This window comes from Phacochoerus africanus, chromosome X (genome assembly GCF_016906955.1).
Source record: "Phacochoerus africanus isolate WHEZ1 chromosome X, ROS_Pafr_v1, whole genome shotgun sequence".
Lineage (NCBI taxonomy): Eukaryota > Metazoa > Chordata > Mammalia > Artiodactyla > Suidae > Phacochoerus > Phacochoerus africanus.
Window position 1 is genome coordinate 35518874 of NC_062560.1, and position 72089 is coordinate 35590962.

General features: G+C 45.4%; 2 protein-coding genes and 1 long non-coding RNA gene across 4 annotated transcripts; 1 reads left to right on the plus strand and 2 right to left on the minus strand.

Moving 5' to 3' along the window:
• Positions 1 to 18115: 18115 nt before the first annotated feature.
• LOC125118708 (uncharacterized) lies at positions 18116 to 20637 on the minus strand. Of its 2 annotated transcripts, XR_007132881.1 has the most exons (3): positions 20160 to 20637; positions 19947 to 20083; positions 18116 to 19297 (listed from the first exon to the last, which is right to left on the minus strand). It is a non-coding gene; the product is annotated as an uncharacterized LOC125118708 (long non-coding RNA). The 2 variants fall into 2 exon arrangements; XR_007132880.1 differs by having other exon boundaries at positions 19947 to 20637.
• On the plus strand, positions 20638 to 21681 carry LOC125118005 (ferritin heavy chain-like). Its single transcript, XM_047764185.1, has 2 exons — positions 20638 to 20700; positions 20794 to 21681. The coding sequence occupies exons 1-2, from the start codon at positions 20638 to 20640 to the stop codon at positions 21511 to 21513; spliced, it is 783 nt and encodes a 260-aa protein (XP_047620141.1). The 3' UTR covers positions 21514 to 21681.
• Positions 21682 to 47846: 26165 nt separating this feature from the next.
• On the minus strand, positions 47847 to 55024 carry LOC125118006 (histone H2A.Y-like). Its single transcript, XM_047764187.1, has 4 exons — positions 54801 to 55024; positions 54389 to 54438; positions 54044 to 54102; positions 47847 to 48170 (listed from the first exon to the last, which is right to left on the minus strand). The coding sequence occupies exons 1-4, from the start codon at positions 55022 to 55024 to the stop codon at positions 47847 to 47849; spliced, it is 657 nt and encodes a 218-aa protein (XP_047620143.1).
• Between the last annotated feature and the right edge of the window lie 17065 nt (positions 55025 to 72089).

Here is a 72089-nt window from a genome sequence, read left to right on the forward strand (position 1 = left end):
TGCAAAATCTATGGGATGCCACAAAGGCAGTTCTTAGAGGGATGTTCATAGCAGTACAGCCCTTCGTCAAAAAAGAACATCTCAAAGCAACAACTTAACCTATCATCTAAAAGAATTAGAAAAAGAACAAACAAAACCTAACATCAGCAGAAGGAAGGAAATCATAAAGATTAGAGAGGAAATCAATAAAATAGAAATTCAAAAAAAACAATAGAAAAACAAATCAATAAAACCAAGATCTGCCTCCTTAAAAGGGTAAACAAAACTGACAAACCTCTGGCCAGACTCACCAAGAGAAGAGTGAGAAGCCAAATAAACAAAATAAGAAATAAAAGGGAGATATCTTAACGGATACTGCAGAAATTACAAAAAAAAAAGAGAGAGAGAGAGAGCGAATGCTACAATTTTATATGCCAACAAATTTGAGAACCTAGAAGAAATGGACAACTTTCTAGAAACATACAGCTCACGCTCACCAAATTGAATCAAGAAACACATCATTTAAACAGACCCATCATTAGAAATGAAATTGAATTCGTAATAAAAACACTCCCTACAAACAATAGTCCAGGGCCAGATGGCTTCACAGGCAAAGTCTACCAAGCAAAAAAGAACTTATACCCACCCTTCTTAAAATTTTACAAAAGATGCAGGAAGCAACATGCCCAAAGACATTCTATGAAGCCACCATCACCCTAATACCAAAGCCAGACAAAGATACTACTGAAAAGGAAAGTTATAGGCCAGTATTTTTTATGAATATAGACACAAAATTCTCAACAAAATTTTAGCCAATTGAATCCAACACACAAAGACTAAGTGGGATTCATCCCAAGGTCATGAGGATGGTTCGACATACACAAATCAATCAACATCATTCACATTAACAAAAGAAAAGCCAAAACCCACAGGATCATCTTAATAGATGCAGAAAAAGCATTTAACAACATCCAACAACCATTTATGATAAAAGCTCTTACCAAAGTGGGTATAGAGGGAACATATATTAACATAATAAAAGGCATTTATGACAAACCCACAACCAATATAACACTTGATTGAGAAAAGCTGAAAGCCTTCCCTCTAAAATCTGACACAAGACAAGGATGCCCACTCTCACCACTTTTATTCAACATTTTATTGGATTCCTTGCCACAGCAATCAGACAAACAAAAGATATAAAAGGTATCCAAATCAGAGTAAAAGAGTAAAACTGTCATTCTATGCAGATGACATGATACTATATATAGAAAACCCTAAGGATTCCACACAAAAACTCTTCAAACGGATGAATAGCAAAGTAGCATGATATAAGATGAACATTCAGAAATTGGTGGCATTTCTGTAAACTAACAATGAAATATTAGAAAATGAATATATAAAAACAATACCTTTTAAAATTACACCCCCCAAAATGAAATATCTAGGAATAAACCTGACCAAGGAGGTGAAAGACTTACATGCTGAGAACTATAAAACAGTAATCAAGGAAATTAAAGAGGATTCAAAGAAATGGAAAGATAGCCCATGTTACTTGATTAGAAGAATTAATGTTAAAGTGGCTGTAACTACCCAAAGCAATCTATAGATTTAATGCAACTGCTATCACATTACCCAGGTTATTTTCCACAGAACTGGAGAAAGCTATTATTCAAAAAGATACATGCATCCCAATATTCACTGCAGCACTATTTACAATAACCAAGACTTGGAAGCAACCTAAATGTCCATCTACAGAAGAAAGGATTAAGATGTGGTACATAAATACAATGGAATACTACTTAGTTATATAAACGAACAAAATAATTCCATCTCCAGCAACACAGTTGCAACTGTAGATTATCATACTAAGTGAGGTAAGTCAGAAAGACAAATACCATATGATATCCCATATATGGAATCTAAAATATCACACAAATGAACCTATCTGCAAAACAGAAACAGACTCACTGACAAAGAGAATAGACTTGTGGTTGCCAAGGCAGAGGGGTTGGAATGGGATGGACTGGGGGTTTGGAGTTAGCAGATGCAAGCTATCACATTTAGAATGGATAAGCAATGATGTCCTACTGCATAGCACAGGGAACTATATCCAGTCTCTTGGGATATATCATGATAGAGGTTAATATAAGAAAAGGAGTGTGTGTGTGTATGATTGAGTCACTTTGCTGTATAGCAGAAACTGGCACAACATTGTAAATCAACTATACTTCTAAACATTTAAAACATTTCAATAAAAAATAAAACACTGATTATTTATTTCCCCCCCACCCACCCACCCACCCAGAAGAAATCTGAAAGGAAAAGGTAAAATTGTCTCTATTTGCAGATGACATGATTTTATATACAGGAAAATCTTAAAGACTCCACCAGAAAAAAATTGTTCAAATTCATCAAATTCAGTAAAGTTGCAGGATTCAAAATTAACATGCAAGAAGAATCAATATTGTCAAAATGACTATACTACCCAAGGTAACCAAGATTAAATGCAATCCCTATTAAATTTGTATGGAAACACAAATGACCCCAAAACAGCCAAAGCAATCCTGAGGAAAAAAAAAAAAAAAAAATGGAGCAGAGTTCCCATCATGGCGCAGCTTCTCCTCATGGTTCTGACTAGGAACCACGAGGTTGCAGGTTCAATCCCTGGCCTCACTCAGTGGGTTAAGGATCCGGCATTGCCATGAGCTGTGGTGTGGGTCGCAGATGTGGCTTGGATCTGGCATTGCTGTGGCTGTGGCGTAGGCCGGCAGCTACAGCTCCGGTTAGACCCCTAGCCTGGGAACCTCCATATGGCATGGGTGCAGCCCTAGAAAAGGCAAAAAGACAAAAAGAAAAAAAGAAAAAAGAAAAAAAGAAAGAAAAATGGAGCTGGAGCAATGAGGTTCCCTGACTTCAGACCATACTACAAAGCTATAGTTTTCAGAACAGTAGTTACCAGCATGAAAACAGAAATATAGACAATGGAACAGGACAGAAAGGCCAGAAATAAACCCAAGAACATATGGTCAATTAATCCATGACAAAGGAGGCAAGAATATACAATGGAGAAAAGATAGTCTCTTCAATAAGCAGTGGTGCAAAAACTGGACAGCTACATTCAAAGGAATGAAATTAGAACACTCTTTAACATCATACACAAAAGCAAACTTGAAATGGACTGAAGATCTAAATATAAGACTGGATACTGTGAAACTCTTAGAGGAAAAAATAGGCAGAACACTGACTTAAACTGAAGCAATATCTTCTCAGATCCATCTCCTAGAGTAATGGAAATAAAAACAAAAATAAACAATGGGACCTAATTAAATTTTAGAAGTTTTTGCACAGCAAAGGAACCCATAAATAAAATGAAAAGATGACCCACTGAACGGGGGAATAAATTTGCAAATGAAGCAACTGACAAGGGTTTAATCTCCAAAATATAAATAAACACCTCCTACAGCTCAATATCAAAAAAACAAACAACCCAATTAAAAAATGAGCAGAAGGAGTTCCCGTCGTGGCGCAGTGGTTAATGAATCCGACTAGGAACCATGAGGCTGCGGGTTCGGTCCCTGCCCTTGCTCAGTGGGTTAACCATCCGGCGTTGCCGTGAGCTGTGGTGTAGGTTGCAGACGCGGCTCGGATCCCGAGTTGCTGTGGCTCTGGCATAGGCTGGAGGCTACAGCTCCAATTGGACCCCTAGCCTGGGAACCTCCATATGCCACACGGGAGTGGCCCTAGAAAGCAAAAAGACAAAAAAAAAAAAAAAAAAAGAGCAGAAGATCCAAACAGACATTTCTCTAAAGATATACGGATGGCCAAAAAACACCACACAACTACAGTCAAGTAAGCTATGACAAAGGAGGCAAGAATACAAACTATAGAAAAAACAGTCTCTTCAGTAAGTGTCGATGGAGAAACTCCACAGCTATATGCAAAAGAATGAAGTTAGAATGTTGCCTAACCCTACACACAAAAATAAAACAAAAACGGATCAAAGACCTAAATTTAAGCCCAGATACTCTAAATTCCTAGGGAAAAACATAAGCAGAACACTCTGACATAAACTGCAGCAATATCTTTTTGGATTCATCTTCTAGAGTGGTGGAAATACAAACAAAAACAAACAAATGGGACCTAATTAAACTTAAAAGCCATTGCAAAGCAAGGGAAACCATGAACAAAGCAAAACAACCCACAGAATGGGAAAAAACACTTGCCAATGATGCAACTGACAAAGGGTTCAAAACATACAATCATCTCATACAGTTGAAAATCAAACAAACAATCCAATTGAAAAACAGGCATAAAATCTAAATACACATTTCTCCAAAGATGGACAGAGATGGCCAAAAGCTTGTGGAGGGATGCTCACCATCACTAATTAGAGAAATGCAAACCGAAACAACCATGAGGTATCACCTCACACCTGTCAGAATGGCCAACGTCAAAAGTCTACAAACAATAAATGCTGGAGAGGGTGTGGAGATAAAGGAACTCTCCTATACTGTTGGTGGGAATGTAAGTGGGTGAAGCCACTATGGAGAACAGTAGGGAGGATCCTTAAAATACAACTACCACGTGATCCTGGAATCCCACTCCTGGGCATATTTCCAGAGAAAACCATCATCAAAAAAAAAAAAAAAAAAAAAGTGGGCCCCTAAGTTTACTGCAGCACTTTTTACAATAGCCGAGACATGGACACAACCTGACTATCCACTGACAGAAGAATGGATCAAGAAGCTGGGGTACATATATAATGGAATATAACTCAGACATAAGAAAGAATTAAATCATGCCATTTGCAGCAACCTGGATGGACCTAGACATTATCATACTAAGTGAAGTAAGCCAGGTAGAGAAATACAAGTATCTTATGATACCACTTATATGTGGAACCTAAAAATAACAATAATACAAATGAACTTATTTACGAAACAGAAATAGATGCACAGACATAGAATGAAAACTTATGGTTATCAAAGGGGAAAGGGGCAGAGGGATAAATAGGGATTAACATTTACATTGTACTCTAAATAAATAACCAAGAAGCATCTACTATACAGCACATGGAATTATACTCAATAGTCTATAATAACCCATATGGGAAAAGAATGTTAATAAACAATAAACATATGCATATTATAGCTGTATTACTTTGCTGTATACCTGAAATTAACACAACATTGTAAATCTGCTACAGTCAAGTAACATTTAAAAAAATTAACATGCAAAGATCAGTAGCACTTCTATGCACTAAGAGGCAATTATCTGAAAATACAGAAAATGATCCCGTTTACAAAAGCATAAGAATGTACTTAGATAAAAATATAACCAGACAGGCAAAGGATCTCTATACTGTAATCTCTAAGACCTTGATGAATAAAATCAAAGAGAAATAACTAGAAAGGTATCCCTTGTTCACAGAACACGAGAATTTATAGTACCCAAATCTCCATGCTTTCCATGCCATCCATAGTTTTAATGCAATACATGTTAAGAGTCTAAGGGATTTTTTTTTTTAACAAATGTAGAAGTAAAAATCCGAAAATTTAATTGGTCCCAACAAAGTCCCTGAATAGCCAAAGCAATCCTGAAAAAGACCAAAGCAGGAGGCATCACACTTCCTGAATTCAAGCTATATTAGAAAGCTATAGTCAATCAAAACAGTGTATTACTGGCATAAAAACAGGCATTTTGACCAATCAAACATAATCAAGAACCCAGAAATATGCCCTAGTATATTAGCTGAGTAATATTTGACAAGGGAGTTAACAATATTCAATGGAGAAAAGACACTTTCTTCAATAAATGGTGCTGGGAAAATTGAATCTTCCCATGTAAAAGAATGAAATTGGACCCCTACCTATACCACTCACAAAAATTAACTGGAAATAGATTAAATACTTTAATAGAAGAGTTCCCGTCGTGGCGCAGTGGCTAACAAATCCGACTAGGAACCATGAGGTTGCGGGTTCGGTCCCTGCCCTTGCTCAGTGGGTTAACGATCCGGTGTTGCCGTGAGCTGTGGTGTAGGTTGCAGACGTGGCTCTGGCGTAGGCCGGTGGCTACAGCTCCGATTCGACCCCTGGCCTGGGAACCTCCATATGCCGCGGGAGCGGCCCAAGAAATAGCAAAAACAAAAAAAAAAAAAAAAACTGTAATAGAAACCCAGAAACCATAAAACTACCTGAAGTAAACATGGGGGAAAAGCTCCCATATTAATATGGGTGTTGGCAATGATTGTTTTGTATATATGACACCTAGAGCACAACAACGTAAAAAAAAAAAGTGGGATTATATCAAACTAAATAGCCTCTGCATAGCAATAGAAACAATCAACAAAATGAAAAGACAATCTACAGAAGGAGAAAAAAAATCTCTGCAAACCAAACATCTGATTAAGGGTGAATATCCAAAGTATGTAAAGAACTCATACAACAGCCAAAAAGAAAGAAAAGGGAAAAAAAAGAAAGAAAAAAAATAACAATAGGCAAAGGACCAGAATAGACATTTTTCCAAAGAAGATATATGAATGGCCAAAGGGTACATGAAAAGATGTTCAACACAATTAGGGAAATGCAAATCAAAATCATAATATCACTTCATAAATGTGAGAAAGACTAGGATCAAAAAGACAAGAGGAGTTCCCATCGTGGCGCAGTGGTTAACGAATCCGACTAGGAACCATGAGGTTGCGGGTTCGGTCCCTGCCCTTGCTCAGTGGGTTAACCATCCGGCGTTGCCGTGAGCTGTGGTGTAGGTTGCAGACGCGGGCTCGGATCCCGCGTTGCTGTGGCTCTGGCGTAGGCCGGTGGCTACGGCTCCAATTGGACCCCTAGCCTGGGAACCTCCATATGCCGCGGAGCGGCCCAAGAAATAGCAACAACAACAACAACAACAACAAAAAAGACGAGACAACAAATGTTGACAAGGATGCTGAGAAAAAGGAACCCTTGTGTACTGATGGGGAGATTATGAATTGGTACAGCTGGTATGGAAATTAGTATGTTAAGTCCTCAAAAATTAACTATCATATGGTTCAGCAATTCCACTTAGAAAGAAGTGAAAACACTGTATTAAAGAGCATCTGTCCCCATCCCCATGTTCCTAACAGCAGTATTTCTAATAGCCAAGACGTGAAAACAACCTAAGTGTCCATCTACAGATGAAAGGACAAAAAGGCATGGTATACATACATTCAACAGGATATTACTCAGCCACGAAGAAGGAGGAAATCCTGGCCATTTGTTGACAACATGGATAGACTCTGAGGGCATTGTGCTAAGTGCAATCAGTCAAATTCCGAAGAGAAAGACAAATATTGTATGATCTTGCTTATACATGGAATTAGAACAAAAACCACTCACAGAAAGAGATAGATTAGTGGTTACCAGAGATGGGACATGCAAGGAGAGAGAACTGGATGAAGGTGGTAAAAAGTGCAAACTTCTAGTGATAAGGTAAAGCATTACGAGGGATGTAATGTACAACATGAAGACTATAATTAACACAGCTGTATGGTATATATGAAAGTTGTTAAGAGAGTTAATCCTAAGTGTTCTCATCAAGAGGAACATGAGATACAACCTCTGTAGACATGATGGATGTTAATTCACGGCGGTAATCATTCCATGATGTATATACGGCAAATCAGTATTTGTACCCCTTAACCTTATACAGTGCTGTATGTCAATTAATCTCAGGAAAACTGGAAGAAAAGAAAGATCACTAAGCACACTTGGGCATTGGAAGGACACCCTTTCTCCCTCTACCATTTTTGTAAGCAACCCTTGCCCTAGAGGATGTGAAATCAAACCATGCATCTCTATGTAACATAGGGTAAGCACCTGAGTGCTTTTCTATTCTAATGCAAGTGCTTGACATTAAGCCTGTGATTGCCTAGGCATCCACTTCAGAGACAGCAATCTTGAATAAACACTAGATAAAGAGCCTGACCCCTGAAGTGTCCTTTGTTTAGAGATCTCTGGTTGCCTTAGATCATTGACCTTGTTTTTCCCTTCCTAAGTTTTCACTCCCTCCCTTACGTTTTAAATTCACCAACACAAAGAGTGAACCTGTGACACCCTAGGCATCCCAGCCTAGACTCCGAAAAAGGCAGAGCTCCAGGTCCACTCTCTCTCTAGTGAAACCTGGCTATGTGGGCCCCAGGTGTCATCCTCCAGGAGTTTATAATAGCAATAATCCTCCAGGATCTGTAATAATCCTTTCTTTTTCCCCCAAAGTTTCCTGGTCGTTGATATCTAGGTGCACCTTGTAATCATAGTAAGAACCACAGGGCTGGTCCAGCCACAACACTGACTGCCAAAGGGGGAAATGTCTGCTGGGGGGCGGTGGTTTCCTCTGGCCCAGGTGAGTCCTCCCAGGCATTTCTAGCCAATAGCCTCACTCCTGACAGGCTGAGACCAGGACAAAACAATTGGCTTCGTTGGCAGGATTGCATGTTTGCCTTTGCAGTTAATCAGGGGAAACACCCTTGAGCTGCAACTGGCTTACTAGCTGACTAACCTAGGTGGGTAATAACCTAGGTGGGTAATACCATCTGGGAACCGAACACCACTTGCTGGAGGTCTGTCGTGCTGCTGTGGCCTTGCGTATTGCCTCTGCCATGTGTTGCCTGAGGTATCCATCCCAAGATGTCACTGCTGCCATCACGACTCAATGATCTCACCAGAGTGGCGTGATCAAAGCCACATGGTCTAATGAGACAATTAGACCACTAATTTAAAAGGCCTTAATGCCTCCTGCTGTGCAAAACTGGCAGGTCCAATGGCTTTGTCATGTCCATGACCATAGTGACCCAAATGATGCCTTAAATTTCCCACCCTGAATAGGCTCCATTTGACCCTAAGTCCAGAGACTTCTTTCTACAGGGCCCTCCCCTAAGTGCAGGGCAACACCACTTCATTTTGGGGGGGGGGGGGGTGGGGATTCCTGAAACCATCCATCAGGCACTAGAGGGCCATGACATGGTTGCTGGACATAGAGAAGATGGGCGCCCAGCTGCCCCAGCACTTCAGACTTCATGGTCCTCCATCCCCACTGCCCTAGAAACATCTTCCTCCAACACATTTCCCTCAACGGAAAGTGTTCCCCACTCTCTCCCTAATAAACCACTGAATTGTTCCCCTTATGGGAATACACAAAACCTCTACTGGGAGTTATGAAAACTTGGGGTCCCTGGCTACTTAATCTCTGGACAGCCAGGCTCTAAACTCCAGGCTAACATTTTCCCAGCCACAGACCCCTTCTGCCGTCCATCCTCCGGCCACAACCCTCTAAGCCCAAGCCAGTCCCTGCTACTCCCTCTGCCCCCTTCCCTAACGGCCACATAAGTTCCTACCCTAGGAAATGAGCAGCTCCCTGAGGCTTGTCCCACCTCCTGGAGAGAGTCAACCCTATACCTCTGTTGTGGTCCATTAGGACAATAAAAATGCACAGTCCTTCTTGGCCCCCATTAGACATGTAGACTTATAAAAATATGCACAACCTGAAAGTCGAAAGGTTTTTTTGTTTGTTTGTTTGTTTGTTTTGTCTTTTCTAGGGCCGCACCCATAGCATATGGAGGTTCTCAGGCTAGGGGTCTAATGGGAACTATAGCCACTGGCCTATGCCACAGCCACAGCAATGCAGATTCCAAGCCGAGTCTTCGACCTACACCACAGCTCACAGCAACACCGGATCCTTAACCCACTGAGCGAGGCCAGGGATCGAACCCGCAACCTCATGGTTCCTAATCGGATTCGTTAACCACTGAGCCATGATGGGAACTCCGAGAGTTAAGTTTTATCTGGGGCAAAATGAGGACTTAAGCCTGGAAGACAGCATCTCAGGCAGCCCTGAGAAACCGCTCTGAGGTGGTGAGGGAGAAGCTAGGATACATAGGAGTTGTTGCAACAAAGGGCAGGGAGCAGGAACAAAAGAGGCCTGGGCTCCCTGAAATCAGTCCTTTGATAGGCTCCTCCACTCTCAGGGCCAGTACCCTGAGCTCTCACAGCCTGCAGACTCACAGGCTCTCTCCCTTGAAGGTGACTGCATTTGAAGATGACCGTGACATTCTTTGTTTTATCCTTAACTACAGACCAGGAGGCAGTGTTCAGATAGCCCTGAAATACTGCCCAAAGGGGAAAGGGGGGATATAAGGATATGGTAAAGGGGAGGGGCAGGTGCATGCAGCAGCCACACGTTTGACAAAACGTGGCTGATCTCCTGAAGGTCGCTACCAGCCCCAAGGAGCAGACATCACCATGAAGGATTTTACTGTTTTTCTAGATATGAGGAGATGCCAGAATTGGGCACATAAAATCTCCTCAAATTATCTGAAGGCCTGTTCTTCCAGTTTTCCCAGAGCACAGTGTCTCATTCCTGGTCTCCACCCTAAGCCTTGCTCAAGGGGTGCTACAGGGTCGGGTCGGCAGCTGCAGTGGCTCCTAATTTAATCCACGTAGAGGCTGATGGCAAGTACCAAACTTCAGTTCACAGACAAGGGGCCCCAAGTTTCTGTCATCCCAGGAAATCCCTGCGTATCCCCGAAAGGGAAGCCTTTCCACCTATAGGGCATTGGCAGTAAAAGAATCAAAGATACACCAACCCACCTGGATATCACTTTGGGGACCATTCACCTCAAACGGCTTTCTCCGGCTGGTGGTTCATTCTTTCCCTATTACAGGCAGAGATGTACTGACACGAGGCCATGCTGCATGGTGTAAGTCTGGGTTCTTGGCCTTCGTGACGGGAATCACCAAATGGACACCCGGGACTCTTCCTCTCCTGGTCCAGACACTAGGCATTTCCCAAGATCAACTTCAACAGGGCACCGAAGGCCTATGGCAGTGTCATTTAAAGATACGCTTGAGGCCAGAATCATGAAGCCACCATGTCCCCTTTCAGTAGCTCCATCTGGCTGGTACTTAAGCCAGCCACCAACGAAGGGCACTCCACCCGTGACTATCAAAACCTTAGTGCTTAGGTTCGCCACCCAGGCTCCTATTCCTAATGATAGAGAACTGACCGAGGACATCGAGTGGGCCCAGGGAGCATCCTTTGTGTTCACAGACCCACTAACGTGTTCTCCTCTGTTCCCATCTCTGAGGAATCCCAGGCTCTATTTGCTTTCACTTTTGAAGGCACTGAAGATGCCTCGATGTGGGTCCCAATGGGATATTTTAAAAGTGGGAGATAGATGGGCTCCAGGATAGGCATGTGCAACTAGCCTCTTATTTACATTTCTTGAGGCAGGAGACAGGTGGGCTCTGAGACAAATATTTATGACCAGCCGCCTATCTATACTTCGAGACAGAAATAACAACAGGCCCAAGGCACCCAACTGGGACTTGTCTTCTGTGACCTGTTCAACAACGGTAATGACAGGATCGAAAGAGGGCTGAGCTCTGCCTGGACAAAAGACCAAAGAGGCCACATTACTCCCCATCCTCAGGATCAGGGAGACCCCAACTACACATGCGCAGAGAGACCCCTCTGGGTCAGACATGGAGGCGGGGACAGGCCATACTAAGTCTAGATAACCTTCCCGCCATGCTTTGCTTCGGAAGCCATCTTGGCCAAAAGACGTGCACGCAGATGGGAGGAAGGCCCTGGGTCTGGTCAGGTACAAAAGATAAAACAAGATAACTGACCAAAGGAAGACCAAGACCTGGAAGAACTGTCATATATAAACGGATGAAATCACCTCTCTGGTGCGCTCCTCATTGAAGGGGACGGCCCCGCCCTCATTCCTTTGGATGTGTGTGTATTACTGCTTTGCTTCTGCCTTAGATAAACAGACTATTCTCTGTGTGCGCTCCCACATGCTCTATTGTGTTTCTGACAATAAACTTTATACCAGTTTCTCCAGTCTCTGCCTCCTCGAAACAGTCTTGCTTTCAACAGGGGGGCACAAATCGGGGCCATTCTACCTCTAGCCTCTAGCCGGTCTAGTGGCTGGGATCCCTGGTTTTCATCCAGGCTGCCCAGGTTCAATTCCTGAGCAGAGAATTAAGATCTCACTTGAAGTCATCACGCACTGCGGTCTCTCCAAAATCAGTGCCATCACGCAGAACCTCTGCCACTAAGATTTCAATACCTTACAGTCGGAGTTCCTGTCGTGGCGCAGCAGAAATGAATCCAACTAGGAACCAGGAGGTTGCAGGTTCGATCCCTGGCCTCGCTCAGTGGGTTAAGGAACCAGGGTTGCCATGAGCTGTGGTGTAGGTTGCAGATGCAGCTTGGATCCCGCTTTGCTGTGGCTCTGGCATAGGCCGGCAGCTGTAGCTCTGATTAGACCCCTAGCCTGAGAACCTCCATATGCCATGGGTGCAGCCTTAAAAAGACAAAAGGCAAAATACATACATACATACCTTACCGTCAAAAAGGTGCCATTTGGGGCATTATATCAAGGACATTACGCTCAGGGGTCCCTCTGAGAAAGCAGTACGAGCAAATCTGCACCCCCTCACACACCACTGAGACCTCAAGATCCAAAGCCGAGGCTCATCTGTCAAATTTCTGAGCAATCTGACAGATTGAGAAATTTCTCCCAACCAAACACTCAACATTAAACCACTCACTACACTCAAACAAAACACCCATTAGGCCTTTTAATGTTTTAGGGGCAACGCATCCCCCATCTGTCATTGTTTCTTCACCCAATATACACAATCACGTTCCAGCTGGCCACCTGCCACTGTGGCAAAACCCAACAAGTGTGTCTTGGGAGCTGCCCGGCAGGCAGTCCGAGTCTTACCTTTAGTCCCCACGGGCTCCACGTTCCATCTCAAGCCTTTGGCCACACCTGACTGTGCCTGCTAGAACCTCTGGTCCAAACAGGCGTCTACATGGCTTCCTATGGGATGTGGGACTAGCCGCCTACCCGAAGGGGCAGCCCCTAACACTCCCTGTGAGCACAGGCTTTTGCCATCCTCTCAGGAAGCGAGTCCCTAAATACCCCCCCACCTGGTACTACTCCAAACACGAGTTCCTAAAATGCCCTGGGTTAGAGATGCCCCTCAAGGGAAAAGCTAGCGGTGCCTCCTTGTTAACAGGGAAATGAATGCTACCTTTGGGAGAGGGCTGAACCTGATGTCAGAGGCCCTTCCCAGTGATAGGAGTGTGTGATCCGCCCCTTCCCACAGTGACGGCAGTACCCTTCCTCCCCTTTCTCCTCCTGTGGCTACTTGGGGACCCCCTTGGGACTGTCTGAAACAGACAGGGAATGAGCGCTCCTTGCCAAGGGCAGTGCCCATCGCTGCTCGCAATGCAGCTGGCTGGGGGCTGCAGCAGCCACCCAGCCTCGGGTGCCCTTCTGGTCAAGGAGGACCCTGCTGGCTCAGCCCGACTGGCAGAACTCGTAGCGGTGCACCTAGCCCTTAAGGAGGCCAAAAAAAGGGCCTTTCACCGAGCCACGTTGTCAAAGACTCTGGAGCTGTTGCTAACGGCCCTGCAGTCTGGTCTGGCCAATGGCTGAGGGATGGCTTTCTCACGGAAGCCAAGGCCATCTGGGGCTCCAGATAGTGCGGAAGGAACTGTGAGAATGCCTGGCCCTCAACACCGATGCTCACTACTCCACAGCGGAAGCCAATTTCAACAAGACGGCAGACCCCCTCGCTCAGCCCTCCTCTCCTCCCCAGGTAGAGGCCTCGGGGTACCGACCCTTCTCACCTGCTTGTGGAATGCGCCTGCGAAACCTGGGGGCATTGGAATTCATGCTTTAGTAATTGGGGCTCAAGGGAGTTCCCATCGTGACTCAGTGGAAATGAATCAGACCAGTATCCATGAAGAGGAGGGTTCCATCCCTGGCCTCGCTTAGTGGGTCGGGGATCCGGATCTGGTGTTGCCATGGGCTGGCGGGTAGGCCAGCAGCTGCAGCTCTGATTCCACCCCTAGCCTGGCGACCTCCATATGCCACAGTGCAGCCCCTAAAAAAGAGCAAAAGCAAATCAAATAATTGGGGCTTGAGCAAAGGAGCCCCCGCCCCGCCCCCTCTGCGGCAGCCCAGGCGGCGACAGATGAGCGAGTGCTCTTCACCCCAACCAAACCACAGGGGCCATCCCGACCAGGACGAGCCACTCCCCAGGGGGGACCGACCATCCTCCCGCGGGTACCCTGGCACATTGCACCCCACCCCACCCCCGCCGGGGCTGCCAGATACACCCGCACCGTCACAACCAACCCATGCTTAACTCGGGACTCCTCTTGGCGAACCCCATGCAGAATTCCTCCTCCACACAGGTGCTCTTTCCTTACGAAAATCTGTGCTGGTCCCTCCGCAACGCTAGACATTGCTGACTCGGACCAGGACACCTTACTTACCTCTCAGGAGCCTCAAGAGCGGGCTCTCCCGCACCCATGTTCTCCGAAGCTTCCACCTAGCTGGCCGCCCCCAGGTGGCTGGGCTCAGCCCGCATCTTAAGGACCTTCTTAAAGAGACACTACTTAGTTTCAAGCAAGTGGTTCTCAAAACAGATCAAACCCTTGCCCCAGGCCCTCATCTTGCTTAACTCTCGCCACCACCCCCCTCCCCGCTTTATACCCCACATGCCAATTATTACACAATTATCACCCCCCCCCCCAAATTCCCCTTGTGGCCCTTTCTGTCAATCCTCAAGCTTTGATGCTGTAACATGATGCCCTTTTCATTTTGTTCTCTGACTCCACCCCCGCCCCCGCAGCTATGATTTTTTTGTTATTTTTTTGTTCTCCTTTGCTAGGATTTTTTCACTCATCTGCCCACCTGCTTCATTCTGGTAACCTAATTGAGGGCAGATAATCCAATATAATCCCCTCATCTGAATGCACCACAGGCCACAAGCCCACCAGGTCAGCTCGAGATCTTTTCTTTGGAAACTCTGACAACGGTGAGGCCTCTCCGAAAGGAGCCACCTTCGCGCTGGCCACTGTCACCAAATACAGTGGCGACAAAGCCTGGCTGATCAAAGCGAATCCTCCAATTAACCTAGAGGAAGTAGATGACATGGTGCCAAGACCAACCAGGAAGGGGCACAGAAGTATCTGAAAGAGGAAGAGAGACTCTCTGCTTGGTAGACACGAGCCATATTTGGAGATGAGGGGACGGTGAGCAAGCTCCAAGTTGGCGTGGTCTCGCCCCACGCAAGGCAAGGTGACCCAGTACTTCCTCACCAAGGCAACCGAGCCCAGCCATTAAGCAACACACAGAGAGCCCCATGGAGAAGGAATGTGACCCAAGTGCTTTCAAACATCGGCGGCGCTCTATCTGGGTTTGGCTTTTTTTTTTTTTTCCCTTATTCTTTAAAGGGCCGCACCTGCGGCATATGGACGTTCCCGGGCTACGGGTTGAGAATCGGAGCTGCAGCTGCCAGCCTACACGACAGCCTCACCGATGCCAGACCTGCGCTGTGTCTGTGACCTACCCCCAACTCGTGGCAACACCAGATCCTTAAGCCACGAACGAGGCCAGGGATCGAACCTGCATCCTCACAGAGACAGCCCTGGGTTCTTAACCCGCTGAGCCACAATGGGAACTCCTGGCTCTGGTTATTCTTATGGTTTTATACAGCCTGAGTGATAGGGTCACTGGTAGACCCCTCGGGCCCTCACTCAGGTAATGCTGTAAAAGTACCGCTCTGGCCTCTCATTGCACCACAAGGTGGAAAAGCAGGGAACGCTGGGGAGCCCTGTGGGAAGAGCTCAGGCCAGTGTGCCCCTGAGTCTGGGCGGCAAAGGGCTCGTATCCCTTTATAGGCTAGGGGCACTCTGGAAGCAAAGTCTAAATGACGCCTGTTGCCCAATTTCAACATCAAATAGTGCTACCGCTAATTGGCCCTGATGAAATAAAATTTATATTTGAAGGCAGGACAGGAACAAATTAAACATTACATTCTCTTTCCGTGCTTGTTTGAGTCCTCTCCCTCCCTCCCTCCCTCCCTCCCAGGCAGTGTGCATCTGCATTACACATTAAGCAGCCCCTCAAAGACGGCAGTGCCTGCTCAGCCGTCAAGATCTTTTTTGTCTTCGCTTTGATCCCGGCAATGTAACTTCATAAAAGAATAGTGTTCTTTCCCAGCTCTGTAGCGGGTCACGGTGACTTACTGCTCACTTGGTATGTGCTTACCTGGCCGATGTGTCCTTGGCGACCTTTATGTAAACTATCAGTATGTCATTTTGATGTACGATCCACTGTCTCGAAGATGTCTCCGACTATGCCTTTGACGTCTAACAGAACAGTTCTCAGGGCTTTCTGAAAAATCTGCTTCCCGGGTTATAACCCTCAGCAGTTTGGCTCAAATAAAACTCCTTTTTTTTCTTAACTTGATAGTTGATTGAATGTTTGTCCACCGCCCTGTGACTGCCCGCACCATCTGGTTCCAGGGACTGCGCTGTGTCCACTGACTGCCCTCACAGGGTGGGTTGAGCCGACATAGCATCCCTAGGCTCTCCCTTAGCCTGAAAGTTGTTAATGTCCTCCCCTCCAACTCTGCTGCCTCAGCATCACAGGGTAGAATGTAGTGTAAGCACGTGAGGCTTGTTTTTTTTTTATTGTAATGCAAGTGCCTGAGCTTAAGCTGATTGCTGCGGCATCCACATCAAAGACTTTTTTTTTTTCTTTTTCTTTTTTGCCATTTTCTTGGGCAGCTCCCGCAGCATATGGAGGTTCCCAGATTAGGGGTCGAATCGGAGCTGTAGCCGCCAGCCTACGCCAGAGCCACAGCAACGCGGGATCCAAGCCGCATCTGCGACCCACACCACAGCTCACGGCAATGCCGGATCCTTAACCCACTGAGCAAGGCCAGAGATCGAACCCGCAACCTCGTGGCTCCTAGTCGGATTCCTTAACCACTGTGCTACGACGGGAACTCCAAAGACTTTTCTCTTGAATAAACACATTACTAGCTACACACTAGAAGAGCCAGGCTGCCCCACCCCTGAGGTTTTCGTGGTTTTCGAGATCTCTGGCCGACTGAAACAACTGATCCTTTGACCACTTGTTTTTTTCCTTAAGGCATTTTAATTCTCGCTTCTGCTTTAAATCCACCAATAAAGACTACAGCTGTGAAACTCTAGGGATCTGATCCTGGACCCCCCCAAAAAGAACCCTAGGTCTGCGGACATACTCTCCTCTCCCCATGAGCTCACTGGGTGGCCCCACACATCCCCATGTATCCTCCAGGACCTATGAGTGATAAACCATGTTTTTTTCAAAGTCCCCTCATGGTTGCTACTGAGGTGTGTCTTGTGATCATAAGAAGAAGCCCAAGGGGGAGTCCAATCACAATATTGGCTCCCAAAGGGAAAATGTCTGGGGGGGGGGGGGACTGCCACAAGCAGTACAGCCCAGGTGAGTGCCCCCAGGCGTTTCTGGCCAATAGCATCACTTTTGAGAGGCAGAGGCCAGCACACAACACTGGCGCTGCCCCCGCCTCCAACACTTCCACGGTTTACCTTCCTCCTGGAGCTGTTCTTCCGCACTCCTAGGCTCAACCCGGCCATTTGATAAGCAGTCAGCGGTCACAGGACCATGGCTAGACTAGAACCCTCTACGAGAGGGTCACAGTCTCCGGCGATGTGTGACAGAGAAATCATGGGAACTCCTTCTAGAATACAAAGTACCACTAAGGTATTGGATTTGTGAACCACAGGTGCTCAGTCTTAAAATAACCGACAGGAAAGCATGAAAGACTAGCCATGAGCCCCATGGCTGTGTTAGTTTCTTTAAGAAATGGATCCAAGGAGTTCCCTTTGTGGCTCAGTGATAAGGACCCCGACTAGTATCCATGAGGATGCAGAATTGATCCCTGGCCTCCTCACTCAGTGGGTTAAGGATCCAGCATTGCCATGAGCCGTGGTCTAAGTCATAGAGGCCGCTCAGATCTGCACGGCTGTGGCGTACATGAGCAGCTACAGCTCTGATTCGACCCATAGCCTGGGACCTTCCATACGCCGCAGGTGCAACCCTGGGGGAAAAAAAAGAAAAAGAAATGGATCCTAGTCCAGCCCTGGCCACTAAATGCAAAATATGGGTGGTTTCTGACATGCCAGCCTCGCCTGTCCCTCCAGATAAAAGTTCCGGTGTGAAGAATTATGGTCCACATTTGAGAAGTGTTGGTTCAGTTAAGCCAAAGAGGTACACATAAGCTGTAGCAATTATTTGCGATTTATGTGCATCGAAGTGCTGAGAGATGGAGAGGGGAGATGACCTTCATAACATTTCACAAAGTATAGCTGGAAATACGCATATACAACTATCAAAAGTTATTTGGAGAATCAACCAAGGGGCAGTAGTTTGGGAGCAAGGTACGAAATAATGTTCGAGAAAAATTATTTTAGTCCTATGTGGAAAAGCAGCCCAAGCCTCTGTTCTAGCCCTAGGATGAAATATTGATTGTCTCCATTGAAAGAGGTGGAGAGATCACATACTTCTGAGGAAGCAGCACCTATACATTAGAACAGAAGAATGTAAAGCAAGAACCCAGCTGGGGGTCTGGCCAGCTCAGGAGAGGAATGAGACACCTTCTTTCCTCTTCAGCCCCATCCCGGCCCTGGTTGGGGGCTTGGCAGCCCGCTGGGGAAAACGGTGTGTTCAGTCTCAAACTACGACCCTTCAAGATTTTTTAAAAAATCGCTAAACACATTTTCTAGTAGAAACAGAGCCAAAAAGGGACTGTTCTGCGTGCGCGGGGGCGGGGGGGGGGGGAGGAGAAACTGGCCTTGCTGAAGGTCAGGACTCTGCCAAGAAGGGCAGGGGCCGCCTTCCTGAGCTGCTAGAGCATCACAACAGCTATCTGCACCTCTTTGCTGGCACCTTATATAAAGCTGGGACAGGCCTCAAGAAAGCACATGACCCACTGGCCTCTTGACACCCCGTTTTCCTGAACAGGTGACTGAGGAGGAGGCGCGGACTTTAATCCAGTGTCCACATCATCGTGGGTGAGTCGTTTATATTCCGGACTCGGTTTCCTCGCGTGGGAGATGCTCAAACCAAACCTATCCCAAGGGGTTGCCAGGATGGGCCAGAGGGCAGGAAATCAGCGGGTCTGGCAGGGGCTCCTCAAGTCCTGTTGGCCGCTGACAGGACGGGGACGGGCTCCCAGGTCACCTTTATTAACGGGGGCTCCCGGGGGCCAGGCTCCCCAACCCGGTCCTTCCCGGAAGCATCCCCCGGCTGTACGTGGGAGTCGAAGCCATCTTCCACCCCAGCAGATGTCTCCAACCGGCTGTTCCAGGCCTTCCGGAGCCGCTTTTGCGGCTCCTTTCTCTCTGTACTCTTTGCCAAGGAAGGAAGAGGGCTCCGGGAACCACGTGCTCAGCGCCCGGCGTGCTGTGTGGGCGGGAGACACGGGCAGATGGGGGCCCCCTCGGGGCTCCGGGCTTCACCGTCCATAGGGCAGACTGACTGGCTCAATGCCTGGACCACCTCCTTAGCTGCGCCACCGCCTGGAAGGGCATCCTCCTCTTCTGGGGAGCGGGCCCCCACACACACGTCCTCGGGTTACCTGGTTCTTGGGGGAGCCCCCCCCCCCACCTGACCCGCATCTCCCTCAGCACCGCTGACTGGCTCAGGGGTCAGCCAGCCCCGGTTCCTGTGCCTCGGGCCTCCTGCCGTTGGCTTTAGGTCAGGCAGCTGAAGACCAGCCCGGAAGGAGGTGGAAACACTTCTTCCCTGCAATCCAGGGAGGTTTCGTCCACTCTCCATGAGGGCAAAGGGGGCGGAGCTGATATACATTATTGATGAATTTAGCCAAAGAAAGAGAGCATGATGGTTCAGCTCTACCTTGACTTTTTAACTTCTGGATCTGCACTTCCACAAAGAGGAAGTGCTGTAAGCTCCCAGTCACTTATACCCATGCATATAACACGTAGTCATCCAGAACTTCACTTGACTGGGTAATTAGGGTAGGCTAACTGCTCTAACAAATATTCTGAGTCCTACTGGCTTAACACAGTGCATTTTTATTTTTTGTTCTTACCAAGATCCAGTGCACACTGATGGTGCAAGTGATGGGACGATAGTCTCCTTACATCATTCAATGGCTCAGGAGCAGGTGTGAGATAAGTGTGGAAGAGTGTGCAGCAGAAGAGAAACAAAATGGAAGGACACATCTACCTAGAAGAGATACACAGAAGTCTTCCAGTGTCAGAAAATGACAAGATTTTGGCCTTGGAGATGCTCCCTATCTTACCTGCAAGCTCCAACCCATGTATCCCAGAGAGAGACCACTCCCAACGGACACACTCCACGCTTCCATTCGGAGAAGACTTAATGACATGGACTTCAAGCTGTAGCTCACAGCCATGCTAGTCACCTAGGCCAACCAAATGAGTCCTTTACTCCAAAATATGAACGAACAAACATCCGCCAGATATTTGAAGAAAATGAAAGAGAAGATCATGATGAACAAACCGAACTATTTTTGGAGAAAAAAAACCAATATAATACAGGACACAAGGGAGAGCTTCACCAAAAAAATCCAAATTCATGTTTTCAGAATTTTAAGGAAGACAGTGGGTTTATAAAGTGAGAACTGGGTGCTAGAAAGGGAACAATTAGAGAACAAGAGAAAGCCTTTGGAAAATAAAACTGCAAAGTTAAAAACTTAAGAGATTCCAGGTGCTCAAGTCAAAACCGCAGGCTTCCAAGGAACCTGCCCCACAGGGGTCATGCCCCGCCCCCTTCGACCCCGCCCCGTCGACCCCGCCCCTTCGCCCTTCGCCCCACTTCCTGTAACGGTCCCCCAAGCCCCCCTCGCCCGCGCCGCACAACCACGCGGCTTCCGGTCCATCCCAGAGCCGGCGCCCTAGGACCCCCTCCGCCAGGGCCCGGAGCCCACCGGGCCCCGGCCCTCCCCATCACACCCGCCCTGGGGACGCTCCGAGGCGGCCGGCACCGCCGGCGCCCCCGCCGCTGCCCGCCCCGCAGCCCCCGCTTCCGCGCCGCCTTCCGCGCCGCCTTCCCCTTCGCCTTGGCGCCCCCCGCCGCCCGGCCTTGTGATCACGCCGCCCTCGCAGGTGCGCCAGAACTTCCACCCCGAGTGCGAGGCCGCCCTCAACTGCCACGCCAACCTGGAGCTGCACGCCTCCTACGCCTACCTGGTCATGGCCTTCTCCTTCGACCACGAGGACGGGGCCGCGAAGCCCCTGGCCCGCTGCTTCCTGCGCCGCTCCCACGAGCAGAGCGAGCGCGCCCAGGAGCTGATGAGCCTGCAGAACCGGCGCGGGGGCCGCCTCCGCTTCCGCAACATCAGGAAGCCCGACCTGGAAGCCTCGGGGGGCGGCCTCCAGGCCCTGCAGTGCGCCCTGCACCTGGAGAAGCGCGTCCACCAGAGCCTGCTCGACCTGCACCGGCTGGCCACCCGCAAGAGCGACGCCCAGCTCTGTCACTTCCTCAAGAGTCGCTACCTGGACCAGCAGGTCGAGTTCATCAAAGAGCTGGGGGACCATGTCACCACGCTGAGCCAGATGGGGGCCCCGGAGGTTGAGATGGCCGAGTACCTCTTTGAGAAGCTCACCCTGGGTGACCGCCGCAAGAAGGACTGACCCTGGACTGCCCTCCCCGGAGCCACGGGGCCACTGTCCAAGGCCACCATGCCCGCGTGGCCCCCACAATATTGCCCTTGCAGACAAAGTTCACTCAGGTCTTCCTTCTTTCCCTTTTGCCATTTCTTCCCGTAAAGTTACTGGTTCTTCAGTAAATAAAGGTCTCTGGTTGCTATGTGTGTGCCAGTGTCTCACCTTTTAAGTCTTCAAACGGGCATCCATGAGTCTCACCACCGACACGTGCCCTGTCCACGTGCAGCTCAGAATCTCCACAGATGGAGGGAGGAGGTGTTCCATGGACCCTGGAAAACAAAATCATTCTTCCCTTACAAATACTGCAGGGTGGAAGGTGGTCTGCGGCCCCCCATGAATGTTGGTGCCTATGCATAGTTACAGTCTAAAACATGGCCTGAAAATCATGATTGGGGGTTGGCCTGGGTGCTATTCATTAATTACGGTCTTTTGCTAGGGGCAACAACTGGGGTGGAAGGGTGGGGAAGGCCTGTCATGTAAAATCCGCGAGGCCTGTGAAACACCCCAGTGGAGTCACACAGGTAGCCAGAAAAAAAAAATGAATCTGGAGCTCAGGAGGGATGTCAGGTGTAGAAACACACAGGGGAGACGTCAGCCTACACAGATGCTGTTGAGGTCATGGGACTGGATAAGCTCACCAAAGAGCAGAGAGAGAATACGGCACAACCAGCGCCAAGCCCAGGAGGGCCAACATTGAGAAGGTGGGCTGAGGTGATGAAACACCCAGAGCGGTGCTGACCCCACCTGGACTGTGACCTCACTGCAGACTGTGGCCACCTGGGTCCACACCCAGGGGCCCCAAGGCAGCCTGTTCCTGACCTTCATGTGGCCTCCTGGTCTCTCAGGATGTGGAGAAGATTTAGTTTTTTAACTTATTTTCATGACTATGGAGAAAGAAATTTCCCACTTAAAAAAGAGAGAGGGGAGTTCCCGTCGTGGCGCAGTGGTTAACGAATCCAACTAGGAACCATGAGGTTGCGGGTTCGATCCCTGCCCTTGCTCAGTGGGTTAACGATCCGGCATTGCCGTGAGCTGTGGTGTAGGTTGAAGACACGGCTCGGATCCCTCATTGCTGTGGCTGTGGTGTAGGCCGGCGGCTCCAGCTCCGATTTGACCCCTAGCCTGGGAACCTCCATACGCCGCGGGAGCGGCCCAAGAAATAGCAAAAAGACAAAAAAAAAAAGAGATAGAGAGATTTCTTAAGAAAATAGATCTGTTTTTGGTTTTATGGGGTTCTTTTCTTTTCTGTTCCCCTTTAAAAACTTAGCCTCTGGAGTTTCCATGGTGGCGCAGCAGAAATGAATCCAACTAGGAGCCATGAGGTTGCAGGATCTATCCCTGGCCTTGCTCAGTGGATTAAGGATCTGGTGTTGCCGTGAGCTGTGGTGTAGGTCACAGACATGGCTCAGATCTGGCGTGGCTGTGGCTGTGGCTGTGGTGCAGGCCAGCAGCTGAAGCTCCGATTTGACCCCTAGCCTGGGAACCTCCACATGCCTCTGGTGCAGCCCTAAAAAGAAAAAAAAAAAAATTGTAGGATTATAAAAAGATCCCGAAGATCCTGTACCCTACAAGATAAAATTCACAATGTATGGCATCCAGGCAAAACTTGCCGGGCAGGTAAAAAATTAGAAAAATGCAACTCATAATAAGAAGTAAAAGCAATCAATTGCACTGACACAGAAGTTGGAATTAGCACAGAGGGACAGGGAAACAATTATTAGAACTGTATTTCATACATTCAGGATGGCAAGTAGAGGCATGGAAGATGCAAAAAAGGCCCAAAATGAACTTCTAGAGACGAAAAGTACAATATGTGAGAAAACTCACTGGGGCAGTTCCTGTTGTGGTTAAGGGCCCAATGTTGTCTCTGGGAGGATGCATGTTCCATACTTGGCCTTGCTCAGTGGGTTAAGGATCCTGCGTTGCTGTGGCTGTGGTGTAGGCCAGCAGCTACAGCTCAGACTAGACCTCTAGCCTGGGAACTTCCATATGCTGAAGGTGTGGCCCTAAAAAAAAAGGCAAAAAAACCCACAAAAAAAAACAAAAAACCTCAGCCTCTTGGAGTTCCCACTGTGGCACAGTGGGTTAAGAATCCAACTGCAGCGACTCGGGTCTCTGCAGAGGTGCAAGTTCTATTCCTGGCCGGGTGCAGTGGGTTAAAGTTTCCGGTGTTGCCACAGCTATGGCTCATATTCAGTCCCTGGTCCAGGAACGCACATGTGCTGAGGGTGTGGCCACAAAACAAAACAAATGAAACATAGCCTCTCTCTCAGTCAACTCTATCTGACCAGATAAAATCTACACACATATCAACCCTAAGCTTGTCCTGCCTAAGAAAAATGCTCAAAACATGTTTCTTCTGGGCCAGGTATGGTTACAAAGACAAAAGTTAAAATTTACAGATTTTGCATGCCTTATCATGAACACATGGTCAGTTCGAGTCTCTTTAAATTTTGCATATTTCGGAGTTCCCATTGTGGTGCAGCAGAAAGGAATCCGACTAGGAAGCATGAGGTTGCGGGTTCCATCCCTGGCCTTGCTCAGTGGGTTGACGATCCGGCGTTGCTGTGAGCTGTGGTGTAGGTCACAGACATGGCTGGGATCTGGCATGGCTGTGGCTGTGGCTGTGCTGTAGGCCGGCAGCTGTAGCTCTGATTCCACCTCTAGCCTCGGAATCCTCATGTGCCACGGGTGCGGCCCTAAAAAAAGGCAAAAAAAAAAAGCTTGCATATTGCTTTGAACATTGACTAAAATCTGAACGAGCTTAGCTAGACAGTTATTAACTTCTCCATTTCACCATGTCTGAACTTGAATACTTCCTTAAAAATGAGGATTAAATCCCTTTAGTTGAGTTGCCAGAAAATGCACCTGCCCCTTTGCTCTTCTTGGTCACACTTGGTCTTTTCACTCTTTCTTTCTTTACCCCCCACCCCTGAGGACCTCTCCTCTCTCTGACAATATCTCAGATCACATATGTGCCAATTAACTCTTCTCCTCTAGACATGAGGAAGCACAGGATGAGCAGCTATTTGTGTTAATAAATTGACTGCAGATCCTTCCTACTCTTGGCTTTTGGAGACGCAGTTTGGTGTCGCGGATTCTTCACCACAGACTGCCTGGGTTCAGATGCCAGTGTAGCCACTTAAGTAACGGGGTGAACTTGGGCAGGTAAATTACCTTGCCTGTGCCTCAGCTTCCTCCCATGGAAAACAGGGATAACAAAGGTGTCAGGGCCATTTGGGTACTTAAAAGGTAGAAGAAGCTAATATTTTTAAATGCTTAGAACAGTGGCACCTAGGAAATACCTTATCGATAAGCCATCATTTATCGTCACCATCGTCACCACCATGCACTCACTTCCAAGTTCCTTTGTGGGGTTGCTACTTTGCAAAAAAGATTTGTAGCTTTACTTCACCACTAGGGGTCTCTCTTTCAACCAACCTGATCCTCCTCCTCATTGAAAGGGAGAAATCCTTCGTAGCGGCTTGGTTGTCAGGGGCTGCCTGGATCCCGGAGGGTAGATTACTGTTTTCGCTGCTGCAAACTCAGGCCCAAGACTAAAGGCAAGTCTTCTTGTGACACTGTTCCCTGGCGAGCCCCCCCCACTCCCTACCTTTACCCCTACAACACTGTTTGCGGCTTCTCCCCCAACCCAGGTCTTCTGAACCTGCTCTTTGCATCCTGAAGTACATTCCTGTCCTCAGAGTGAAAGGATGCAGTGCTAATCCTGATCCCACCATCGTCTGGATGTGTGGACCTGCAAAGGAGAGGAATGCATCGGGGTGCAATGGGGATGGGAAGAGGAGACCAGCTTAGGTCTACCGATAAAATAATACGTAGGTCCATCGCCAGGCACCTGGCCATGGAGGTTCCCAAGCTTTGCTGTACGTTAGCAACACCCGCAGAGCTTTTAAAACTCGGGCTGCCTCTGGCTCCTCCCAGACCAATTACATCATTCTCGGGGGCAGGACCTAGACATCCCAGGCAAGTCAATCCGAAAGTGTGGTGCAAACCAGCAGCATCCGGTTCACCTGAGAGCTTGATAGACACTCCATAGTCTTAAGCCCTACCCCAGGCTTACTGAATCAAAATCTACATTTATTTATTTTTTGTCTTTTTTTTTGCCTTTTGTATGGCTGCTCCCGCAGCATATGGAGGTTCCCAGGCCAGGGGTCAAATCGGAGCTGTAGCCACCGGCCTACGCCAGAGCCACAGCAACGCTGCGGGATCCGAGCCGCGTCTGCAACCCACACCACACCTCACGGCCACGCTGGGTCCTTAACCCACAGAGCAAGGGCAGGGATCGAACCCTCAACCTCATGGTTCCCAGTTGGATTCGTTAACCACTGAGCCACGACAGGAACTCCAAAATCGACATTTTAACAGTTAAAGGTCCCAGGTAATGAATATGCACCCTGGAGTTTGAGAAGCATTCTTTAGCACCCTAGTTGTCAAACACGGCTTCACCTTGCAATCACGTGGCGCACTGGAAAATAATGCTGATGCCTTGATATAAACTCAGGGCATACCCTTATGTTAGTCCTGGAAACCTATTGTATCTTCAACAGTGATTACTGAATTGCCAAATACCCAAAGGGGCCTTGGAAAGCTCTTCTCCCATTTGATGTTTCACACAGACTCACAGTGATACAGATACATCCACAGACAGACAGACAGACACACACACACATTTTACCCATTTTGTTTTACCTCAGCTCCCTCACTTTGCTTTCTTCAAGGTGACACCATCAACCTCTTTCACCCTCCTCCTCATGGGTTAAATTTCTCAAGGTAATTTGCAAGACGAAGCCTGGACTTTCATAGGCTCCTCTGTGAAAGGCAAGCCTGCCCTCAGCACAGGGGGAAAAACTGTTAGGAGCCTGGGACCAAACGGACTACTTGGTCCCAGTCTTGGAACTACTGGGACCGATTCCTTGGTGGCTGGGTAGCACGTATGACTTTCAAGCTATGGCTCAGGACAATCCTCTGTAGTGGAAAGCTTTTTCAGGGCTCCTTAAGGAAGCCCTTAAATCCAAGCTGGCCATCTTTGAGACTCTCCACTCTCGTCTGTGGCTTCTCCGCGAATTCTCAGAGCCAAGGTCTGAGTAGTCACTGCTGCGTTTGCTCTAGCAATCAAACTGGGTGATGAAATTGGTTTCTAAATCCTAAGGTTCTTTCTTCCTCTCTTACCCCTCTTGAGACTATGTGGGGGAAGTGAGGGGATGCCATTTTCTAGAGATGGCCATCCATAGACTGTTCTCAGCTTTTGGGTTTGAAACCTTGGCTACTGACTAAGCCTTCGACTTAGGGGTTGCTTGCTTGCTCCCCCCACCCCGCCCCCGTCCATCTGTATCTCTCTCTCTCTCTCCCTCTCTCTTCAAACATCCATTCTCAGAGGGGCCAGCTGACTCCTCAGAAGCAGCCTGAAGATGGAGAGCAGTGGAAGGGCATGTCTCAAGTGTGCCCAGTTGCTTCCTACAAAGGAAGCTGTGCTCTGAGCCACAGAGTGGAAAACCTTGGTGCTTTTCTTCATCTCCCTTGAACTCGAGGGTTTTCTGGATGGTGCAGCCAAATGAGTTTCTGAGAAGACTGCCGGATGACATGGGGCCTGATCCATGAAGGCCGAGAAGAGGCAGCAGGCATTTGCTACAGGGAGTTGAGTTGTTCTAGGCTCTTCCGTGGTTCTGCTGGCCAAGAAGTAAACTATTATGAAAACTGCGATGGAGGAAATCTGTCAGCCAACCTCCAATCACCGACTTCCCTAAGGGCTTTTCTTTCTTCAGAGGATGGATTCCCAGATGGAGAACTCTCGGCTGACTTTTCATCAGCTCTGCTCTGCACTGTGTTTACCAACTTTCCTCAGATCAACAGGAGGCAGAAATGGAGTTCCTGTCGTGGCACAGTGGAAACGAATCCGACTAGGAACCATGAGGTTGCAGGTTTGATCCCTGGCCTCACTCAGTGGGTTAAGGATCTGGCGTTGCCGTGAGCTGCGGTGTAGATTGAAGACGAGGCTCAGATTGGCTGTGGCTGCCAGCAGCTGTAGCTCCTATTCTACCCCTAGCCTGGGAACCTCCATATGCCACAGGTGCAGCCCTAAAAAGCAAAAAAAAAAAAAAAAAAAAAAAGAAGGCAGGTGCAAGTAGTGGGTTCACAGCGTTCAAGCTCCACTGGTTTTACTAAGTTATTTTGCAGACTAAGAATTTTCAGAAGAGATATAAAATTATGGATCAGAGAGAAGAGTCTCAGAAAAAGCCTGTCTTGCCTGAGTCAGAGACCAGTGAGGAGCTGGACTTACTACATGAGGCTTCTCCTTCGGTGCCCCCGGCAGTGCCCCCACCATACAAAGGGGTGATCCCTGCAAGGAGTGCCAAAGCTCCCACCAACAATCCTCTGAGGGCCCCGGGGCCAGCCCTAGTCCTCTACCCTTCCTTGCCAGCTCGTCAAAAGGGATTGATCTCCCCTCCCGGTACCCACCAGGGTACTCACCCGACCCAGGGTATACTCTTTCTCAGGCAGAATAATAGTCAACAAGTTCCCAAAGGTCTAGATGACCAAGGTCAACTCAGGGGATTTGTAAATATGCTCTCCCCCTTGCCTACTGCTGATCTTACATAATTGGGCGGAAAAAAAAAATTACCTATTTAGAGCACAGCTTTCTGCATGTGCCTCAATGTCCTATTCCCGTGTAGGGGCAAGATCTGACAAAATTTAAATGCCCCAGTGACTTTCTCACCACAAAACAAGTAGACACTAAAGTGCTCCTAGATCAAGCCTGCGCCCTCCAAGCTGCGCTATTACAGTTGGGAGACAGACCTCAACCAGAAGTCCCTGAAGAAATGCTACAAAAGGTGAGAGTGGATGCTTGGCCTGAGAACAGCCAAGACGGCTGACGCTATAGTCATAAAACCCCATCCAGGTGCCAAGGGTCCGAATGTAAATCAATACCTTTTAAAGAGGCATGCGAAGGAAAGTATAAAGCCTCGGATAAGCCCCTTTCTTCAATGCCAGTTAATCGGACCTTGCCACTCTCCAATCCTGCCGGTACAAACACTCAGGACTGGAGATGATTGTTTTGTTCAGGCTTTGAGAGCCATTAACCGAATTGTAGAGGCCATACATCCCGGGGTGCCAGATCCTTATACTTTTGCTTACGACCCTATCTGGAGACTTTTGCTGGTTTACAGTTCTGGACCTAAAAGATCGCTTTTGCTGCCTACCCAAAGTCCCAAGTCCCCAGGAACGGTTTGCCTTTGAATGGGATGATCCAGAGACTGATATAAAACAGCAATATCATTGGCTGGTGCTCCCATAAGGATGACAGAATGTCCCCACCATCCTCCAGGCAAACCATGGCCAAGGGCTTAAGGGATCTCCCATTAAATGAGGGAGTCACACTCTCGCATGTAGATGACATACTTGATTGCCAGTAAAACTAAGGAAGCTTCAGACCAAAGTAACAATCCTCACTTGAAGCTTTCTGGCACAGTGGGGATATAAAGACTCCACAGGAAAAGCACAAAAATCTCAAGCAACTGTGAAATAAGTAGGACGGAGAAACTGATTGCCAGACTGGAGGGAAGCATAAGTTAGGGTGACCGTACCCGCCCCCAGAAGGCAATTATGAGGATTCATAGGAATGGCTGGGTTTTGTCTTATTTGGATTCCTAACTTTGGACTCGGGGCCAAACCCTTATAGGCAGCTCTTAGAAGAAAAGACAATGAGCCATTCCAGACCATGCAAATCGTTGAAGACTATTCTAGCAGAGCTGACCCGACTGGTCAGACTTTAGACAATCCAGATATGGAAATGCCTACAAATGGAAGGAGCTTCGCAGACCAGAGACTCCAAAAGGTCAGGTAAGCCATGGTGACTCATCAGGAAGTCCTAGAAGCAGAAGCCCTCCTCCAGGTTTATCTGCCCAGAAGGCGGAGCTCAGAGCCCTCATGAGAGCACCGCACATTGGAGCTAAGAAAAAGGTCACCATTTAGACTGATGCCTCTTACCCAACTGCCTTCTCCGTTGTGCACACATATGGGGCCATGTGGCCAGAAAGATGTCTACTAACATCAGGAAGAAATGAAACTCGCAGAGGAGGTACTGGCTTTATTGGTCTCTGTTAGAATGCCAGAACTAGCCATAGCTCATTGCCCGGGCCACCAAAAGACTGATAATTACATAGCTAAAGGAAATAATTTGGCCGATCAGGTGCAAAACAAGCATCCAGAACCAAAAACCCAGGTCCTAAGGCCCTAGCCCTCATTCAGAGTGTGGATACATCCCTGTTTAAGCCTCAGTATCCAGAAATGGATCTAAGAGCATACGAATAGGGCTGGAGTGCTCACTCTTGAGACTTGGATGGTAATCGGTACCAACCAACCAATGAAGGCGGGATTTATCATGAACGGGGACTAGGGCTTATGCCCAAGCATTTAATGGAAAGAATTATCACTCATTTACATCAAGGAACCCATTATGGGGGTGGATGCAACTTTTCATTGGCTACAGACATTTACTGTTGGTCCACAAATGCAAAGGACCATCCAAAAGGTAATACACAATTGCCTGATCTGCACCAGAAATAATCCAAAATGAGGCCACCCCCAACAATAACAGGGATGCAAACTCAAGGGACATAACCAGGAGGTGACTGGCAAAGAGACTTCACTGTCACGCCAAGAGCCACGAGAAAAGAGATATATTTGCTGCTATTTGTGGATACGTCGCAGGATTGGCAGAAGCTTTGTTCATGCCAGACAGAAGCTTCCCAGGTAACAAAGGCCTTACTTTAAGACAATTTCCCTCATTTGGAGTTGCCACTTTCAATTCAAAGTGACCACGGAGGAGTGTTCCTAGCCCAGTCAACCCAGGGCATGTCTGAAGACCTTGGAATACAGTGGAAATGACACGCTTCATGGAGACCTCAGGCTACAGGGAAGCGTGAAAAGATGAACCATTCCTTAAGGGCAACCACCAAAATATGTCCAGAAACCAACTTCCCTTGGGGTATAAAGTCTTACCAGTTGCCCTACTGAGGGTAAGAGTAGCCTCTAGAAGCAAGCTCCAACTGAGCCCTTATGAAATGTTATATGGGAGGCCCTTCCTTAAGACTAAATATTACTGCAGTCTTGAAAATGATCAGACAGTAAAAGAATTAGACACTATACAATGTGTTAGGTTTCTAGGTGTTACTTTATATGCTTCTCGTGGATTAATGTTTCTCGCAGATGCTCCCCTGCACTGCATAAGCTCAGGGGATTGGGTCCTCCTCTCAAACTTGGAAAAATCAACCCAAGTGGAATGGACAATTTCCAAACAGGGCACACCCTCCATGGACAGGAGGAAATAGGAGAACCCAACCATCCTAACACGAGATGGGAACCCATGACCAATTTCTTGGCCCCTAATTAAACTTGTGAACACTTAACTGACTTTAAATTACTTTTCAGAAAGAGCCAGGACAGCTAAGATGCCACTCTGCCAGGAAGAGAAGACTGCTTCTGCCCACGAGTCTGGACCAGGCCTATATAAATCCAAATCCAATCACTAAAAATGTTAAAAATAACATGTTTTCATGGCTTCCAAATGCATAAGGTCTGTTTGTGGAGGACTGTTACAATTAGAAGTCAAAGTTCTGGGTATCTTAAGGTTAATCCCTTTACTGCTTATTGTCAGCTAGAGCAACTGTGCCCCTCTTTCCCTCAAGATTGAGGGGTATACAGAGAAAACAGGGCAGGATTGAAACAGGACGTAAAACAATGACCAGCTTAAAACTGGTTTGGCTTCCTTAAAACAGGTTGTTGATGAATCAAACTTAGGGTTACTTTACAGAGACAGCACTGCCCATGTGCAAGACAGGAACCCAAATTTCCAGGTTGACCCCGAACCAACAATCTCCAGTCTACAGAACTCAAAGAATAGAAATGTTGTCGCTACAGCCCTTTTCAAGTGAGAAGTTTTTCAATAAGGAAAATCTGGGATTCTAGCAGCATGAGTAGCTTACGTAGACTGATTCGAGACTAGCCAATCAGCTCGTTCCCCTAACCCCCCCCCTCCTTTTTTTTTTGTCTTTTCCTGCCATTTTTCTGGCCGCTCCCACAGCACATGGAGGTTCCCAGGCTAGGGGTCAAATCGGAGCTGTAGCCACCGGCCTACGCCAGAGACACAGCAACGGGGGATCCGAGCCGCATCTGCGACCAACACCACAGCTCACTGCAACACCGGATCCCTAACCCACTGAGCAAGGCCAGGGATGGAACCCGCAATCTCATGGTTCCTAGTCGGATTCGTTAACCACTGCGCCACGACGGGAACTCCTCCCCTAACCCCTTTAATTTTGCCTCAACCTTTGGATCTAGGAGACACATTTGAGAGCCTTGCCTCCTGTCTCCTTGCTAGCCGACCTCGCAATAAAGCTTTCTTTTCTCAAAGCCAGTGTCACCGCATTGGCTTTTGTACATGTCGGGCAGTCAGCCTTAGTCAGTGACACACAGTGACAAACACATTTACTCACTTTGTTTTATCACAGACTGGTTTGTTTTACACCATGGATTGTCAAACTATGGCCTGCAAGCCAAATCCAGCCCACCATCTGTTGTTTTTTCACTTGTTAGACTATTTTTTAGAGCAGTTTTAGGCTCACAGCAACCCTGAGAGAAAGACACAGAGATTGCCTGTCTATTCTCTGGCCCCGCATATGCAATAGCCTGTGCCACCATCAACATGTAGTCCCAGAGTGGGAACTTTGTCACAGCTGACGAACCTACGTTGATACATCACGATCACCCAAAGGCCGTAGTTTATATGAGGGTTCATTATTGGTGTACATTCCAAGGGTTTGGACAAAAGTACAGTGACCTGTATCCACTATTATAGTAATGTACAGAGTTTTCAGTGCCCCCAAAATCCTCTTCACCCATTCTTTCCTCTTCCCCTCTCAACCACTAAACTTTTTACTGTCTCCATATTTTAAAAATTGAGATGTAACTGACACATGCCATCTCATCAGTTTCATGTATATAACATAATGATTCGATATTGGTATCTACTGTGAAAGGATCACAACTAGTTAATATCCATTACCATACATAGTTCCATTTCTTTTTCTTTTTTTTTTTTTGGTCTTTTTGCTATTTCTTGGGCCGCTCCCGCGGCATATGGAGATTCCCAGGCTAGGGGTCGAATCGGAGCTGTAGCCACCGGCCTACGCCAGAGCCACAGCAACGCAGGATCCGAGCCGCGTCTGCAACCTACACCACAGCTCACGGCAACGCCGGATCATTAACCCACTGAGCAAGGGCAGGGACCGAACCCACAACCTCATGGTTCCTAGCTGGATTCGTTAACCACTGCGCCACGACGGGAACTCCCCATTTCTTTTTCTTGTGATGAGAACCTTTTCAAAATTAGTATCACGGATTTACAGTGTTGTGTCATTTCTGCTGTACATCACAGTGACCCAGTCATACATATATACACATTCTTTTTCTCATGCTATCATGATCTACCCCAAGAGACTGGATACAGTTCCCTGCGCTGTACAGGAGAACTTTTAAGATTTACTCTATTAGCAACTCTCAGATACACAGTACAGTATTACTAACTCTTGTCATCATGCTGTACATTACAACCCATGACTTACAACCAGAAGTGTATACCTTTTGACTCCCCTGACCCATTGCGCCCACCCCTTAGCCCCTGCCTCTGCTCTGGCAACTGCCAATCTGCCCTCTATGAGTTTGGTATTTTTGTTTGCTTGTTTGCTGAGATTTCACAAATAAGAAAGCGCATAGAGGACTGTCTTTCTGTGACTTAATTCACTTAGACTAATGCCCTCGAGGTCCACCTACATCGTCACAAATGACAACATCTCCTTCTTTGTATAGCTGAATGATGTGCCACTGTGTATATAACCACATTTTCTTTAGCCATTCATCCATCATTGGCTGTTTAGGTCGCTTCCATGTCTTGGCTAATGTAAAAAATGATGCAATTTACATGATACGTTCTCGAGGTATTGTTTTCACTTCCTTTGGATAAATACTCAGAAGTGAAATTGCTGGATCATATGCCAGTTCGATTTTTAACTTTTTCAGGAACCTCTGTAATGTTTTCTGTATGGGCTGCACTAATTTACAGTTCCATCAACAGTGCACAAGTGTTTCCTTTTCTTCACATCCTTGCCAATACTTGTTATTTCTTGGGGTTTGTTTGTTTGTTTGTTTGTTTGTTTTCCCCCTTTTCTGGCTGCTCCATGGCATATGGAATTCCCGGGTCAGGGATAAGATCCAAGCTGAAGTTGTGACCTACACCGCAGCTGCGGCAATGCTGGATCCTTTAACCCACTGTGCTGGGCCAGGGATCGAACCTGTGTCCTGGCACTGCAGAGATGCTGCCGATCCAGAGGCACTCCTATTTCTTGTCTTTTTAATAATAGCTATTCTAACAGGTTGTGAGGTGATATATCATGTGGTTTTCATTTGCATTTCCGAATGATTAGTGATGTCGAGTACCTTTTCATGTACCTGTTGGCCATCTGTGTGTCTTTTTCAGAAAAAAAAAAAAAAAAGTCTATTCAGATCTGTCCATTTTAATAATAATCTTTTTTTTTTTAGCTAATGAGTTATATGAGTTCTTTATACATGCTGAATACTAGCCCCTTATCAGAGTTATCATTTGCAAATATTTTGTCCCAAGTAGCTTGCCTTCTCATTCTGTTGATGGTTTCCTTTGGTGTGCAAAAGCTTTTTGGTCTGATGTAGTCCCACTTATTTATTTCTGCTTTTCCTGCCTTCCCTTTTGGTGTCAAATCCAAAAGATCATTGCCAGGACGATGTCAAGGAGCTTACTGCCAATGTTTTCTCCTATGAGTTTTATGACTTTTTTTTAGGTCCTACATTCAAGTCTTTAATCTGTTTTGAGTTGGTTTTTGTGTGTGGTATAAAATAAGGATCCAGTTTCTTTCTTCCTTTTTTACATGTGGCTGTCCAGTTTTCCCAACACCATTTATTGAAGAGACTTTTTTCTCCACTGTATATCCTTGGCTCCTTTGTCATAATTAATTGGCCATGTATGTGTGGGTTTATTTCCGGGCTCTATTTCGTTTCCTTGATCTGTGTGTCAGTTTTGATTTCACTGCCATACTGGTTTGGTTACCTTGTCCATATTTTTGTCTTTTCTAGGATGTCATATAATTGGAATCATACAGCACAGAGCCTTTTTAGATTGGCTTCTTTCGCTTATGTCTCCTCCTGGCTTGACAGCTCATTTCTTTTTAGTGCTCATTAGCATTCACTGCCTGGATGTACCACAATTTATTTATCCATTCATCTCCTGAAGGGCATCTTCATTGCTTCCAAGGTTTGGGCATTGTGAATGCAGCTGTTGCAAACATCTGCATGAAGGGTTTTGTGTAAATTTAAGTTTCCAACTCCTTTCAGTAAATACCAAGGAGTGTGATTTCTGGATCATGTGGTAAGAGCACTTCTAGTTTTGTAAGAAACCCCCTAATGTCACCCAAAATGGCTGTACCATTTTGCATTCCCACCAGCAATGAACAAGAGCTCCTTTTGATCCACAGCCTAGCCAGCACTTAGCGCTCCCAGTGCTCCAGATTTCTTATTGTGGGTGTAGTTTGCATTTCCCTGATGACGTATGATCTGGAACATCTTTTTCGCGTGCTTATTTGCCATCTTTATATCTTGTTGGATGAAATGTCTGTTAAGGTCTTTGTACCATTTTTAAGTCAGGTTGTTTTCTTATTGTTCAGTTTTAAGAGTTCCTGTCTATTCTAGATAAAAGTCCTTTATCAGATGTGTCTTCTGAAGATATTTTCTCCTGGTCTGTGGCTTGTCTTCTCATTCTTTTAACACTGTCTTTCATTATTTTATTTTAATGAAAGATATTTTATCAATTATGTCTTTGGTGTTGTATCTAAAAAGTTCCTGCATACCCAAAGTCATCTAAGTTTTCTCTGATGTTATTTTCCAGGGGTTTTATAATTTGACATTTTACATTTAGGCCTACAATCCGTTCTGAGTTAAATTTTGTAAATGATGTAAGGTCTGTGTCTAGACTCATTTCTTTGCATGTGGATGTCCAGTTGTCTCAGCACCATTTCTTGAAAAGACTATCTTTGCTCCACTGTATTGAACAAATGGCTTCCTTATCAAAAATTAGTTGATTATATTTATATGGTTCTATTTCTGGGCTCCCTATTTTGTTCATTTAACTATTTGGCTATTCTTTCATCAATACCATGCTGTCCTGATTACTATTGCTTGAGAGTAAGTCTTAGAGTCAAGTAATGTCAGTTCTCCATTTTTATTCTCCTTTAATAGGGTGTTGGCGGTTCTGGGTTCTCTGCCTCTCCATACCAACTTGAGAATAATTTTGTTGATAGCCACAAGAAAACTTGCTATAATTCTTCACCATCTGTTTTTTCTTTTTAGTAAAAATTTTATTGGAACTGAGCCATGACCATTAATTTACATATATCCTGTTGCTGGGTTTGCACTACAAAGGTTGTGGAACTACCTATGTGCCACAAAGCCTAAAGTATTTACCATCTTGTCTTTTCCTGAAATGTTTGCTGATCCTTGTCTATAGTAACAGGCCCTAAATTCACCTAAAACTGCCAAGCATGTTTAATATGTCAGTTGTCATTATACATCTTTTATGCTCATTGCAGTTTTAGCATCAACTTCCCTACACCCCCACCCTTATACAGAAAAGAAAGCAATTGCTTGAATTAACTTAATCTAAAATGCTAATAATTTAATCCATCATCTCAGCAAAGAGAGCATGGCAGACACTGTTAATTACTAATGCAACAGCCATTTCAACCCCTCTTACTAAGAGAACACTGAACTTTTGGAGGTGACAGTCTGCCCAACTCCTTGGCATAAATCATTATCGGTCTAAATCAATCATGAAAGTTTTCTTCCTATTTGAAAATGCTTGTTTTCATCTTCTGTTCTGCTGCCAGGGTTGACTATATGCCTGAATTTTTGGCCTAAGGTATAAATAGAAATAGGCTAGATTTCTGATAAAATTTTACCTGCCTGATAAAAAGTGACAAGCTTTGTGAAAAGAAGTCATTTCACATCCATTCTTGTTCATTCTGATTGTGATGGTGGTATGAGGATGTGATGCCAGGTGCAAGGGCAGCCACTGTGTAACCATGAGGATAATGCCAAGAGCACTGCAGAGCCCAATGTGGAGCCCTGTTACACTTGAGCCAGATACGCAAACTATCATTCCTTCCCAAGCCACCCCACAGATTCTTGAAAAATAAACAGTTAACCTTGCTGCTTAAGCTCCTTTGTGGACATGCAGTTTATGATTCATCTAAAAGATACAGGAGTTCCCTTGTGGTGCAGTGGGTTAAGGAACTGGCATAGGCACCGCAGCAGCTTGGGTCACTGCTGTGGCGTGGGTTCAGTCTCTGGCCCAGGGACTTTCACATGCCACACGCATGGACAAAAAAATAAATAAATAAAAGATAGAAGAAGATGACAAGAAGGCATTTTTCAACCTCACTGAAAGTGAAATCCATCTTCCCCCACCCTAGTCTTTAAATACAGGTTTCCCCACTATCTGAAAGTAGAACATTCCTATGAAACTTTTCGCAAGCCAAAACGGTGTAAAGCTAAGAGTATACTCTGCTTTTCAAAAGGTCACATTATGCCACTTGGCTTCTACAAAAGACCTACATTAATATGGGAATGGCCTTTTGTTTGCATGTGTAACATGAAAAAATCCTCTTTGGATTTCTTTTTCTTTTTTTTTAGGGCCACACCCATGGCATATGGAGGTTCCCAGGCTAGGGGTCCAATTGGAGCTACAGCTGCCGGCCTACACCACAGCCACAGCAACACCAGATTCGAGCCGTGTCTGTGACCTACACCACAGCTCACGGCAACACCAGATCCTTAACCCACTGAGCGAGGCTAGAGATCGAACCCGCAACCTCATGGTTCCTAGTCGGGTTCGTTTCCGCTATGTCACAACAGGAACTCCTGGATTTCTTTTCATTAATGACAATCAGCGCTAATGTAGGTCTTTCATAAAACGAAGTGGCAGAATGTGAACTTTCAAAAATGGGGGGGGGGCGGTTCCTGTACCCAGTATTTGCCAAGTGCATGCTATATATGAGGTGCTATTTTTGGTTCTTTCCTGACAGTGTCCATGTCATTCTCATAACAGCCCTGTGAGATAGGGATCTTCCCCGTTTTTCATGTGAGAGTAGTGTTACTGTCGGAAACCACACAGCTAGTAAGTCATGGAGTTTTGATTCCGGAGGAGGTAATGTCTTTGCACACTTTCTGCTCTTCTGTCGTCTCATTTTGGGGGACTATGTGATTCACATTATATAGATGTTTTCATTCAAGTAACAGGCCTGTGAGATGGGTCTCTTTATTCCAGTTTTATAAATAATTGGCAGCTACGCTTATGGGCAGTGTTTGCATGTCCCTTCCAGGTGCTCAGACCCAGAATCCATGCTCTCGTTGCTGCCACTCGGCACTGAATGATCTCTTTCACCTTCAATGTTCACAGAGCCGGCAGATCCCTAAACCTCTCTCCACCTTAAACTGACTCCTCTCTACATTTAATTCATAGCTGAGCTTCTAGGAAGGGCTTACCTGGACCTGTTCACCCCCCGGAAAGAATGAATTTCATTGTTTTAAGTTTTGAAATTATGAGTAACATTCACAAGGTTCAAAAACCAAAACATATAAAACAATTTATGGTGAAGTCTTTTTCTAAACTTTGCTCTTCAGTTTCCCAATTTTCTCCACTTTTTAAAAAGCAACCTCCTTGGGAGTTTTCTGCATATTCTCACCAACACTTGTAGAATGTATATATAAGTATATACAGATGTACAGCACCCTTATCTAAAGAGTAGGATAATATATAGGATCCTGTACTTTGCATTTTATTCCCCTTAGCAATATGACATGATTAATTTTTAACAGTCCATTTTGCATACTTTTTCACTAGAGATACTTTGGCACTTGAGATTCTTCCTGCTGCTTCTTACATCAAGACAGCTACCAATCCCTCCCTACTTGATTGGCTTCATTCAAGTGTCCTGAATACAAATCATAACACCTTTCCAAAAATTACGTCTAAATTAAAGAGGTTTTACGCTACATAAACTGTGTGCCACTTTGAAAAAACAAAAACTCCGAGGTGAATTTCAACACCATGCAACCAACCTTTGCCCTCTGCTTCCTCCAGCTGTTCATCTTTAACTGGTAGTAAAATAAACTGGCACTGGTAATACATGGCATAGATACTGTATTCCAGTGATCTGTCCAACCCTGTTAGTGACAGTTGCAATAAAATACCTTACTTTCTGTATACAACTTTCCAATGTGTTCTACCTTTTTGTCTTCTCTAGAAGTTTGAGTTGCTCTATCCTATTTTACAGATGAAGAAATTAAAGATGTTAAGTGACTTGTGTGTCAGTCCAGCCATTTTCCCCAGAACATCCAAGGTTAATGAGAAGTTTCTCAAATGTTCTGAGTAACTTCTGGATCTACAGCTACCTCTCTGTGAATGCCCCAGCTTGCAGGTATTTTTACCTTATATTCTCAACAAGGCAGCTTTGAGAATTAGGATTGTGGTTTCTGCCGTTTGTCTCCGGGTGTCGTTCCTTCCCTTTCCTGTCATGCTTGCTCAAGGAAAGGGAGAAGCCCTGTAAGCGCTGGCTATAAATGCTGCTGCGCTACTCAGCAATATAAACTCACTGGGCACATCACCTACTTGCAGACTTTACTAAATATGTTCTGATCTGATCAATCAGATTGCAGAACATGCTCAGCTCTTCTCTTTCCAATTATGCATGGGGTCCTTCAGGCCTTGAGTCACTCCAATTCTATTCAAAAATGGCAGTGAGAAGATTCAAAATAGAAAAGCACATATTTTATTTTAAAAAAGCAACAAACAAACTGTGTTTGATAGAATCTTTCACATCCTGAATTTTGTTCTAAAACTTACTTTCTGTGATGAAACATCTATGTATGGGGGCTCTTCCCTCTGAAATGGTTGTTAGAACTCCCTGGTAGCTTCAGATTATGTTTATCATTTGTAAAATATTAGTCGGACATAAAACTACTGAGACACTTTAATGATACTTTTCTTCATTAAACGAATCTTTTACATCGTGCCTAAGATCGTTGGTTAAATGTGATGTCGTACCGAGAAAAATTGAATTGTGCAAGTCAAACATGTAAAAACAATCATTTTCAGCACAGCAAAGGAAATAAAAACCAAAACGAAAAGACAACTCACAGAATGGGAGAAAATATTTGCAAGTGAAGCAACCAAGAGATTACTCTCCGAAATATAAACAGCTCATGTAGTGCTCTCTCTCAAAAAAAAAAAAAAAAAACAGCAATAAACAAACAACTCAATCAAAAAATGTGCAGAAAATCTAAACAGATATTTCTTCAAAGAAGACATAAGGATGGCTAAACATCACATGAAAAGATGTAAAACATTATTAATTATTAGAGAAATGCAAATCAAAACTACCTTGAGGTATCACCTCACACGAGTCAGAATGGCCATCATCAAAAAGTCTCCAAACAATAAATGCTGGAGAGGGTGTGGAGAAAAGGGAACCCTCCTACACTGTTGGTGTGGATATAAATATGGAGAACAGTATGGAGGTTCCTTAAAAAACTAAAAATAGAACTTCCATCCGACCTAGCAATCCCACTCCTGGGCAAATATCCAGACAAAACCATAATTTGAAAAGATACTTGCACCCGAATGTTCATTGCAGCACTATTTACAACAGCCAAGACATGCAAGCAACCTAAATGTCCATTGACAGATGACTGGACAAAGAAGATGAGATGTAATATATATATAATGGAATACTACTTAGCTATAAAAAAAGAATAAAATAATACTATTTGGAGCAACGTGGATGGACTTAGAGATTATCATACTAAGTGAGCTAACTCAGAGAAAGACAAATATCATGTGATATCACTTATGTCATTGGGCAGGACCCTATAGGTCTTCCCAGAACAGACCCCCCACTCATGTCCTCCATGTCTTCTGCCTATTTAAAACTTTAGTCAAAGAATCAATTTAATCACAGAAGTGAAAAAATACAGAGAAAAAGGAAAAGAGTCAAGCAAGACAGAATAATAATAGTTTAGCCACTCAACAAAGTCAAGGACCTAGAGTTCTTCCTGAAGAACTAGAGATAATATTCTGAGTCTTGTCTTTGGAGCTGTTTTTCAGATGCTGAAGCCCCCAGTGGGTGGAAGACTATTAATTGTAGACCCCAGACTGATTGCAAGCAGAAGGCAGATGATGTTGACTCCCAATGACCTCACCGCCCACCAAAAAGAAAAATGTCCAGGAGCTGACCACATCCTGCTCCTTGGACACTGTAAGACTCCTCACTACCCTCTCCAAGGGAGGCACAGTCCTTGAGGCACCAGCCTGCTGTGTTCCCTCTTTGTCTGCCAATTAAACCTATTTTTTCTGTCTCCTCCAACTCTGCCTTCGCATTTCTTTTATTTTTTTTTGTCTTTGTTGTTGTTGTTGTTGTTGTTATTGTTGCTGTTTCTTGGGCTGCTCCCGCGGCATATGGAGGTTCCCAGGCTAGGGGTCTAATCAGAGCTGCAGCTACCGGCCTACGCCAGAGCCACAGCAACGTGGGATCCGAGCCGTGTCTGCAACCTACACCACAGCTCACGGCAACGCCGGATCGTTAACCCACTGAGCAAGGCCAGGGACCGAACCCGCCACCTCATGGTTCCTAGTCGGATTCGTTAACCACTGCGCCACGACGGGAACTCCCTGCCTTCGCATTTCTATTTGGCATTGGTGTACAGAGGGAGCTGATATTTTGGCAACACTTACATGTAGAATATTTAAAAAATTATACGAATGAACATATTTATAAAACTTTCGACTCGCAGACATAGAAAACAAACTTATGGTTACCAAAGAGGAAATGTCGTGGGGAGGGATAAATGAGAACTTTGGGATTAACATATACACACTACTATGTATAAAATAGGTAATTAACAAGGTCATACTGTATAGCTCAGAGAACTCTACTCAATATTATGTAATAAACTATAAGGGGAAAGGATCCAAACTATTTGCAGATGACATGATACTATACCTAGAGAATCCTAAAGATTCTACCAGAAAACTGTTAGAACTCATCCGTGAATTCGGCAAAGTCACAGGATACAAAATTAATACACAGAAATCGATGGCATTTCTATACACTAACAATGAAAGAGCAAAAAGAGAAACTGGGAGGCAACCCCATTTACCATCACATCCAAAAAGAATAAAATACCTAGGAGTAAACCTACCTAAAGAGACAAAAGACCTGTACTCTGAAAACTATAAGACACTGATGAAAGAAATCAAAGATGACACAAATAGATGGAAAGACATACCATGCTCGTGGATTGGAAGAGTTAATATTATCAAAATGACTATACTACCCAAGGCAATCTACAGATTCAATGCAATCCCTATCAAATTACCAAGGACATTTTTCACAGAACTCGAACAAAATATTTTAAAGTTTGTTTGGAAGTACAACAGACCCAGAATAGCCAAAGCCATCCTGAAAAAGAAAAATGGAGCTGGAGGAATCAGGCTCCCAGACTTCAGACTATACTACAAAGCAACAATCATCAAAACCACATGGTACTGGCACAAAGACAGAACTATAGATCAGTGGAACAGGAGGGAAAGCCCAGAATTAAACCCACACACCTACAGCCAACTCATCTATGACAAAGGAAGAAAGACTATACAATGGAGAAAGGACAGCTTGTTCAATAAGTGGTGCTGGAAAAACTGGACAGCCACATGGAAAAGAATGAAATTAGAACTCCCCCCACACCATACACAAAAATAAACTCCAAATGGATTAAAGACATAGATATAAGACCAGATACTATAAAACTCTTAGAGAAAAACATAGGCCAAACACTCTCTGGACATAAACGACAGCAATATCTTCTCAGATCCACCTCTTAGAGTATTGACAGTAAAAAGAAAAATAAACAAATGGGACCTACTCAAACTTCAAAGTTTCTGCACAGCAAAAGAAACCCTAAACAACACAAAAAGCCAACCCACAGAATGGGAGAGAATCTTTGCAAATGAATCAACTGACAAGGGGTTAATCCCCAAAATTTATAAACACCTTATGCAGCTCCATACCAAAAAAACAAAGAATCCCATCAAAAAATGGGCAGAAAATCTAAACAGACAGTTCTCCAAAGAAGACATACAGATGGCCGAGAAACACATGAAAAGATGTTCAACATCACTCATTATTAGAGAAATGCAAATCAAAACCACTCTGAGGTACCACCTTACACCAGCCAGAATGGCCAGCATCCAAAAGTCTACAAACAATAAGTGCTGGAGAGGGTGTGGAGAAAAAGGAACCCTGTTACACTGTTGGTGGGATTGTAAATTGGTGCAACCACTATGGAAAACAGGATGGAGATTCCTCAGAAAACTAAAAATAGAACTACCATTTGATCCAGCAGTCCCACTCCTGGGCATCTATCCAGAGAAAACCACGACTCGCAAAGACGCATGTACTCCGATGTTCATTGCAGCACTATTTGTGATAGCCAAGACATGGAAACAACCTAAATGTCCACTAACAGAGGAGTGGATCAAGAAGAGGTGGTCCATATAGACAATGGAACATTACTCAGCCATTAAAATAAATGAAATAACCAGCATTTTTAGCAACGTGGATGGACCTAGAAATTATCGTGCTAAGTGAAGTCAGCCAGACAATGACACACCAACCTCAAATGCTTTCACTGACATGTGGAATCTGAAAAAAGGACAGACTGAGCTTCTTTGCAGAACAGATGCTGACTCACAGACACTGAAAAACTTAGGGTCTCCAGAGGAGACAGTTTGGGGGGTGGGGGGATGTGCTTGGGTTGTGGGATGGGAATCCTGTGAAATCAGATTGTTATGATCATTATACAACTACAGATGTGATAAATTCATTTGAGTAATTTAAAAAAAATAAGAAAAAAAAAAGAAAAGAATCAGAAAACAAAGTGTATATGTATCTGCATAACTGAATCACTTTGCTGTACACTTGAAACACAACATTGTAAAGCAACCATACTCCAATATAAAATAAAAATTAAAAAAATCATTTTCATGTGCATTACTGATGCCTGATTATTCCAAAGTGATGTGGTGATAGATGAGTGCCCTTTTCATGTGTCTATCCAAGGTTAACATTACATGACTATTTTGAAATGTTTATGTTTTGGAATATTGGTAAGTTGGGGGAAATGGAGGTGGTTATCTGAGAGACTGGGGAGATAGAAGAAGTCTTAGAGAGATTTTTTAAAATGCACTATGGGGAGTTCCCATCATGGCGCAGTGGTTAACGAATCCGACTAGGAACCATGAGGTTGCAGGTTTGACCCCTGGCCTGGCTCAGTGGGTTAAGGATCCGGCATTGCCGTGAGCTGTAGCGTAGGTCGCAGATGCGGCTCAGATCCCGCGTTGCTGTGGCTCTGGCGTACGCCGGTAGCTACAGTTCCGATTCGACCCCTAGCCTGGGAACCTCCATATGCCGTGGGAGCGGCCCAAGAAATGCCAAAAAGAGGAGGAAAGAAAAAAGCAACAAAAAAAAGGACTATGGGAGTTCCCTGGTGGCACAGTGGGTTAAGGATCCAGCAATGTCACTGCTATGGCTCAGATCACAGCTGTGATGCGGGTTCAATTCCTGGGCCCAGAACTTCCCTATGCTGCAGGTGCCACCAAAATGAAAAAATTAAAAATGGACTGCAGGAGTTCCCATCGTGGCGCAGCGGAAATGAATCCGACTAGGAACTGTGAGGTTGCAGGTTCGATCCAGCATTGCCGTGATCTGTGGTGTAGGTCGCAGATGTGGCTCAGATCTGGTGTTGCTGTGGCGCAGGCGCAGGCGGGCAGCTACAGCTCTGATTAGACCCCTAGCCTGGGAACCTCCATATGCCTAAAACGACAAAAAGACCAAAAAAAAAAAAAAAAAAAAGGGACTGCAAATGACATATAAGGTAGATCACAGGAACTTAATCCCAACTTTGTAATTTGACGGCAAATTTGTAAAACTCTTTGTAAGGATGCAACTGGCAGTTGGTACAAGCATAGATAAAGAGTAGAGTATGATGGAGCATGATAATGTGTGAAAATAGCATGTGTCCATGTATGTGTAACTGGGTCACCATGCTGTACAGCAGAAAAAAATTATATTGGGGAAATCACTATTAAACATAATAGTAATAATAATAAAAGCTGAGACCATGATAAAATAAACTTATATGAAAAAAAAGACTAGAGGTAAAACATTTTCTAAACGATGTAGACCAAAGCATTAGTGGTGATTATTATCTTTGTGATGGAACCGCAAGTAATTTCTTTTACTATGTTTCTACGTTAGAAAGTTTTTATGTAATTAATACATATTGCTTTATAATCAGAATGAAGTAAGAGTTGATAATCCTAAAAGTGATGACTATTCAAAATGCCAGTCACATACAGTTTTTGAAAGTTTATTGTTTAGGAGTTCCCACTTGGCTCGGCGGTAATGAACCCAACTAGTATCACTGAGGATGTGTGTTTGATCCCTGGCCTCGCGTGGGGGGTTAAATATCCAGCATTGCTGTGAACTGTGGTATAGGCCACAGATGTGGCTCAGATCCTGCATGGCTGTGGCTGTGGCTGTGGCTGGCAACTGTAGCTCTGATTCCAGCCCTAGCCTGGGAACTTCCATATGCCGTGGGTATGGCCCTAAAAAGCAAAAAGCGGAAAAAAAAAAAAAAAGAAAGAAAGAGAGAAAAGGAGGGAGAGAGAGAAGGAGGGAGGAAGGGAGAAAACAAGGCATTTGTATGTCAAGTGTCTGCACACCAAGAGCCTAAACAGCCTGAAACAGTACATACTATTAATGGCGATGCAGTTAAGTGTCATGAAGCTCATAGTTGCACATGGAAAACAATTTTGAAGAGTAATTTTAAAGGATTTTTATAGTTATGATCCGGGGGAAGGAAAATCTTCATTGCTGCCCCCCCCCCAATAAAATGTCACAGATAAAAATGTAAAAAATTCAAATCTGAAAAATAGTCATAGGTTCTGAATGACCCTATTAGGAAGGACCTAGAATGAGCACCGGATTTATGTGTGATTTCTTTTCATGGGATTTATAGGCAGCAAGGTGCTGGTTTTGGTTTTTGTTCCTTTTGCTCAATGAACCCAACCACTTGTTGATGCAACAGTTCTCATACTTTTGTCATATAAATTTCCAGCTTCGCTGTACCTTCTAAGGGCTTTGGAGTACCTCCAAAGCAGCACTCCCGGGAGAGGGTAATCCGTGGGAGAGGTGGCAGTGTCATTGTGCCTGGTGCACACTGATTCTAGTCACAGCCCTGCCTAAATCTCCAAGCTGTTCCTATTTTATTTTGTATTTTCATCAGAATATTTTTTGCTTTTTTTAGCTAGAGGATTTTTACTCTTCTCCTGGAGTGGAAAGAATAATTTATGATTAAATTGGCTACAAAAATTGGTTCAGGAAAAAAAAAAATGGTTGTTTCACATGAGGTTCCAGACCGAGGGGAGCAGAGAGGAAAGCAGGGTAAGTAAGGATTGTGTGGTTCGCGGGTGTAGCCGTGGCTTCTTCCTCTGGAGGACACTCTCTGTCTCCCCACAAGGCTCAGTGGGACGTGGATTTCACAGCCAGAGGCCCAAGCATCTAGCAGTCATGTGAGAACCAGGCCCAGCGGCACCTTTGGGTGGGGGGCATGTCTAAGCATCTGTTACACGGGGAGGCAGACACAGGCAGCCACCTGCTAGGGGCGTGCTCTGGGCCAGGCTCTGGGTGAGGCCACAGTTTACAGGCACACGGTGACTCGGTCGCTGGGAAAAGCCCAAGACGAAGACACTCTTCTGAGCCCCATGTTACACATGAGGAAACTCTGCTCAGACGGCACAGACGAATGACCAAGACCACACGGCCGGAAAGGGGTGAACGGGGCTGGCAAACCCAGGCCCACTGGTCCCACTGTTGAAGCCAGCTGGGCAGCCTCTGACCAGTCCTTGATGACGGGCCAGGAGGCAGCCCAGGGGCGCCCTTCAGCATGTGCGGACCAGGAGAAGGTGTCCCGTGATGACACCGACGGGACACAATTCGATTTCTTCTTCACATGACAGGACTTTTTTTGTAAACCTAACACAGCACATAAGAGTGTTGGAAGGAACGGTGTGTATTTTGAGTCCATCACTTGGGACAATTTTCATGGGATAGACTCACACATGCTAAATGTGTCTGCAGACACTGATAACTGTTCCCCTATCGAATAAATGAGCACAGACAGGTGAAGTGGTTTCATCTGAGAATGAGATTTATAATTGGTTTAATGGGATGCTTTCATAAATAAATCCAGTAATACTTAGTAATAAGAGCTGCTTGAATGGCACGTTTTAGTCTAGAAAGGAGTTCTACATAACACGACGATTTAACTGACCAGTGTCCATAAGACAGAACAGAATGGTTTATTCTACAGAGAACAGCACCAGCTAACAACCCCCGTCTCGAGCCCCGTTTGTCATAAAGCAGCGTAAAATCACTCATACGTGACATCGACACAGCCGTAACTCCTTTTGGGTGCAATTCTTTATGGATTCCCCGGCACGCCACCATCTCCAGGGAAAGGCCCTGTCCCATTAAGTTCATGCCACGCGCTCTGCCACCCTCTGCACCCAGCCCACTGCCATCGCCTCCTACTTGTAGACCTGCTGCAGCAGGAATGAAGCTTTCAGGTCCTGGGTCCTGCTTTGCAGCCCCTCCCCCGTCACCACCGCCATTCTGGGAACTCAGCATCCCCGGGGGCCCTGCCCACCCCGGCCTCACAGGCCCGGGCGCCCTCAGAGCCACGGAGGAAGGAGGGCCTCGCCCCCCCCCCCCCAGCCTCGGCCAGCCCCGCCCACCAGGACCACGCCCCGCCCCGTCGCCCTGGGAAACAGCTCCCCGAGATCGCGGATCCCCGCATCCCGCACTCACCACACCTCCCGGCCCCCCACCCGCACCCCGAGCCCCTCCCGGGGGTCCCGCGGACGCCTCAACGACACGTGACAGAAACGGACAGGCGTCCGAGGTACCGCCGTGGACTTTAATGGCTGCGAGACCTTAAAGGGGACCAGACCTTCCTCAGCCACACGCAGTGTCGGGCGGGATGAGGCCGCCGCTGAGGTCTGGCCCGGCTCGGGGACCCAGGTCTCACCGCCCGGCCTCGGGCAGGGGCTCCTCGGCCCCCTCCTCAGCCCCCCGGGAGACGCTGCTGGCCTGGAAGAGGCTGCTGAGGGTCTCGTTGTGGCTCCTGGCCCTCTGCACGTGCTCGGGGGCGATGCGCATCTTGCGGCTGCTGCGGGCCTCTGTGGCTGCCAGCTCCAGGATGTTGGCCGTCAGGTACTCGAGGACGCCGGCCAGGAACACAGGGGTGTGCGAGCTCAGGCGCTCCGCATAGCGACCCTCTCGCAGGTAGCGGTCCACGCGGCTCACCGGGAATTGCAGCTCTGCTCTTGAGGAGCGCGAGAGGGCGTGCTTCTTAGGAGGATTGCATTGCGGGAGGTTTCTTTTCCGAGACATGTTGGCTGGGTTCTGTCCCGGATCGGCCCAGCGTGACTATCCCGCTGTCCCGGGTCTCCTGAGAGGCCACTACGACTTTCTGCTGCAGGATCCCTGGGCGGCTGCCTCATATTGGCCTGGGGCCTTTGTGACACCTCTGACTTTGTGATGTCATCTGTGTCCTCTGAACCCTGATCAGGACTGGCCTAGAAATGCCTGTGGTAGGAACCTCTGTTTTAGGGAACTCTTTCTACATCACTTTAACAGTCTAGCAATTTTTTTTTTAAAGGATGTTTCAATGGAGCCACTGTCCTGTCTATAGGACGCTGCTTCAGGTTATCTGAGCCCAGCCTTGCATTGGCTTGGAATGGTTTGCATCCATCTGTAAACTGGTGGCCACTGGCAGACATGCAGAATGCCTTGTACAGTAGAGCTCCGTTTCTCTGCACCCTCATACTGTAATAAAACCAACCCTGCCTCCATTTTCACATCTCAATACCTTTTTTCAATATTTCTATGTTTTCTCATTGGTTTATCTTTTGGCTACAGTGTCTGCCAATTCCCTCATGAGTTAAATACATTCCTCAAACACACTTGCACTTCGTATCTTAAGTGTCATGAGTTTCTCGGTTTAAAAATACCTTTTAGGAGTTCCCGTCGTGGCGCAGTGGTTAACGAATCCGACTAGGAACCATAGGTCGCGGGTTCGGTCCCTGGCCTCGCTCAGTGGGTTGACGATCCGGCGTTGCCGTGAGCTGTGGTGTAGGTCGCAGACGCGGCTCGGATCCTGCGTTGCTGTGGCTCTGGCGTAGGCCGGTGGCTACAGCTCGGATTCGACCCCTAGCCTGGGAACCTCCATATGCCGCGGGAGCAGCCCAAGAAATGGCAAAAAGACACACACACACACACACACACACACACAAGAACTAAACATGAAGATGTAAAAAATAAATTAATTAATTAATTTAAAAAAATACCTTTTAACTGTTGTAGAGATCACACTGATAGGCCAGGTGAACTCCAAAGACAGAAAAGTGTGTCTCATTCTCCGCCAAAGCCCAGGAGTGCCCTGTCTTGTTCCTTCTAGATGATTCCAGAGCACCGAGAGGATGTTGGTGATTTCGTTTTTCTAATTTTAATTTTATATTTTAATTCTCCTCGATACTAGTTTTATGCTTCTGCTTTCTTCTCGCTCATTTATAGCTGCTACGTGATTCCCCTTGTTGGCAGAAGAGGTGGAGAATTTGGACTTAGGATCAGACCATCTGGAGATCTCTATGAGTGGGTCCACAGAGACCTAGTCTCCACTGAGGTACAGACAAGAGACAATCTCGTTTTCTAGTCCGTGTTTCTCTATCTGTTCACTAGTCAAATCATACCCTCTAGAGGCAAACAGTTTTTTGCTATCTGGACCAGTTAGTTTTTCTTTCTATGCTTACATGTAACCGTGGGTGAAACTGTAGAACTGAAGCTACAACCGCTCTTTCTCTGTGCCTAAATGTTGAGGTGTCTGTAATTCAGAAATGCCTTCACCTCGGATGTGTGAGTGTGGAATGTTTTCCTATGCTGAATGCTATTAAGGGAAGAGATTGCGACATCTCTTCAAGTAATGGCGCTCTGTTCTGATTGGCATATCTGCATCAATTGCTTACACAAATTGAATATTCCTAGCTTTCCTTAAGAATAAGGAAGCTGAATTACGATACTCTAAATTAACTACTTTTAAACAATATATATTCTCCCAGAAACCCCTCCACAATTATTTTAAGAAATCAACGCTTCTATATTGAGAGGTGGTCTTTTTCCCAGACAGGACCATCAACCGCTGTCTTGTCTTGAGGCCACACAATTCTCAGGACAGAGCAGAGGGGGAGCCTTGACAACGGGGTGCAGGGCTGGGCCCGCCTCCCTACCGTGCCACCCACTTGCCATGGGACCCTGGGAGAGCGGACTGGCATCTCTGGGCCCAAGTGGCCTCTGCTACAAAATGGAGACCCTAAACAAGAATCCCTGGCCTCTGTGCCCCACTCACCCCATTTTAATAGAAAACTGTTCTTAGGGGAAAGTCACAGACTGGTAACTGTACACCTCGAAGAGAACTTTGCAATAATTTAGTCCAACAGCGTCATTTTCTAGCCATGGAAGCTGACGTGTCCCAAGTAAACGACACTTACAGGAGACCAGAACCCAGTCTCCCTCCCTCTTCTTTCGCTGTTTTGCTCCTTTGTGTCGTGAAGACTCTCTCTCTCATGGTCAAGTTGGCAAGTTATTCTCATTCTACATCTCAGAACTGAAATATCTCAAACCACAGTATCTAACCTGCCACCCCGCTGCAAACTCGTTTCCCTTAGTGGATGTTGCATTAACAGAAGTTTAGAGATATTTTGCCCTCAGTGATTCAAGAACCCAAAATATGAGGGATCAGTCTTTTGTGTTCATGAAGGACTCTGCAAGAGAAATGCTAAATGAAACACCAAATGCAGAGCCTGCTCACTGCTTGTCCTTAGAATTGGAACCGTACACCTAAAAGAATAAATTAAAATGACCACTGCAGCCACGACATGGAAACAACCTAAATGCCCACTGAGAGATTACCAAGATGTGGTACATATGTACGATGGAATTCTACTCGGCCATAAAAAGGACAAAATAATGCCATTTGTAGCGACATGGATGCAACTAGAGAGTCTCATACTAAGTGAAGTCAGTCAGAAAGAGAAAGAAAAAGGACCATATGATATCACTTCTATAGGGAATCTAAAATACGGCACAAATGAACCCCTCTGCAGAAAAGAAACAAACTCACAGGGAGAACAGACTGGTGGTTGCCAAGGGGAAAGGGGGAGGCAGTGGGATGGACGGGGAGTTCGGGATTGGTGGACGCAAACTATTGCATTTAGAATGGATAAGCAACGAGGTCCTACTGGGTAGCGCAGGGAACTATATCCAATCTATTGAGATAGAACAGGACAGAATACGAGAAGAAGAAAGTACATATATGTATAACTGGGTCCCTTTGCTATATGGCAGAAATTGACACAATACTGTACATCAACTACAGTTTAATAAAAACATTTTAATAATAATAAAATAAATGACTTTTTTTTTTTCTATTTCCAGCTGCACCTGCAGCACATGAAGTCTCCCAGGCTGGAGGTGCAGCTGCCCGTCTACGCCACAGCAACGCCGGATCCAAGCTGCACCTGCAACCTACACTGCAGCTCATGGCAACGCTGGATCCTTAACCCACTTAGCAAGGCCAGGGATTAAACCCACATCCTCATGGACACTATGTGGGGTTCTTAACACACTGTGCCACAACGGGAACTCCTAAAATGACTGCTGCACTGCTAATCAAACATGATTTGTGGGCAGACATGGGTCCTTAAATTATTTGTTACTAGTCAGCTATAAGAGGTAAAGAAATTGAGTTAGCTTTCAGGAGTTGCCAGCGTGGCTCAGAGGTAACAAACCCGACTAGTATCCATGAAGACGGGAGTTCGATCCTTGGCCCCGTTCAGTGGGTTGAGGATCTGTTGTTGCCATGACCTGTGGTATAGGTTGCAGACATGGCTGGGATCTGGCATTGCTATGGCTGTGGTGTTGGCCTGCAGCTTATAATTAAATAAGACTATATATCATTTGGCAATGAATTTGTATAACAGAAAATGTTGCCCCCATACCAAAGACCATTTAAAAAGCACCATGCTACACCAATTCACCGAACAAGAAGATTTCATCCTTTTCTTTTCTTTTTTTTTTTGGCTTTTGTCTTTTTTGGGGCCGCACTCGTGACATATGGAGGTTTCCAGGCTAGGGGTCAAATCAGAGCTACGGCTGCCAGCCACGGCCACAGCCACCGCCACCGCCACATGAGATCCAAGCCGCATCTGTGACCTATACCACAGCTCACAGCAACGCCAGATCCTTAACCCACTGAGCAAGGCCAGGGATTGAACCTGCAACCTCAAGGTTCCTAGTTGGATTCATTTTCACTGCGCCACGACGGGAACTCCCAAAAACTGTGGTTTTAGAATTAATGTACAATGAGAATAATGACCTCAACTCTCTTAAGGAGCCACGTATGTGCTGTACATGAGTGAAGTGGGTCACACATGAGGTACAATAGGGAAGGGTGACGACCATGGAAAACCGAAAGGCCCAGCATTACAAGCAGCGAGCCCTCTTCATCCGACCATCACCACGCCTGGCCAGCCGTTTGTATTCCACACAAGAAGCCAGGAGTGGAGGTCTGCAGGTGAAAAATGTGACTCTAAAATGGTGGCAGAGAATGAATTTTCCTTTAAAAACATCACTGTAGGCCTCATTGTCCTATCTGCTGACATGATTAGGTCTTTAAGTGACAGGACTAGAGTAGGATAATTCGTTTTAATATCCTAATACAAGATTAAAGGCAGAGAATGTTAAGGAAGTTTGGGAGACTGTGGTAAGCTCATAACCACCCGAGAAAGGAATCCAGGACCCTAGCAACAGTCTACACCACCCTGAAGGAAGACCAGGTGCATCTAAGTGCCAGACACACTCAAGCCACAAACCTGATCGTTAAAACCCAAAACAACAGATATGGCATCTGGATCTTGTTAGTAGTCCTTTTCAAGTAGCATTTCTGCATGGAGCCAAGAGAGAAAAATACAGGTGAAAGAGGGGAAAAAAAAAAACCTAGAGGAGTTCCTGTCATGACTCAGTAGTTAATGAACCCGACTAGGAACCATGAGGTTGTGGGGTCGATCCCTGGCCTCGCTCAGTGGGTTAAGGATCCGGCGTTGCCCTGAGCTGTGGTGTAGGTCGCAGATGCAGCTTGGATCCCACGTTGCTGTGGCTGTGGTGTAGGCTGGGCGGCTCCAGCTCCGATTCGACCCCTCGCCTGGGAGCCTCCATATGCCATGGGAGCGGCCCTAGAAAAGGCCAAAAAAAAAAAAAAAAAAGCCTAGATAAAAGGGGACATTACACCAAAACCTGAGATGAATGATCATAGTTTAGTATCTGTTACCACCCTTTTGCTAACATACATATGATGTCAAATACCGCCGTGACAGTCCCGGATACACCTTATTGGGTCAGTGACGCAGGACTTGACGTGAACCCAAAAATGAGGAAGAGGGTGGTCTTCTCCCCTTCTCCATTTTCCCTTTTTCTTTATCAAAATAAGGTCATCTCAGTCCTTGGGCCAAGGCCTGCTCGCCCGCCCGCTTGTGTCTCTCACAAGGGTCCTACGCTCATCAACCCACCCTCTGCCGCTCACTGAATTCTTTCTGCTCTGAGACAAAAGCACCCGAGCTTCAGGAAGTCCTCCCTCCAGGTGAGTGGCTGCAATTAAAGACAGTAGGTTCAAGTCCCTGCCTAGAGATCATGGGTTCGAGTCCCAGTCTGAGGTTCAGAGGGTTCAAGGCCCCATCTGAGTTTTGACAGGGCTCCAGTCCCGCCTGGGAAGAAACGTGGTTTCCTTAAGGGGCCGCTTTGGCATTTGCTCTCTAGCGAAATGATGTATTGATTCCGAGGTGATCCTCTTCCTTGAATTGTACCTTGAGGCTGCCACATCTCTCTCTGAAGCGTCAGGTGGTCCTTGTCCGTCCACTTCCCGGCAGGACCTGTCCGATGCGGAGGCCAAGGGAGCCTGAGTCTTCAGAACACCTCTCCTCTCAAAAGCTGTTCTCAGCAAAGAGCCAGCCTGGCTCCAGCCCTTGTAAGCAGGCCGACCCTGAGCTGAAAATACTCTAAAGGTTCTTCTCAGGCTCAACAGCTGAGCTCACGTGGTCTCACATGGGATGTTTTCTGCCACTGTTGACCCATGTCTGACCCTGGACGGCTGTGACACTGCTTCTGATCACAGATCTGGTTTGGCAGCCGCGCCCTCGCCGGCCCCTGTCCCTGCTCCCTCGGGTTTCACCTGCCCCTCCCAACAGGACACTGGTGCTCCCTCTGCAGGGCTCGAGTTAGAACGAATCCTTCCTCACCGCCCCTTCCTGCCTTTTCAACATGCACAAAAGCCTGACCTTGGGTGGCTCTTGCCTTCCCAAGGGCAGTGATTCTTGGCCTCCCTCCCCCGAGAAGACGATGCCCAGTCACACACAGGAGGGCATTTGGCGGGGTGCCGCATTCAGAGTGGTGACATGTGGGCCGTGGCCCCCACGTCTCCTGTGAACCCACAGGCACGGCTGCAGCACGATTCCTACAGGGACGGCGGCACCGCTCTGCCTGATCCACGCACGACGTCCAGGTGACTCTGCAGAGGTCAGGAAAGTTCAACCTCCAAACTCGGACACCAGATAGAGAGGCTGAAAGAGCCCAGGAAGCCTGGCTCCCTGCAGGTGTCACCGGGACACTCTGCTGACTACGGCCTGGACTGGGAGGTGACCACCTGAGCACGCGGCCCTGCTACCCGACACGGTTTGCCCACCTCCCACGACTCCTCTGGCCCTGAATGACCTCCCCTGCTGTGACGTCTGCTGAGGAACCCAGGACACTGTGCTTTGTGCTCAACCAAGCCACAGCCCTAAGCCACATAAGCTGCTTTTAGTAACAGACCGCTATTGAACCAACGGGGCAGGATTTCAGAACAATGACGGATGGCCTGGCACTACCCACCCTGGGCGCACTCCCTGGTGGCTGAAGGACACTGGAAGCGCAAAGATGCTCCACCTGAGGGGTGGGGTGGCACGACTGGTGTCATCACGTGACCAGCTGAGGTGACCTTCAGCAGGAGAGGCCTGCTTGCTGCTCAAATGAAGAGACGAGTAAGAGTGGAACGTGGCTAAGGCTTGGGGGCTTCGCGGCTCTGATGACTCATCACTAAGTTGTGGGCTGGACATCTTGACAATGAGGATTCTGCACACATGTGGCTGAATGAGCACCAGGTGTCAAGAAAGGTTTCTTGGATTCACACAAGCACCCGCTTCAACGAGCTCTAAGCACAACTGACACTTACTCTGAGGATACATCTGAGAAGTTGGCAAAGGGTAAGCCAGCTCCGATGAGGACTGTGTGGTTCGCGGGTGTAGCCCTGGCTTCTTCCTCTGCAGGACACTCTCTGTCTCCCCACAAGGCTCAGTGGGACGTGGATTTCAAAGCCAGAGGCCCAAGCATCGGGCAGTCATGTGAAAACCAGGCCCAGCGGCACCTTTGGGTGGGGGGCATGTCTAAGCATCTGTTACACAGGGAGGCAGACACAGGCAGCCACCTGCTAGGGGCGTGCTCTGGGCCAGGCCACAGTTTACAGGCACACGGTGACTCGGTCGCTGGGAAAAGCCCAAGATGAAGACACTCTTCTGAGCCCCATGTTACACATGAGGAAACTGCTCAGAGGGCACAGACGAATGACCAAGACCACACGGCCGGAAAGGGGTGAACGGGGCTGGTCAAACCTAGGTCATCTGATCCTGTTGGATGATGATGGCCTGCTGCCATCATCTCCCCTCCCCCACCCCACACCCTGCCCACACCCTGCCCCAAACCCCAGGAAGGAGGACTGCTGGGGAGGTCCCTGAAGCAGCAGTCAGATGACCTGAATTCTAATCCCGTTCTGCCACGCACGGGCCAGGAGACCTTGGGAAAAATCCACTTCTGACCCTCCAATCCGCACCCCCCGAGACGGCACAGCATCATCTGTGATTCTAATCCCACTCTGCCACGTACGTGCCAGGCGATCTTGGGAAAGACCCACCTCTGACCCCTCCATCCTCCCCACACGCTCCCGCTTGAGACGACACAGCAGCATCTGTCCTGCCTCTCCTGGGGCTTTAAAAGGACCTAAGGAGAGGGTGGGCGTGCATGTCCTTCCCATCTTAAGATGGGAAGAGCTATCGGGGTGAGAGGTCACAGCATTGTTCTCCTTGTTCTTATTAAGGGAGAAGTTTCCCTCCGTCTCCCTGAGGTTTATCCGAGTTTTCCCACAGTGAGAAAGATAGCAGATGGCTAACCTGTTCCTAATCTCCGACTGTGGGCCCTTCAACTCCTGCCACTCTCTGCGCTGCCCCAAAGCTGTGCCTACTTAACGACGCCTGCCAACTCGGCAGGGGGTATAATGGGAAATCTCTGTATCTTCCCTTCCATTTTGCTGTGAACCCAACACTGTCAAGTCTGTCTCACAGGAAAACCTGGGAGATGGGCAATTTGTACTGTCTGTCATTTCAGTGGGCTAGCAGAGCTCTGAACACAAACAACCCAGCTTTCTACACTGGCACACATCCCTTACACGATTTCTCTCCATGGCAGAAACAATCATGTTTATTAAAAGACAGCTTCCCTAGAGGAAACAAGCAAGGTTCAAAAGTACACAAACTTGGAGCTCCCCTCGTGGTGCAGCGGAAGCAAATCCAACTAGGAACCATGAGGTGGTTGGTTCAATCCCTGGCCTCGCTCAGTGGGTTAAGGATCCGGCATTCCGTGAGCTGTGGTGTAGGTCGCAGACACGGCTCAGATCTGACGTTGCTGTGGCTGTGGTATGGGCCAGTGGCTGCAGCTCTGATTAAACCCCTAGCCTGGGAACCTCCATGTGCTGCGGGTGTGGCCCTAAAAGGAATGAAGACAAAAAAACAAACCAAAAAAAAAAAACAAAAAACAAACCACAAAACACACACACAAAAGTACACAAACTTAAAATTGCTGTTAGTACTAAATGCTTTGGTATTTTTTTTTTTTTTGGTCTTTTCGCCATTTCTTGGGTCACTCCCGCGGCATATGGAGGTTCCCAGGCTAGGGGTCGAATCGGAGCTGTAGCCACCGGCCTACACCACAGCCACAGCCACGCGGGATCCGAGCCGTGTCTGCAACCTACACCACAGCTCTCGGCAACGCCGGATCAACCCGCTGAGCAAGGCCAGGGATCGAACCCTCAGCCTCATGGTTCCTAGTCGGATTCGTTAACCACTGCGCCACGACGGGAACTCCTCGGTATTCTTATATAGGCTAATCTAGGTTTCCAGTGAGTACCCATCAATTGACTGCATATATTATCAGTCCCAAAGTTATCTAAAGATCTTGGAAATGATCTTCAGGCTGTAACACTACAAAACCTTATTTCTGTGGAAATACAAGATTGTGAAAATAGTGGTTCCACTTGGCTAGACCTAAGTTGCTATTTTTCATAATGTTACACAACACCTAGAAATAATGGTGGCTCACATGATCAGTAAACCTGTATAAATTTAGTAAAATCATATCCAAGAAGCATAAAAATATGTCTCTGTGTGATTAAAATGTGTATGAAATGAACGTGTATGTACATATACATTAGAGAAGACAAAGTTGCTTTTATTAAACCCTAAAGATTAAACAAGTATTGTTTGCCAAAGATTTATATAAATTATGTGAATTTGAATTCTAAAATGATTCTGAGTGAGTTTCTGGGATAATAGATATTTAAAAATCTAGTACATGGAGTATCAGGTTTCAATTTCCTTATTTCCGGGGAATTTCAGGATTATTCAGTTTATACAAGCAATTATTTAGCAAGATACCACCAATGAAAAACAAAAAAAAATTTAAAAAAAAGATACACCAATGAGAAAAGTGCTTTTTTTAATTGACATATAGTTGACTTACACATTATATTAGTTTCAGGTTGACAAAATAGTGATTGAAAATATTTAGTTTTTAATTTTTATTTTACTTTTATTTTTCATCTGTTTTATGTCCTTAGTCGTCTTCAGTTAGAACAATCCTATCATTTACCCCTGCTATTTTTTTTAATTGAGGTACAGTTGATATACATATTAGTTTTAGGTATACAATATAGTGATTCAAACTTTTTATAGATTATACTGCACTTATAGCTATTATAGAATATTGGCTGTATTTCCTGTGCTGTACATTATGTCATTGTAGCTTGTTAATTTTGAATTGAATGAGTCTTTAAATTCTATAGTGCTTTACAATCCTCAAAAGTTTCACACACATGATTTCATATAATCCCATAATAACCCCTATTTTTCAATCCTCTACTCCTATATTCTCAAAAGAGATAGTTTCATGGCACAGGGCAGGGGCAAGGCAAGTATTAATGACAACTGGATCATATCAAAAAGCCTTGGGAACCAATTTGAAAAGGATCCCACAGAGTGTAAACTGGTACAACCACTATGGAAAACAGTACGGAGGTGCCTCAGAAAACTCAATATGGAACTACCATATGATCCAGCATTCCCACTCCTGGGCATGTATCTGCACAAAACTTTCATTCAAAAAGATACACACACCCCTATGTTCATTGCAGCACTATTTGCAATAGCCAAGACATGGAAACAACTTAAATGTTCATCCACAGATGAATGGATTAAGAAGATGTGGTACATATACACAATGGAATACTATTCAGCCATACAAAAGGACAAAGTTGCAGCAACATGGATGCAACAAGAGACTTCTCATACGAAGTAAGTCAGAAAGAGAAAGACATATATCATATATCACTTATATCTGGAATCTAGTAATATGGCACAGATGAACCTATCTACAGAACCAAAACAGCCCCACAGACATGGAGAACAGACTTGTGGTTGCTGAGGGGGAGGGAGTGGGATGGACTGGGATTGGGGGGTTAGTAGATGCAAACTAATTACATTTAGAATGGATAAGCAATGAGGTCCTGCCGTACAGCACAGGGAACTCTATCCAATCACTTGTGATAGAACATGATCAAAGATAATATGAGAAAATGAATGTATATATATTTATATATGTGTGTGTGTATGACTGGGTCACTCTTCTGTACAGTAGAAACTGACAGAACATTGTAAATCAACCATAACAAAAACTTTAAGGAGTTCTCGTCGTGGCACAGTGGTTAACGAATCCGACTAGGAACCATGAGGCTGTGGGTTCGATCCCTGACCTCGCTCAGTGGGTTAAGGATTTGGTGTTGCGAGAGCTGTGGTGTAGGTCGCAGACATGGCTCAGATCCTGAGTTGCTGTGACTCTGGTGTAGGCCGGAGGCTACAGCTCCAATTAGACCCCTAGCCTGGGAACCTTCATGTGCTGTGGGAAGCGGCCCTAGAAAAGGAAAAAAGACAAAAACAAAACAAAACAAAACAAAAAAAAACTTTAAAAAAAACTTCTGAAAAGAAAAAAGAAAGCAAGAAAAGGATCCCACCGGCCAAATATGGAACAATTTGAGCATCAATAAAACTCATTACTGCAATGAAATTGTAAGCACCAAGTATGTTTAAAGCCAGGGTTTCATATTTAAAATATCCAAAATATCCAAGAAGATATTTGAAACATCTTCTTAGGAAGACGACAAAGAATCAACAACATACTGTTTGGAAAACTGATAGTTAAAGTGAAGGAGAGAAGGGTTTCTCCTAACTTCCTATCCAAACTTCTATCTCAGGTTAACCCAAACCTCTAGAACTACCAATTTAGAGGAAACACAGAGCAGCGGACCGTATTAAATGACACTATACAGATTCAAATGGCAAAACCTTGACTCCAGAAAAGTCTGTTGGACAAAGAAGTTTCTTTGACAAATAAGTGACAAAGAAAAAAAAAAAATCAGAGAAGGAACCTAGAGATTATAAGAAGCTTGAGAGATCTCTAAACAAATCGTGCAACAAAGAGGCTCGTTGTTTGTGTCCTTCAAATCAGCTCCTTTTCTTACTCTAGTCGTTGCTGGACTCTAAGGTCTGTGCTTTTAATAACTCTTAGGCTGTTCTGCTACTGGTTGTTTTGTAAACTCTAAGGATCTGTGGATGAAAACGTGCCCGAGAGAAATGCAATGACGGGAAAGTGAACGCCTTCTCTTTTGGTCTCATTTCATTAATATACAAGATAACGCCTGGTGTGCATAAGGGCAGGGGCTAACCTTTCTTCCAACCAGGAAGACTGCTTATTAAAGGATGTTTTATCCTTCAGTGACTCAGGCAAGGAGGTCATCTATCTTTATCCTTGGATTGCATTTAACTTTGGGGCCTTCTGTCCACAGACAACCTTGGCATTTTAAAAGGATTTTAGGAGATTAGAATCTCCCTAGTCTCCTGCCTTCACAGTTTTTTCATTCTCTTGGAGATAAACGGACACTCTTCTAGGTATTTAATTCTTTTCCTTTCAGCAGTTTCTCTTGGGGGCATACTTTGCTTGCAGAGATCCTTGGTTTATTTTTCTGTAAATGTAACCTTTCAGATGTTTGTTCCTGAGCCATGAAATTATCTCTTTTGAGACCATCTGGACTTCTCTATCTACCCTCAAGAAGGGTCAGCTGATGGAGTTCCCGTCGTGGCGCAGTGGTTAAGAAATCTGACTAGGAACCATGAGGTTGCGGGTTCGGTCCCTGCCCTTGCTCAGTGGGTTAACGATCCGGCGTTGCCGTGAGCTGTGGTGTAGGTTGCAGATGCGGCTCGGATCCCGCGTTGCTGTGGCTCTGGCGAAGGCCGGTGGCTACAGCTCCGATTGGACCCCTAGCCTGGGAACCTCCATATGCCGCGGGAGCGGCCCAAGAAATAGCAACAACAACAACAACAACAACAAAAGACAAAAAAAAAAAAAAAAAGGGGTCAGCTGACATTGGCTAGCTCAGTTATCTAATCCTTGGTTAGCTCAGGCCATGGGAATAATTCTTCATATGGTTCATGAGAACTCAAGGGTGACAATTGTCTGCAACCTGATGTGCTAGACATCTTGAGGGAAGGAAAGAGAGAGGGAAAGGGAAGGATATAAATGGCCTCTAGCTTCTTGAGGTGTGGCCAATTAGCTGACAAGATGACCTTTGGGGGTGGAGGGTAAGCAGGTCATGGCCTTGGTGGTACGATTTTTAGCTTCAAGGAAGGCTTTTTACCCCCGCCTCACAACCCCAAGGATCACATAATATATTCCCATCATCTAAAAATTCCATGTTTGACATAGAAGATAGAGCATTTGCTCATTTTCTCTTTATTTTCTGCAATACTTAATAGAAAAGGAGAGCGCACTTCCTCTGGAAGAGTGGTGAGTCCCCGAGGGGGCTCAAGAAGGTTCATGCTGGAGAGACGGGCGATTCCTAACACTGCCTTTTTTGACCTAAGGCAGAATTTCCCAGAGTGCGTATTTGGGCAACAATTGGTCTGAGACACCATCATCTAAAAAAATGGTTTACGATGAAATAACTTTGCAAAACACTCGACACCATGACCCATTTCCTCGAGATTCATAGAGTACATGCTCATATTAAGACTCTAAGAAGTACTGAAATCAAAAAGCAAGCTCAATGGCGTTCAGGACTTCTTTGGGTTCAAAAGGAAAAGGACCTCTTGCCTTTGGTGATCTTCAGAGAGTATGTACAAGGGATAAAAGCTACATACTCTTTAAAATCTAAGCACTGAGAATCATGGAAAATCAGATTCTTATTAAAAAAAAAAAAAAGGAAAATACAAAAATTTTTTTGGCCATGCCTGGGGCATTGTCACGAGACATGTTTCTAACAATATTTTCTTAGCCTCTTTGCTGAAAACTCTATCCTGTCCTGCTTTACTTTACCCCATCTTCCTGCTTGAAAAACAGTCACAGTGCTGGTGAATGACTTAAGCTTAAGAAGAAAGACCTAAAGACATAAGTTATTCATACGGTCAGTTGAATGAGGACTTAATGTGTTGGTCTAGGCACACCCAGGACCTGGGCAGATTGGCTCACATTTAAACAGCATGATACGTCCTCTTAGGAATAAAAGAAAGAGGAGCCTCGTGGCCCCAAGGGGTTTATGAGGGGTCCTTAGCAGGATATGCATTGGCAAGGAGAACCAAGGTGCAAACCTAGGCATGCTGGGTTGCTGCAGATAGGCACAGCCTTCTGCAGAAGCACAATGGTGATTCTCTAGATGCTAGGCATAGATAGCTGAAGCCAAGCTTCCTCAAATGCTAATGATTGTTACAGGCCTAAAGGTCAGAATAAAAGCTTAATCAGCAATCGGCTATGTGACTTTAAAATAACTTAAAAAAATCTGTGTCCTGCACCTACAACCCCCTTTTCACTTGACGTCATCCTCAAGAGCAGAATAAAAGCAGTGTGGTTTCTTGAGGCGGGGCTCTTGGTCCCTGAGACCTTGAGTCCCCCGGTTCCCACCTTTACTTAAGATAAATGTCTCTGTGTCTTGTTTTATGTTACCTTTTTTCCTTAGGTTTCACAGCACCTGTTACTCAGCCCCATCCTGCTGAGCTGGTCTTGGCAGGGCATGTGGAAGTTCCTGGGCCAGGGATCACACCCATGCCACAGCAGTGCCAATGCTGAGTCCTTAACTGCTGGGCCATCAGGGAACTCCATAAAACTTTTACTTAAAAAAATTTCTCAGAGTAGTGGGAGAAATACTGAGGGAATGAATCTAGGGTTTAACGTAATTTGGGAGTTCCTGTGGTGGCTCAGTGGTTAACGAATCCGACTAGGAACCATGAAGTTTCGGGTTTGATCCCTGGCCTTGCTCAGTGGTTTAAGGATCCCGAGTTAGCGTGAGCTGTGGTGCAGGTTGCAGATGTGGCTCGGATCCCACATTGCTGTGGCTCTGGTGTAGGTCGGCGGCTTCAGCTCTGATTAGACCCATAGCCTGGGAATCTCCATATGCTGCAGGTGCGGCCCTAGAAAAAGACAAAAAAAAAAAAAGTAATTTGAAAAAGGTATTCTGAAGAGTTTTATATTCTAATTGACATGAGTAAATCTGGCTCAGGGGGAGAAAATGAGGGAAATATAGATGAGTGGGGTGGATGGGGAGCTTGGGGTTAATAGATGCAAACTATTGCCTTTGGAATAGATTAGCAATGAGATCCTGCTGTGTAGCACTGGGAACTATGTCTAGTCACTTATGATGGAGCATGATAATGGGAGAAAATAGAATGTGTATGTGTAACTGGGTCACCATGCTGTACAGCAGGGAAAAAAACTGTATTGAGGAAATAACAATTAAAAAAAAAAGAAATAAACAAGAAGGAAAAATAAATAAATAAAATGTGGCAAAAATGAACCCATCTACAAAACAGAGACAGATTCACAGACATGGAGAGCAGACTTGCCAAGGGGGAGGGAGAAGGATGGACTTTTGAGTTTGGGATTACTAGATGCAAACTATTACATTTTAGAATGGATAAGCAATGAGATTCTGCTGCATAGCACAGAGAACTATAGCCAATCTCTTGTGATAGAACATGATGGATGACCATATGAGAAAAAGAATGTGTATATATGTATGACTGGGACACTTTGCTGTACAGCAGAAATTGCTAATATACTTTTTTTTTTGTCGTTTTGCCTTTTCTAGGGCCACACCCACGGCATATGGAGATTCCCAGGCTAGGGGTCGAATCGGAGCTGGAGCCGCTGGCCTACTCCAGAGCCACAGCAATATGGGATCCGAACCTCGTCTGCAACCTACACCGCAGCTCACGGCAACGCTGGATCCTTAACCCACTGGGTGAGGTCAGGGATCGAACCCGCAACCTCATGGTTCCTAGTCGGATTCGTTAACCACTGAGCCGTGACGGGAACTCCATTATACTTTAATAAAAAGAGAAGCATCATCAAATGTTTGAAGGAAACATCGAAAGTAATTATAAAAAAGAAATATCAAATGGAACAAATGGAGGGAAAAAATCCTTATACTCAAAACATTACACAAGCCTAAATTCAGAGACATTTTACGAAACAACTGGCTTATGATCCTCAAAAGTGTCAAGCCACGCAAAACAAAGAAAGACTAAAGAGTTAAGCCAGACTGAAGGAAGCTAAAAGTCATGACAAAGAAATGCAGCATGAGATTCTGGATTGGATCCTTTTGCTGTATAGGATATTTGGGGGGATAAATGGAAAAAAAACTTGAACGAGGTCTGAGTATTAGATGGTAGTAATATACTAATATTCATTCCCCAATTTTGATTGTCGTATTGTAGTTATTAGAAGAAGTTCCTTGCTTTTTGCAGAAAATACACACCAAAGGGTTTGGGCTGATGTAACATTCAGGTCAACAACTTATTCTCGAATGATTCCGAAGCCATTAATTCTTTGTACTATGCTTGCAACCTTTCCGTAACTTTGAGAATATTTCAAAATGAAAATGCATACCAAACTCCACTTACATCCAAAGATAAAGCATTAGCAGGGTAAGAATCAGTCTTTAGAATGAGCATACTTAATATCTCCAGACAGTAAAAAAAAAAAAAAAAAAAAAAAAAAAACACAAAAATAATAAACCAGAGATCACGGAAATTAAAACATTAATTGCTAGAATAAAAAAAAAATCCAATAAATGGACTGAATGACAGATCAGGCATTGCTAAGTAGCAAATTTGAGAGTCGGAACATTAACTAAAGCAATCCACCCATAATATAATACAACTGGACCAAGAGAGGACTGAAATTGCAACCTGCTAATATGTTTTCCAAAAAAGGGAATGGAAAGGAAATTCTCAAAGAGGTAGCATGGAGAAAATATATGAGAAAAGAGAAATAATATATAATCAAGAATATAACAGATGGGGAAATTCCCTGAACTGATCAATCCACGAGTTTTAGCCTCAATCTTTAGAAAACAGAGACTGAGGCTCAGTTTGAGTGCTATAAGATGCTGTTTTAGTTAGAAGGTGCAAACCCACAGCAATGCAGGTGAGGAAAATCGAACATTAGGCGGGGAAAGACGTGAAGAGATGTGATGTGTTATGGTGGCCACTGCTTCACCCTGAGCCTCAGCAGATGATTCACTGAGCGGGCTTGTCCAGAGGTCTAGAAAGCAAAAGCATGCCTCAGATCAGGTGACAGTGTGGAAGAGGGTGGCAGTGGTATTTAACTTCCAACCTGCCTCCTGTCTCCCAGTGCTCATTAGTCAAGGCTGCCCTCACGCCCATGGGTGCTTCTCGCACACTTTGGAGATACATTATCTAGCCTCTCGTCAGCCCCTCAGCCCACTAGATTCTACACTTCTTGCAGTGTAACCATTTCACTTGATTCGGGAAGGGGAGCAGTGAGAGGCACCAGTACAAAGATCTGGTCTGAGGTTTTTCTGGTTGTTCCCCAGCAGCGGACGGTTGAAATCCTCTTGTGGTCCATTCTCAACAGCCATTATGTCACCAGGCAGAAAGGAGATGGCCAAAGAGTCCAGGAAGGAATCCCCTATCCAATGTAATCCACATACCGAAAAGAGCTGCTGAGTACTGAGCAGGAGAATTTTCTTTTTGTCTTTTCTAGGGTCACATCTGCAGCACATGGAGGTTCCCAGGCTAGGGGTCCAATTGGAGCCGTAGCCACCAGCCTATGCCACAGCCACACAGGATCTGAGCCGCATCTGTGACCTACACCACAGCTCATGGCAACGCCGGATCCTTAACCCACTGAGCGAGGCCAGGGATCGAACCCGAAACCTCATGGTTCCTAGTCAAGTTCATTAACCAGTGTGCCACAACGGGAACTCCTTTATATAAATATATATATAATGTGTATATATATATGTATAGATATATATTTTTTTTATTTTTTGACTTTTTTTTAAATGTTTCACTTACAGAGAGTGATACTATTTCAGATAACCAGGATCTTTTTCAAAAGCTAAAAACCTTCAGAGAGGAAAAAGAATACCTACCAATGGTTAAGAATTGGTGACTGAGGAGTTCTCATCGTGGCTCCGTGGTTAACGAATCCGACTAGGAACCATGAGGTTGCGAGTTCCATCCCTGGCCTTGCTCAGTGGGTTAGGGATCCGGCATTGCCGTGAGCTGTTGTGTAGATCACAGATGCGGCTTGGATCCCGCGTTGCTGTGGCTGTGGTGTAGGCCGGCGGCTACAGCTCTGATTTGACCCCTAGCCTGGGAACCTCCACACACCACGGGAGCAGCCCTAGAAAAGGCAAAAAGACGGAAAAAAAAAAAAAAGAATTGGTGACTGATATCAGCAATTTTACCAGCATCATTAGGTAAAGAACACATGGAATAATAGCTTCCAAGTACTGAAGGAAAATAACTTTGCGCTCAGATTTCCATACCCTTCTCAGCTATCACTCAAGCATGAGGACAAAGTAAAGATAACCTCCGGCAGAAAATGATTCAGAACATGGTCAACCACGGAGGCCCTTCATGAAATACGACCTGACGTACTTAACCAAGGAGAAAAGTAAATCTAAGTGGAAGAGAAATACAAGCAGCAATGGTGAGACAAAAAGATGACTGAAGCTTAGCTTGGGGATACATAAGTGTTCAATGTTAAGAAACAATGGTGGGTATCAACCCAGATCTGAAATTCCAAAAGGTGGTGACATGACAGTTAGAGCTGAATGGGGGAGGGAGTGGCGAAAATTAAAAGCTTGCCGTATTTTTTTCATTTCCATAAGCAGAAGGCCTATAGACTCCAGTTAGTTCTACAGAGTATTAAAAAAATCTTAAGTGATGACTTGATGAAATTCCATAATGCCCATCAAAATCACAGGTTTAATTTTCATAGAACTTGACAGGCTAATTTTAAAAATCTACAGGGAGTTCCTGTTGTGGCTCGGCAGTAACAAACCTGACAATAATCATGAGTACGTAGGTTCGATCCCTGGCCTCGCTCAGTGGGTTAAGGATCTAGCGCTGCCGTGAGCTGTGGTGTAGGTTGCAGATGCGGCTCAGAACCTGCATTGCTTTGGCTGTGGCATAGGCAGTGGCTGTAGCTCTGATTCGACTCCTAGCCTGGGAACTTACATATGCTTGGGGGTGGCCCTAAAATGAATAGAATAGAATAGAATAGAATAGAATAGAATAGAATAGAATAGAATAGAATAGAATAAAAATCTATATTAAACAGGGTAGTGGAAACTTCCACTCTAACAAACATCAAAATATATTATAACCCTGTTGCAAATTTAACAGTGTGATAATGGCACAGAGATGAATATATTGCTGGAAAAAATAGAGTCCAGGAAGGGACTCATTATATTTGGGAGTTTAGAGTTACAGTGACACTGCAAATTGATTCAGGACAGATCACTCCATGAATGAGGTTGAGACATCTGGCCATCCTTTTGGAGAAAAAAAATAATACAACCTTACTTCAAACCAAGGGATGCATTCACTGTGAAGCAAATGAAGCTTAAACCAGAGGGTCCCTATTAATACATGAGCCCCCCCCCCCCACCGCCACCGCCCAACACACACACACACACACACACACAACCCAAAGGCCTTCGAGGGATCCTAGGAATGAATTTAGGATAGCAGCTTGGATCTGGTCAGTGGAGTATATTTATGCGGTTGACAGTAATTTCTTGGTATCATTAGAATATTGCTGCTCGTTCTAATATGTAGAATGGTCATCTGTTGGGCCAATGCACCCAAAAAGTTGAAGGACCGTGGTCATAACGAGCTATGAATGTGTCCTATGCCACCGGCACTGGAAGAATGTGATAATGGAGGAGACAGAAGGCATCAGCAATGCAAAGTCTCTCCTTTCAGGAGAAATTTTGAAATGTGGTTTATGCAATTACAAACACATAACTTTTTCTTTCACTGAGAAGACTATAAAATAGAAGTTACCGGAATTCCCATGTTTACTGGACATAAACCTGTTGCAGGACTGCCAACAGCAAATAGAGCTGACATTGAGGTAGGCGAGTATTTTATGTGCCCCAAAATCAGAAGAAAGAAACTTCCATCAACCATGTTAGAAGGAAGGGTAAAAATGTTCAAGGCTCTCCTGGCAGAGTACAACCCCCTTCTGGTTAGAAACCAAAAAGTTCCTCATGAGTTTTTCACAAAGACTGCAAGGACCTTGCTAGCAAGAACAGTTTTTTGTTTTGTTTTGTTTTGTTTTGTTGCTCCGCTACAAGAGAAGAAAGGCCGAAAATAAGAGAGATCTCCAGAATACTACTTTCCTGTTACCTGATCTGGCCATTCTTCTAATATCAGTCCAGATATTAAGCAACTATAGTAATTACTGTATCTCCCTCTTACTAGATCAAAAAAAAAAAAAAAATGCAGCATTGGTGCTTTTCATGCAAAGTTGCTTAAGAGTTTAGGAGCCAAAGATTATTACCCAGAGAAGAAGCAGTCAAGAAATATGAATTTCACTTGACCTAAGCAAGGGAAGGTCAAGCTGTGACTTTGCATTAAAACCTAATGCAAAAAAATATCTATCTCATCTGTCTCAGTGTTAGCGACTACATCTCTTTTTATAAATTATGTATCCTATTTTTGTAGCATGTACTTTATTTTTATATTAGTCCTTTAAATAAAGAAAAGTGGACCCTTATATGCTTGGGGTCAATATAAATTGGTATAGCCATTATGGACCACAGTATGGAGAGTCCCCAAAAAACTCTAAGTAGAACTACCATATGACCCAGTAATCTCACATTGGGTACGTATCTGAAGAACATGAAAACACAACTTCGAAAATATACATGTACCTCAATATACATAGCGGTCTTATTTACAATTGCCAAGATATGGAAGCAACCCAGGGGTTCATTAACAGATGAATGCATAAAGATGTTATATATACACATATTGTGTATACACACACACACACAATGGAAGAGGAGCCATGAAAAGAATGATTTTTTTTCCAATTGCAACAACACAGACCCAGAGTGTATCATGCCAAGTGAAATAAGTCAGAGAAAGACGAATACTGTACTTTATCACTTATATGTCGATTCTAAAAATATATAAATATAAATATATATATAGCAAAACAGAAGCAGACTGACAGATATAAGAAAACTGTATAACTGTATAAATGTTATATATATATGTGTGTGTGTGTATATATATATAACAAAACAGAAGCAGACTCACAGATATACGAGAACGAACTAGAAGTTGCCAATGGAGAGAGAGAAGGTGGGAAAGGCAAGATAGTGGTAGGGAATTAAGAGACACAGATCACTATGCACAGTGCCAATAAGCTACAAGGATGTTATACAGCTCAGGGAATATAGCCAATATTGTATAATAACTTCAAATGGAATATAATTTTATAAAAATTTTAAATCGCCATGTTGTATACCTGAGACTAATATTATAAAGAAACTATATTTTAATTCAAAAAAGAGAGAAAAAAAAGAAAAACATTCTTTCTGGTCAGCGCCGTGCTGGGTGGTAAGGAAGCCTCAACCATATTTCTGTGAGGCCACTTTAATTGTACAATGGAGGTGGACCATGAAGTAGCGGGGAAAAGCAGAAGAAACAGCCAGTTACAGGGTAAGAAAAGGACACAGGAGGGAAAAATTAGAACTTGTGGTACTTCTGAAAACAGCATCCTAAGCTCACACCTGGCCCTAGCGTAAGGCAACTTCCAATAGTCTGCAATTGACTCAACAAACACTGCCCCCTGGCGGCTGGGACAATATGACCGTCGGGGGGTTCATTTGGAAGTATACAGGTGTACCTCAGAGACACTTTGGGTTCAGTTCCAGAACACCGCAATAAAAAATTGAAGAATATAGCAATAAAGCAAGTCACACAATTGTAAATTTCCCAGTACATGTAAAAGTCGTATAGCTTATTAAGCGTGCAATAGCATTATGTCTAAAAAACAACATACAGACCTTAATTTAAAAATACTTCATTGCTAAAAAATGTGAACCATCACCTGAGCCTTCAGCAACCTGTAATCTCTTTTCTGGTGGAGGGTCTTGCCTTGTGTTGACACTTGTTGACTGATCATTGCGGTCGTTGCTGGAGGTTGAGGTGGCTGTTTGACAGCATTTTACCCACAATAGACTTTCTTTCAGAATTGGTGTCGATTCTCTCCAATCCCGCCGATGCTTTTTCAACTAAGTGTGTGTAAGAACTCTAAAATGTTTGCTCTCATTTCAGCAACCTTCACAGCGTCTTCACCAGGAGCAGATTCCACCTCAAGAAACCATTCTTTTTTTAATGGTCACACCCATGGCACATGGAGGTTCCTGGGCCAGGGACTGAATCCGAACCACAGCTGTGACCTCCACCGCAGGTGCGGTAATGCCAGATCCTTTAACCCACTGTGCTGGGCTGGGGATCTACCTGTGCCTCCAGTGACCTAAGGTGCTGCAGTTGAATTCTTAACCCACTGCGGGAACTCCACATTTAAAGTTTTATCATGAGCTTGCAGCCATTTAGTCACATCTCAGGCTCCACTTCAAATTCTAGTTTTCTCGCTATTTTCACCACCATCTGTGGTTACTTCCTCTCTTGAGATCTTGAACACCTCAAATCATCTACAAAGGTAAGGATCAATTTTTTAAAAATATTCCTGTTAAGGCTGATATTTGGACCTCTTCCCATGAATTATGAATTTTTTTTTTTTTGTCTCTTTGCCTTTTCTAGGGCTCCTTCCCACGGCACATGGAGGTTTCCAGGCTAGGGGTCTAATCAGAGCCGTAGCTGCCAGCCTCAGCCACTGCCACAGCCACAGCCACACGGGATACAAGCCGCGTCTGCGACCCACACCACAGCTCACGGCAACGCCGGATCCTTAACCCACTGGGCGGGGCCAGGGATCGAACCCGCAACCTCATGGTTCCTAGTCGGATTCGTTAACCACTGCGCCACGACGGGAACTCCGAATTATGAATGTTCTTAATGGCACCCAGAGTGGTGACTCCGTTCCAGAAGGTTTTCAATTGACTTTGCTCAGCTTCATCAGAGGACTCACTGTCTATGGCACCTATAGCCTTACGAAAGTATTCCTTAAATAATAACACTTGAAAGTGGAAATGACTCTTTGATCCATGAGGGCAGAACAGAGGTGTCAGCAGGCATGAAAACAGCACTGTCTCCCTGTACATCGCCGTCAGAGCTCTTGGGTGACCAGGCACATTATCAGGGACTAGTAATATTTTGAAAGGAATCTTTTCCTCTGCAGTAGGTCTCAACGATGGGCTTAAAACATTCAGTAAATGTTTCAGAGATGTGTTGTCATTCAGACTCGACGTTCCATGTGCAGAGCACAGACAGAGGGGATTCAGCATAATTCTTAAGGGCCCTAGGATTTGAAATGGCAAATGAGCATTGGCTTGAACCTCAAGTCACCTGCTGCATCAGCTCCTAACAAGAGCATCCTCCTGTCCTTGGAAACTTTGAAGCCAGGCCAAGACTTCTCCTCTCCAGTTTGGAAAGTCCTAGATGGCATCTTCTTCCAATATAAGGCTGTTTAGTCTACACTGAAAACCTGTTGTTTACTGTAACCAATTTATTCATGATCTTAGCTGGATCTCCTGGCTAACGTGCTGTCGCTTCTACATCAGCCCTTGCGGCGGCACCTGGCACTTGCGTGTTATGAGACGGCTTCTGTCCCTTCAACCTCAGGAACCAACCTCTGCTCGCTTGGGACTTTTCTTCTGCAGCTTCCTCACCTCGCCCAGAGATCACTGAACACCGTCACCAATACAATAATAATGAAAAAGGCTGAAATGTTGTGAGAATTAAATGTGACCAAGTGTGACACGGAGACACAAAGTGAGCAAATGCTGTTGGAAAAATGGCACGGAAAGACTTCAGCAGTGAAGCCTTGCCACAAAGCTTCAATTTGTATTTACCAAAAAAAAAAAAAAAAAAAAGGCAGCATCGTGAAGCACTATAAATGGAGGTATGCCTGTAAGCACATGTATGCCCACCTACTGCCTTGGAAAAACCAAGCAAATCAAGGAAAAGCTAAAACAAACGCTTCAGAGGAAAGGCTCACACTGTTTTGTTCGGCAGCCTTTTGGATTTTGCTAAAGCGGGTAGGGTACTTCTGTGGAGGTGCAGCCATGGAAAAAGTAGCTGAGGGTTGCTTTCCTCACATCCTGGGGTATGTGAACTGTTCTCATGGAAAAGTGTGGTCCTCTGATCGATGGGGAAGAGTTTGGGGTGATGTGAGGGAAAAGTGAATTTTACTTCTGGTGAAAGCCAGCTAAATGCTGCAGAAGAAGGGTTGGCAGGCTGACCAGAGCCTCCGTTCAATCAGCCACGTGTCGTGTGATTGTACGTGTGATTTGGGGGT

Excerpts from the sequence above, each read along its gene's own strand:
- LOC125118006 (XM_047764187.1), bottom strand. The coding sequence starts at position 55,024 with ATGTCCAGCCCACAACTTAGTGATGAGTCATCAGAGCCGCGAAGCCCC. Across the intron at positions 54,439-54,800 it reads CACCAGGGAGTGCGCCCAGG|AGTCACCTGGACGTCGTGCG; the intron begins GTGGGTAGTGCC and ends TGACCTCTGCAG. Across the intron at positions 48,171-54,043 it reads GCGGCTGCCAAACCAGATCT|CACGCCCTCTCGCGCTCCTC; the intron begins GTGATCAGAAGC and ends CCTCCTAAGAAG.
- LOC125118005 (XM_047764185.1), top strand. The coding sequence starts at position 20,638 with ATGCCCCGCCCCCTTCGACCCCGCCCCGTCGACCCCGCCCCTTCGCCC. Across the intron at positions 20,701-20,793 it reads CGCCCTTCGCCCCACTTCCT|GGCCCGGAGCCCACCGGGCC; the intron begins GTAACGGTCCCC and ends CCCCTCCGCCAG.